Below are 70,838 nucleotides of genomic sequence, written 5' to 3'. Positions count from 1 at the left end.
AATGCCGAGAGGCCCCCGAGGAACTCGCATGGGGACTGGCCTTTCCTGAGGCCACCAGAGCGGGTCCCTGAGGTCCCCGTCGTAAGTCGAGCGCACCTGCCGCAACTCGAGAAAATCCAGGAGGTTTTGCCCTCCAGGCGAGATGAAGCCCATTTACGCTGAGGCTTCTCGAGGCTAATCACGTCTAACCACTGGAACTTCCAAAGGGTCCTTCACACCCTTGCTGCAACTCAAGAAGTTCCCCGACATACCCGTCTCCACTCGAGAGGAAGCACGTGTTGTCCCGCACACATCCAGGGGAGCCCCGTTTCCACCTCCTAGCTCGAGATGAGGGATCCTTTCCCTGTTTCGTAGGGAAAGAATTCCCGGCGTTCCCGTCGCATCTCAAGAGGTGGCGCTCTCCACAGGAAAGGCGAGAGGAACTCCAGGGTCATGCCACCATTCCAAGAGACCCCCAGATGTGTCAGTCCATTCCAGAGGAACCTGTTTTCCCTGCACTGCCTTGACGTTCAAGCCGAGGATCGACTCCCACCACGTGTGCACGTGGGACAGCCCTGTGGGAAAGCCTCGTGGGAAAGCCTCGTGGGAAAGACTCGAGGGAAAACCATAGATCCTTTGATCCACGCGGCGGACTGCGTGACACTGCTGCTACCGATCTGGAGGAAAGCGCAAGTGCATGTCCGCCTTCGAGACGAGGACTGACTCCCCTGGGGAGACTCCAGAAGTACCCCAAGATCCATGTTAGCACTGGAGAGGAATCCTCAGGTTCCGGCCCCGACTCCACACAAGGTCTTCGGCCCCGGCATCGACGGGAGAGGAATCCCGAGAGGCCCCCGAGGAAGTCGCATGGGGACTGGCCTTTCCTGAGGCCACCAGAGCGGGTCCCCGAGGTGCCCGTCGTAAGTCGAGAGCACCTGCCGCAACTCGAGAAAATCCAGGAGTTTTTGCCCTCCAGGCGACAAGAGGCCCATTTCCGCTGAGGCTTCTCGAGGCTAATCACATCTAACCACTGGAACTTCCAAAGGGTCCTTCACACCCTTGCTGCAACTCAAGAAGTTCCCCGACATACCCGTCTCCACCCGAGAGGAAGCACGAGGGTCCCGCACACATCCAGGGGAGCCCCGTTTCCGCCTCCTAGCTCGAGATGAGGGATCCTTTCCCTTTTTCGTAGGGAAAGAATTCCCGGCGTTCCCATCGCCTCTCAAGAGGAGGCGCTCTCCACAGGAAAGGCGAGAGGAACTCCAGGGTCGTGCCACCATTCAAAGTGTCCCCCAGATGTGTCAGTCCATGCCAGAGGAACCTGTTTTCCCTGCACTGCCTTGACGTTCAAGCCGAGGATAGACTCCCACCACGTGTGCACGTGGGACAGCCCTGTGGGAAAGCCTCGTGGGAAAGCCTCGTGGGAAAGACTCGAGGGAAAACCATAGATCCTTTAATGCACGCGGCGGACTGCGTGACACTGCTGCTACAGCTCTGGAGGAAAGCGCAAGTGCATGCCCGCATTCGAGACGAGGTCTGACTCCCCTGGGGTGACTCTAGAAGTACCCCAAGATCCATGTCAGCACTGGAGAGGAATCCTCACTTTCGGAACCCGAATCCTCACAAGGTCTTAGGCCTCGGCATCACGGGAGAGGAATCCCTAAGGGCCCCCTAGGAACTCGCATGGGGACTGGCCTTTCCTTAGGCCACCAGAGTGGGTCCCTGAGGTCCCCGTCGTAAGTCGAGAGCACCTGCCGCAACTCGAGAAAATCCAGGAGTTTTTGCCCTCCAGGCGAGATGAGGCCCATTTCCGCTGAGGCTTCTCGAGGCTAATCACATCTAACCGCTGGAACTTCCAAAGGGTCCTTCACACCCTTGCTGCAACTCAAGAAGTTCCCCGACATACCCGTCTCCACTCGAGAGGAAGCACGAGGGTCCCGCACACATCCAGGGAAGCCCCTTTTCCGCCTCCTAGCTCGAGATGAGGGATCCTTTCCCTGTTTCGTAGGGAAAGAATTCCCGGCGTTCCCGTCGCATCTCAAGAGGAGGCGCTCTCCACAGGAAAGGCGAGAGGAACTCCAGGGTCGTGCCAACATTCCAAGAGTTCCCCTGATGTGTCACTCCATTCCAGAGGAACCTGTTTTCCCTGCACTGCCTTGACGTTCAAGCTGAGGATCGACTCCCACCACGTGTGCACGTGGGACAGCCCTGTGGGAAAGCCTCGTGGGAAAGCCTCGTGGGAAAGACTCGAGGGAAAACCATAGATCCTGTGATCCACGCGGCAGACTGCCTGACACTGCTGCTACCGATCTGGAGGAAAGCGCAAGTGCATGCCCGCATTCGAGACGAGGACTGACTCCCCTGGGGAGACTCCAGAAATACCCCAAGATCCATGTCAGCAATGCAGAGTAATCCTCAGGTTCCGGCCCCGACTCCACACAAGGTCTTAGGCCCCGGCATCGACGGAGAGGAATCCCGAGAGGCCCCCGAAGAACTCGCATGTGGACTGGCCTTTCCTGAGGCCACCAGAGCGGGTCCCCGAGGTCCCCGTCGTAAGTCGAGAGCACCTGCCGCAACTCGAGAAAATCCAGGAGGTTTTGCCCTCCAGACGGGATGAGGCCCATTTCCGCTGAGGCTTCTCGAGGCTAATCACATCTAACCACTGGAACTTCCAAAGGGTCCTTCACACCCTTGCTGCAACTCAAGAAGTTCCCTGAAATAACCGTCTCTACTTGAGAGGAAGCACGAGGGTCCCTCACACATCCATGGGAGCCCCGTTTCCGCCTCCTAGCTCGAGATGAGCGATCCTTTCCCTGTTTCATAGGGAAAGAATTCCCGGCGTTCCCGTCGAATCTCAAGAGGAGGCGCTCACCACAGGAAAGGCGAGAGGAACTCCAGGGTCGTGCCACCATTTCAAGAGTCCCCCAGATGTGTCAGTCCATTCCAGAGGAACCTGTTTTCCCTGCACTGACTTCACGTTCAAGCCGAGGATCGACTCCCACCACGTGTGCACGTGGGACAGCCCTGTGGGAAAGCCTCGTGGGAAAGCCTCGTGGGAAAGTCTCGAGAGAAAACCATAGATCCTTTGATCCACGCGGCGGACTGCGTGACACTGCTGCTACCGCTCTGGAGGAAAGTGCAAGTGCATGCCCCCATTCGAGACGAGGACTGACTCCCCTGGGGAGACTCCAGAAGTACCCCAAGATCCATGTCAGCACTGGAGAGGAATCCGCAGGTTCCGGCCCCGACTCCATACAAGGTCTTAGGACCCGGCATCGACGGGAGAGGAATCCCGAGTGGCTCCCGAAGAACTCGCATGGGGACTGGTCTTTCCTGAGGCCACCAGAGCGGGTCCCTGAGGTCCACGTCATAAGTCGAGTGCACCTGCCGCAACTCGAGAAAATCCAGGAGGTTTTGACCTCCAGGCGAGATGAGGCCCATTTCCGCTGAGGCTTCTCGAGGCTAATCACATCTAACCCCTGGAATTTCCAAAGGGTCCTTCACACCCTCGCTGCAACTCAAGAAGTTCCCCGACATACCCGTCTCCCCTCGAGAGGAAGCACAAGGGCCCCGCACACATCCAGGGGAGCCCAGTTTCCGCCTCCAAGCTCGAGATGAGGGATCCTTTCCCTGTTTCATAGGGAAAGAATTCCCGGCGTTTCTGTCGCATCTCAAGAGGAGGCGCTCTCCACAGGAAAGGCGAGAGGAACTCCAGGGTCGTGCCACCATTCCAAGAGTCCCCCAGATGTGTCAGTCCATTCCAGTGGAACCTGTTTTCCCTGCACTGCCTTGACGTTCAAGCCGAGGATCGACTCCCACCACGTGTGCACGTGGGACAGCCCTGTGGGAAAGCCTCATGGGAAAGCCTCGTGGGAAAGACTCGAGGGAAAACCATAGATCCTTTGATCCACGCGGAGGACTGTGGGACACTGCTGCTACCGCTCTGGAGGAAAGCGCCAGTGCATGCCCGCATTCGAGACAAGGACTGACTCCCCTGGGGAGATTCCAGTAGTACCCCAAGATCCATGTCAGCACTGGAGAGGAATCCTCAGGTTCCGGCCCCGACTCCACACAAGGTCTTAGGCCCCGGCATCGACGGGAGAGGAATCCCGAGAGGCCCCCGAGGAACTCGCATGGGGACTGGCCTTTCCTGAGGCCACCAGAGCGGGTCCCTGAGGTCCCCGTCGTAAGTCGAGAGCACCTGCCGCAACTCGAGAAAATCCAGGAGGTTTTGCCCTCCAGGCGAGATGAGGCCCATTTCCGCTGAGGCTTCTCGAGGCTAATCACGTCTAACCACTGGAACTTCCAAAGGGTCCTTCACACCCTTGCTGCAACTCAAGAAGTTCCCCGACATACCCGTCTCCACTCGAGAGGAAGCACGTGGGGTCCCGCACACATCCAGGGGAGCCCCGTTTCCGCCTCCTAGCTCGAGATGAGGGATCCTTTCCCTGTTTCGTAGGGAAAGAATTCCCGGCGTTCCCGTCGCATCTCAAGAGGTGGCGCTCTCCACAGGAAAGGCGAGAGGAACTCCAGGGTCGTGCCACCATTCCAAGAGACCCCCAGATGTGTCAGTCCATTCCAGAGGAACCTGTTTTCCCTGCACTGCCTTGACGTTCAAGCCGAGGATCGACTCCCACCACGTGTGCACGTGGGACAGCCCTGTGGGAAAGCCTCGTGGGAAAGCCTCGTGGGAAAGACTCGAGGGAAAACCATAGATCCTTTGATCCACGCGGCGGACTGCGTGACACTGCTGCTACCGCTCTGGAGGAAAGCGCAAGTGCATGCCCGCATTCGAGACGAGGACTGACTCCCCTGGGGAGACTCCAGAAGTACCCCAAGATCCATGTCAGCACTGGAGAGGAATCCTCAGGTTCCGGCCCCGACTCCGCACAAGGTCTTAGGCCCCGGCATCGACGGGAGAGGAATCCCGAGAGGCCCCCGAGGAACTCGCATGGGGACTGGCCTTTCCTGAGGCCACCAGAGCGGGTCCCTGAGGTCCCCGTCGTAAGTCGAGAGCACCTGCCGCAACTCGAGAAAATCCAGGAGGTTTTGCCCTCCAGGCGAGATGAGGCCCATTTCCGCTGAGGCTTCTCGAGGCTAATCACATCTAACCACTGGAACTTCCAAAGGGTCCTTCACACCCTTGCTGCAACTCAAGAAGTTCCCTGAAATAACCGTCTCCACTCGAGAGGAAGCACGAGGGTCCCTCACACATCCATGGGAGCCCCGTTTCCGCCTCCTAGCTCGAGATGAGCGATCCTTTCCCTGTTTCATAGGGAAAGAATTCCCGGCGTTCCCGTCGAATCTCAAGAGGAGGCGCTCACCACAGGAAAGGCGAGAGGAACTCCAGGGTCGTGCCACCATTTCAAGAGTCCCCCAGATGTGTCAGTCCATTCCAGAGGAACCTGTTTTCCCTGCACTGACTTCACGTTCAAGCCGAGGATCGACTCCCACCACGTGTGCACGTGGGACAGCCCTGTGGGAAAGCCTCGTGGGAAAGCCTCGTGGGAAAGTCTCGAGAGAAAACCATAGATCCTTTGATCCACGCGGCGGACTGCGTGACACTGCTGCTACCGCTCTGGAGGAAAGTGCAAGTGCATGCCCCCATTCGAGACGAGGACTGACTCCCCTGGGGAGACTCCAGAAGTACCCCAAGATCCATGTCAGCACTGGAGAGGAATCCGCAGGTTCCGGCCCCGACTCCATACAAGGTCTTAGGACCCGGCATCGACGGGAGAGGAATCCCGAGTGGCTCCCGAAGAACTCGCATGGGGACTGGTCTTTCCTGAGGCCACCAGAGCGGGTCCCTGAGGTCCACGTCATAAGTCGAGTGCACCTGCCGCAACTCGAGAAAATCCAGGAGGTTTTGACCTCCAGGCGAGATGAGGCCCATTTCCGCTGAGGCTTCTCGAGGCTAATCACATCTAACCACTGGAATTTCCAAAGGGTCCTTCACACCCTCGCTGCAACTCAAGAAGTTCCCCGACATACCCGTCTCCCCTCGAGAGGAAGCACAAGGGCCCCGCACACATTCAGGGGAGCCCAGTTTCCGCCTCCCAGCTCGAGATGAGGGATCCTTTCCCTGTTTCATAGGGAAAGAATTCCCGGCGTTTCTGTCGCATCTCAAGAGGAGGCGCTCTCCACAGGAAAGGCGAGAGGAACTCCAGGGTCGTGCCACCATTCCAAGAGTCCCCCAGATGTGTCAGTCCATTCCAGTGGAACCTGTTTTCCCTGCACTGCCTTGACGTTCAAGCCGAGGATCGACTCCCACCACGTGTGCACGTGGGACAGCCCTGTGGGAAAGCCTCATGGGAAAGCCTCGTGGGAAAGACTCGAGGGAAAACCATAGATCCTTTGATCCACGCGGAGGACTGTGGGACACTGCTGCTACCGCTCTGGAGGAAAGCGCCAGTGCATGCCCGCATTCGAGACAAGGACTGACTCCCCTGGGGAGATTCCAGTAGTACCCCAAGATCCATGTCAGCACTGGAGAGGAATCCTCAGGTTCCGGCCCCGACTCCACACATGGTCTTAGGCCCCGGCATCGACGGGAGAGGAATCCCGAGAGGCCCCCGAGGAACTCGCATGGGGACTGGCCTTTCCTGAGGCCACCAGAGCGGGTCCCCGAGGTCCCCGTCGTAAGTCGAGCGCACCTGCCGCAACTCGAGAAAATCCAGGAGGTTTTGCCCTCCAGGCGAGATGAGGCCCATTTCCGCTGAGGCTTCTCGAGGCTAATCACGTCTAAATACTGGAACTTCCAACGGGTCCTTCACACCCTTGCTGCGACTCAAGAAGTTCCCCGACATACCCGTCTCCACTCCAGAGGAAGCACGTGGGGTCCCGCACACATCCAGGGGAGCACCGTTTCCGCCCCCTACCTCGAGATGAGGGATCCTTTCCCTGTTTCGTAGGGAAAGAATTCCCGGCGTTCCCGTCGCATCTCAAGAGGAGGCGCTCTGCACAGGAAAGGCGAGAGGAAGTCCAGGGTCGTGCCACCATTCCAAGAGTCCCCCAGATGTGTCAGTGCATTCCAGAGGAACCTGTTTTCCCTGCACTGCCTTGACGTTCAAGCCGAGGATCCATTCCCACCACGTGTGCACGTGGGACAGACCTGTGAGAGAGTCTCGTAGGAAAGCTTCGTGGGAAAGACTCGAGGGAAAACCATAGATCCTTTGATCCACGCGGCGGACTGCGTGACACTGCTGCTACCGCTCTGGAGGAAAGCGCAAGTGCATGCCCGCATTCGAGACGAGGACTGACTCCTCTGGGGAGACTGCAGAAGTACCCCAAGATCCATGTCAGCACTGGAGAGGAATCCTCAGTTTCCGGCCCCGACTCCACACAAGGTCTTAGGCCCCGGCATCGACCGGAGAGGAATCCCGAGAGGCCCCTGAGGAACTCGCATGGGGACTGGCCTTTCCTGAGGCCACCAGAGCGGGTCCCTGAGGTCCTCGTCGTAAGTCGAGAGCACCTGCCGCAACTCGAGAAAATCCAGGAGGTTTTGCCCTCCAGGCGAGATGAGGAACCTTTCCGCTGAGTCTTCTCGAGGCTAATCACATCTAACCACTGGAACTTCCAACGGGTCCTTCACACCCTTGCTGCAACTCAAGAAGTTCCCCGACATACCCATCTCCACTCGAGAGGTAGCACGTGGGGTCCCGCACACATCCAGGGGAGCCCCGTTTCCGCCTCCTAGCTCGAGATGAGGGATCCTTTCCCTGTTTCGTAGGGAAAGAATTCCCGGCGTTCCCGACGCATCTCAAGAGGAGGCGCTCTCCACAGGAAAGGCGAGAGGAACTCCAGGGTCGTGCCACCATTCCAAGAGCCCTCAGATGTGTCAGTCCATTCCAGAGGAACCTGTTTTCCCTGCACTGCCTTGACGTTCAAGCCGAGGATCGACTCCCACCACGTGTGCACGTGGGACAGCCCTGTGGGAAAACCTCGTGGGAAAGCCTCGTGGGAAAGACTCGAGGGAAAACCATAGATCCTTTGATCCACGCGGCGGACTGCGTGACACTGCTGCTACCGCTCTGGAGGAAAGCGCAAGTGCATGCCCGCATTCGAGACGAGGACTGACTCCCCTGGGGAGACTCCAGAAGTACCCCAAGATCCATGTCAGCACTGGAGAGGAATCCTCAGGTTCCGGCCCCGACTCCACACAAGGTCTTAGGCCCCGGCATCGACGGGAGAGGAATCCCGAGAGGCCCCCGAGGAACTCGTATGGGGACTGGCCTTTCCTGAGGTCACCAGAGCGGGTCCCAGAGGTCCCCGTCGTAAGTCGAGAGCACCTGCCGCAACTCGAGAAAATCCAGGAGGTTTTGCCCTCCAGGCGAGATGAGGCCCATTTCCGCTGAGGCTTCTCGAGGCTAATCACATCTAACCACTGGAACTTCCAAAGGGTCCTTCACACCGTTGCTGCAACTCAAGAAGTTCCCCGACATACCCGTCTCCACTCGAGAGGAAGCACGTGGGGTCCCGCACACATCCAGGGGAGCCCCGTTTCCGCCTCCTAGCTCGAGATGAGGGATCCTTTCCCTGTTTCGTAGGGAAAGAATTCCCGGCATTCCCGTCGCATCTCAAGAGGTGGCGCTCTCCACAGGAAAGGCTAGAGGAACTCCAGGGTCGTGCTACCATTCCAAGAGTCCCCCAGATGTGTCAGTCCATTCCCGAGGAACCTGTTTTCCCTGCACTGCCTTGACGTTCAAGCCGAGGATCGACTCCCACCACGTGTGCACGTGGGACAGCCCTGTGGAAAAGCCTCGTGGGAAAGCCTCGTGGGAAAGACTCGAGGGAAAACCATAGATCCTTTGATCCACGCGGCGGACTGCGTGACACTGCTGCTACCGCTCTGGAGGAAAGCGCAAGTGCATGCCCGCATTTGAGACGAGGACTGACTCCCCTGGGGAGACTCCAGAAGTACCCCAAGATCCATGTCAGCTCTGGAGAGGAATCCTCAGGTTCCGGCCCCGACTCCACACAAGGTCTTAGGCCCCGGCATCGACGGGAGAGGAATGCCGAGAGGCCCCCGAGGAACTCGCATGGGGACTGGCCTTTCCTGAGGCCACCAGAGCGGGTCCCTGAGGTCCCCGTCGTAAGTCGAGAGCACCTGCCGCAACTCGAGAAAATCCAGGAGGTTTTGCCCTCCAGGCGAGATGAGGCCCATTTCCGCTGAGGCTTCTCGAGGCTAATCACGTCTAACCACTGGAACTTCCAAAGGGTCCTTCACACCCTTGCTGCAACTCAAGAAGTTCCCCGACATACCCGTCTCCACTCGAGAGGAAGCACGTGGGGTCCCGCACACATCCAGGGGAGCCCCGTTTCCGCCTCCTAGCTCGAGATGAGGGATCCTTTCCCTGTTTCGTAGGGAAAGAATTCCCGGCGTTCCCGTCGCATCTCAAGAGGTGGCGCTCTCCACAGGAAAGGCGAGAGGAACTCCAGGGTCGTGCCACCATTCCAAGAGACCCCCAGATGTGTCAGTCCATTCCAGAGGAACCTGTTTTCCCTGCACTGCCTTGACGTTCAAGCCGAGGATCGACTCCCACCACGTGTGCACGTGGGACAGCCCTGTGGGAAAGCCTCGTGGGAAAGCCTCGTGGGAAAGACTCGAGGGAAAACCATAGATCCTTTGATCCACGCGGCGGACTGCGTGACACTGCTGCTACCGCTCTGGAGGAAAGCGCAAGTGCATGCCCGCATTCGAGACGAGGACTGACTCCCCTGGGGAGACTCCAGAAGTACCCCAAGATCCATGTCAGCACTGGAGAGGAATCCTCAGGTTCCGGCCCCGACTCCGCACAAGGTCTTAGGCCCCGGCATCGACGGGAGAGGAATCCCGAGAGGCCCCCGAGGAACTCGCATGGGGACTGGCTTTTCCTGAGGCCACCAGAGCGGGTCCCTGAGGTCCCCGTCGTAAGTCGAGAGCACCTGCCGCAACTCGAGAAAATCCAGGAGGTTTTGCCCTCCAGGCGAGATGAGGCCCATTTCCGCTGAGGCTTCTCGAGGCTAATCACGTCTAACCACTGGAACTTCCAAAGGGTCCTTCACACCCTTGCTGCAACTCAAGAAGTTCCCCGACATACCCGTCTCCACTCGAGAGGAAGCACGTGGGGTCCCGCACACATCCATGGGAGCCCCGTTTCCGCCTCCTAGCTCGAGATGAGCGATCCTTTCCCTGTTTCATAGGGAAAGAATTCCCGGCGTTCCCGTCGCATCTCAAGAGGAGGCGCTCACCACAGGAAAGGCGAGAGGAACTCCAGGGTCGTGCCACCATTTCAAGAGTCCCCCAGATGTGTCAGTCCATTCCAGAGGAACCTGTTTTCCCTGCACTGACTTCACGTTCAAGCCGAGGATCGACTCCCACCACGTGTGCACGTGGGACAGCCCTGTGGGAAAGCCTCGTGGGAAAGCCTCGTGGGAAAGTCTCGAGAGAAAACCATAGATCCTTTGATCCACGCGGCGGACTGCGTGACACTGCTGCTACCGCTCTGGAGGAAAGGGCAAGTGCATGCCCCCATTCGAGACGAGGACTGACTCCCCTGGGGAGACTCCAGAAGTACCCCAAGATCCATGTCAGCACTGGAGAGGAATCCGCAGGTTCCGGCCCCGACTCCATACAAGGTCTTAGGACCCGGCATCGACGGGAGAGGAATCCTGAGTGGCTCCCGAAGAACTCGCATGGGGACTGGTCTTTCCTGAGGCCACCAGAGCGGGTCCCTGAGGTCCACGTCATAAGTCGAGTGCACCTGCCGCAACTCGAGAAAATCCAGGAGGTTTTGACCTCCAGGCGAGATGAGGCCCATTTCCGCTGAGGCTTCTCGAGGCTAATCACATCTAACCACTGGAATTTCCAAAGGGTCCTTCACACCCTCGCTGCAACTCAAGAAGTTCCCCGACATACCCGTCTCCCCTCGAGAGGAAGCACAAGGGCCCCGCACACATCCAGGGGAGCCCAGTTTCCGCCTCCCAGCTCGAGATGAGGGATCCTTTCCCTGTTTCATAGGGAAAGAATTCCCGGCGTTCCTGTCGCATCTCAAGAGGAGGCGCTCTCCACAGGAAAGGCGAGAGGAACTCCAGGGTCGTGCCACCATTCCAAGAGTCCCCCAGATGTGTCAGTCCATTCCAGTGGAACCTGTTTTCCCTGCACTGCCTTGACGTTCAAGCCGAGGATCGACTCCCACCACGTGTGCACGTGGGACAGCCCTGTGGGAAAGCCTCATGGGAAAGCCTCGTGGGAAAGACTCGAGGGAAAACCATAGATCCTTTGATCCACGCGGAGGACTGTGGGACACTGCTGCTACCGCTCTGGAGGAAAGCGCAAGTGCATGCCCGCATTCGAGACAAGGACTGACTCCCCTGGGGAGATTCCAGTAGTACCCCAAGATCCATGTCAGCACTGGAGAGGAATCCTCAGGTTCCGGCCCCTACCCACACATGGTCTTAGGCCCCGGCATCGACGGGAGAGGAATCCCGAGAGGCCCCCGAGGAACTCGCATGGGGACTGGCCTTTCCTGAGGCCACCAGAGCGGGTCCCCGAGGTCCCCGTCGTAAGTCGAGCGCACCTGCCGCAACTCGAGAAAATCCAGGAGGTTTTGCCCTCCAGGCGAGATGAGGCCCATTTCCGCTGAGGCTTCTCGAGGCTAATCACGTCTAAATACTGGAACTTCCAACGGGTCCTTCACACCCTTGCTGCGACTCAAGAAGTTCCCCGACATACCCGTCTCCACTCGAGAGGAAGCACGTGGGGTCCCGCACACATCCAGGGGAGCCCCGTTTCCGCCTCGTAGCTCGAGATGAGGGATCCTTTCCCTGTTCCGTAGGGAAAGAATTCACGGCGTTCCCGTCGCATCTCAAGAGGAGGCGCTCTCCACAGGAAAGGCGAGAGGAACTCCAGGGTCGTGCCACCATTCCAAGAGTCCCCCAGATGTGTCAGTCCATTCCAGAGGAACCTGTATTCCCTGCACTGCCTTGACGTTCAAGCCGAGGATCGACTCCCACCACGTGTGCACGTGGGACAGCCCTCTGGGAAAGCCTCCTGCGAAAGCCTCGTGGGAAAGACTCGAGGGAAAACCATAGATCCTTTGATCCACGCGGCGGAATGCGTGACACTGCTGCTACCGCTCTGGAGGAAAGCGCAAGTGCATGCCCGCATTCGAGACGAGGACTGACTCCCCTGGGGAGACTTCAGAAGTACCCCAAGATCCATGTCAGCACTGGAGAGGAATCCTCAGGTTCCGGCCCCGACTCCACACAAGGTCTTAGGCCCCGGCATCGACGGGAGAGAAATGCCGAGAGGCCCCGAGGAACTCGCATGGGGACTGGCCTTTCCTGAGGCCACCAGAGCGGGTCCCTGAGGTCCCCGTCGTAAGTCGAGAGCACCTGCCGCAACTCGAGAAAATCCAGGAGGTTTTGCCCGCCAGGCGAGATGAGGCCCATTTCCGCTGAGGCTTCTCGAGGCTAATCACGTCTAACCACTGGAACTTCCAAAGGGTCCTTCACACCCTTGCTGCAACTCAAGAAGTTCCCCGACATACCCGTCTCCACTCGAGAGGAAGCACGTGGGGTCCCGCACACATCCAGGGGAGCCCCGTTTCCGCCTCCTAGCTCGAGATGAGGGATCCTTTCCCTGTTTCGTAGGGAAAGAATTCCCGGCGTTCCCGTCGCATCTCAAGAGGAGGCGCTCTCCACAGGAAAGGCGAGAGGAACTCCAGGGTCGTGCCACCATTCCAAGAGTCCCTCAGATGTGTCAGTCCATTCCAGAGGAACCTGTTTTCCCTGCACTGCCTTGACGTTCAAGCCGAGGATCGACTCCCACCACGTGTGCACGTGGGACAGCCCTGTGGGAAAGCCTCGTGGGAAAGCCTCGTGGGAAATACTAAAGGGAAAACCATAGATCCTTTGATCCACGCGGCGGACTGCGTGACACTGCTGCTACCGCTCTGGAGGAAAGCGCAAGTGCATGCCCGCATTCGAGACGAGGACTGACTCCCCTGGGGAGACTCCAGAAGTACCCCAAGATCCATGTCAGCACTGGAGAGGAATCCTCAGGTTCCGGCCCCGACTCCACACAAGGTCTTAGGCCCCGGCATCGACGGGAGAGGAATCCCGAGAGGCCCCCGAGGAACTCGCATGGGGACTGGCCTTTCCTGAGGCCACCAGAGCGGGTCCCTGAGGTCCCCGTCGTAAGTCGAGAGCACCTGCCGCAACTCGAGAAAATCCAGGAGGTTTTGCCCTCCAGGCGAGATGAGGCCCATTTCCGCTGAGGCTTCTCGAGGCTAATCACGTCTAACCACTGGAACTTCCAAAGGGTCCTTCACACCCTTGCTGCAACTGAAGCAGTTCCGCGACATACCCGTCTCCACTCGAGAGGAAGCACGTGGGGTCCCGCACACATCCAGGGGAGCCCCGTTTCCGCCTCCTAGCTCGAGATGAGGGATCCTTTCCCTGTTTCGTAGGGAAAGAATTCCCGGCGTTCCCGTCGCATCTCAAGAGGTGGCGCTCTCCACAGGAAAGGCGAGAGGAACTCCAGGGTCGTGGCACCATTCCAAGAGTACCCCAGATGTGTCAGTCCATTCCAGAGGAACCTGTTTTCCCTGCACTGCCTTGACGTTCAAGCCGAGGATCGACTCCCACCACGTGTGCACGTGGGACAGCCCTGTGGGAAAGCCTCGTGGGAAAGCCTCGTGGGAAAGACTCGAGGGAAAACCATAGATCCTTTGATCCACGCGGCGGAATGCGTGACACTGCTGCTACCGCTCTGGAGGAAAGCGCAAGTGCATGCCCGCATTCGAGACGAGGACTGACTCCCCTGGGGAGACTTCAGAAGTACCCCAAGATCCATGTCAGCACTGGAGAGGAATCCTCAGGTTCCGGCCCCGCCTGCACACAAGGTCTTAGGCCCCGGCATCGACGGGAGAGGAATCCCCAGAGGCCCCCGAGGAACTCGCATTTGGACTGGCCTTTCCTGAGGCCACCAGAGCGGGTCCCTGAGGTCCCCGTCGTAAGTCGACAGCACCTGCCGCAACTCGAGAAAATCCAGGAGGTTTTGCCCTCCAGGCGAGATGAGGCCCATTTCCGCTGAGGCTTCTCGAGGCTAATCACGTCTAACCACTGGAACTTCCAAAGGGTCCTTCACACCCTTGCTGCAACTCAAGAAGTTCCCCAACATACCCGTCTCCACTCGAAAGGAAGCACGTGGGGTCCCGCACACATCCAGGGGAGCCCCGTTTCCGCCTCATAGCTCGATATGAGGGATCCTTTCCCTGTTTCGTAGGGAAAGAATTCCCGGCGTTCCCGTCGCATCTCAAGAGGAGGCGCTCTCCACAGGAAAGGCGAGAGGAACTCCAGGGTCGTGCCACCATTCCAAGAGTCCCCCAGATGTGTCAGTCCATTCCAGAGGAACCTGTATTCCCTGCACTGCCTTGACGTTCAAGCCGAGGATCGACTCCCACCACGTGTGCACGTGGGACAGCCCTGTGGGAAAGCCTCGTGGGAAAGACTCGAGGGAAAACCATAGATCCTTTGATCCACGCAGCGGACTGCGTGACACTGCTGCTACCGCTCTGGAGGAAAGCGCAAGTGCATGCCCGCATTCGAGACGAGCACTGACTCCCCTGGGGAGACTCCAGAAGTACCCCAAGATCCATGTCAGCACTGGAGAGGAATCCTCAGGTTCCGGCCCCGACTCCACACAAGGTCTTAGGCCCCGGCATCGACGGGAGAGGAATGCCGAGAGGCCCCCGAGGAACTCGCATGGGGACTGGCCTTTCCTGAGGCCACCAGAGCGGGTCCCTGAGGTCCCCGTCGTAAGTCGAGAGCACCTGCCGCAACTCGAGAAAATCCAGGAGGTTTTGCCCTCCAGGCGAGATGAGGCCCATTTCCGCTGAGGCTTCTCGAGGCTAATCACGTCTAACCACTGGAACTTCCAAAGGGTCCTTCACACCCTTGCTGCAACTCAAGAAGTTCCCCGACATACCCGTCTCCACTCGAGAGGAAGCACGTGGGGTCCCTCACACATCCAGGGGAGCCCCGTTTCCGCCTCCTAGCTCGAGATGAGGGATCCTTTCCCTGTTTCGTAGGGAAAGAATTCCCGGCGTTCCCGTCGCATCTCAAGAGGAGGCGCTCTCCACAGGAAAGGCGAGAAGAACTCCAGGGTCGTGCCACCATTCCAAGAGTCCCCCAGATGTGTCAGTCCATTCCAGAGGAACCTGTATTCCCTGCACTGCCTTGACGTTCAAGCCGAGGATCCACTCCCACCACGTGTGCACGTGGGACAGCCCTGTGGGAAAGCCTCCTGGGAAAGCCTCGTGGGAAAGACTCGAGGGAAAACCATAGATCCTTTGATCCACGCGGCGGACTGCGTGACACTGCTGCTACCGCTCTGGAGGAAAGCGCAAGTGCATGCCCGCATTCGAGACGAGGCCTGACTCCCCTGGGGAGACTCCAGAAGTACCCCAAGATCCATGTCAGCACTGGAGAGGAATCCTCAGGTTCCGGCCCCGACTCCACACAAGGTCTTAGGCCCCGGCATCGACGGGAGAGGAATGCCGAGAGGCCCCCGAGGAACTCGCATGGGGACTGGCCTTTCCTGAGGCCACCAGAGCGGGTCCCTGAGGTCCCCGTCGTAAGTCGAGAGCACCTGCCGCAACTCGAGAAAATCCAGGAGGTTTTGCCCTCCAGGCGAGATGAGGCCCATTTCCGCTGAGGCTTCTCGAGGCTAATCACGTCTAACCACTGGAACTTCCAAAGGGTCCTTCACACCCTTGCTGCAACTCAAGAAGTTCCCCGACATACCCGTCTCCACTCGAGAGGAAGCACGTGGGGTCCCGCACACATCCAGGGGAGCCCCGTTTCCGCCTCCTAGCTCGAGGTGAGGGATCCTTTCCCTGTTTCGTAGGGAAAGAATTCCCGGCGTTCCCGTCGCATCTCAAGAGGTGGCGCTCTCCACAGGAAAGGCGAGAGGAACTCCAGGGTCGTGGCACCATTCCAAGAGACCCCCAGATGTGTAAGTCCATTCCAGAGGAACCTGTTTTCCCTGCACTGCCTTGACGTTCAAGCCGAGGATCGACTCCCACCACGTGTGCACGTGGGACAGCCCTGTGGGAAAGCCTCGTGGGAAAGCCTCGTGGGAAAGACTCGAGGGAAAACCATAGATCCTTTGATCCACGCGGCGGACTGCGTGACACTGCTGCTACCGCTCTGGAGGAAAGCGCAAGTGCATGCCCGCATTCGAGACGAGGACTGACTCCCCTGGGGAGACTCCAGAAGTACCCCAAGATCCATGTCAGCACTGGAGAGGAATCCTCAGGTTCCGGCCCCGACTCCACACAAGGTCTTAGGCCCCGGCATCGACGGGAGAGGAATGCCGAGAGGCCCCCGAGGAACTCGCATGGGGACTGGCCTTTCCTGAGGCCACCAGAGCGGGTCCCTGAGGTCCCCGTCGTAAGTCGAGAGCACCTGCCGCAACTCGAGAAAATCCAGGAGGTTTTGCCCTCCAGGCGAGATGAGGCCCATTTCCGCTGAGGCTTCTCGAGGCTAATCACGTCTAACCACTGGAACTTCCAAAGGGTCCTTCACACCCTTGCTGCAACTCAAGAAGTTCCCCGACATACCCGTCTCCACTCGAGAGGAAGCACGTGGGGTCCCTCACACATCCAGGGGAGCCCCGTTTCCGCCTCCTAGCTCGAGATGAGGGATCCTTTCCCTGTTTCGTAGGGAAAGAATTCCCGGCGTTCCCGTCGCATGTCAAGAGGAGGCGCTCTCCACAGGAAAGGCGAGAGGAACTCCAGGGTCGTGCCACCATTCCAAGAGTCCCCCAGATGTGTCAGTCCATTCCAGAGGAACCTGTATTCCCTGCACTGCCTTGACGTTCAAGCCGAGGATCCACTCCCACCACGTGTGCACGTGGGACAGCCCTGTGGGAAAGCCTCCTGGGAAAGCCTCGTGGGAAAGACTCGAGGGAAAACCATAGATCCTTTGATCCACGCGGCGGACTGCGTGACACTGCTGCTACCGCTCTGGAGGAAAGCGCAAGTGCATGCCCGCATTCGACACGAGGACTGACTCCCCTGGGGAGACTCCAGAAGTACCCCAAGATCCATGTCAGCACTGGAGAGGAATCCTCAGGTTCCGGCCCCGACTCCACACAAGGTCTTAGGCCCCGGCATCGACGGGAGAGGAATGCCGAGAGGCCCCCGAGGAACTCGCATGGGGACTGGCCTTTCCTGAGGCCACCAGAGCGGGTCCCTGAGGTCCCCGTCGTAAGTCGAGAGCACCTGCCGCAACTCGAGAAAATCCAGGAGGTTTTGCCCTCCAGGCGAGATGAGGCCCATTTCCGCTGAGGCTTCTCGAGGCTAATCACGTCTAACCACTGGAACTTCCAAAGGGTCCTTCACACCCTTGCTGCAACTCAAGAAGTTCCCCGACATACCCGTCTCCACTCGAGAGGAAGCACGTGGGGTCCCGCACACATCCAGGGGAGCCCCGTTTCCGCCTCCTAGCTCGAGGTGAGGGATCCTTTCCCTGTTTCGTAGGGAAAGAATTCCCGGCGTTCCCGTCGCATCTCAAGAGGTGGCGCTCTCCACAGGAAAGGCGAGAGGAACTCCAGGGTCGTGGCACCATTCCAAGAGACCCCCAGATGTGTAAGTCCATTCCAGAGGAACCTGTTTTCCCTGCACTGCCTTGACGTTCAAGCCGAGGATCGACTCCCACCACGTGTGCACGTGGGACAGCCCTGTGGGAAAGCCTCGTGGGAAAGCCTCGTGGGAAAGACTCGAGGGAAAACCATAGATGCTTTGATCCACGCGGCGGACTGCGTGACACTGCTGCTACCGCTCTGGAGGAAAGCGCAAGTGCATGCCCGCATTCGAGACGAGGACTGACTCCCCTGGGAAGACTCCAGAAGTACCCCAAGATCCATGTCAGCACTGGAGAGGAATCCTCAGGTTCCGGCCCCGACTCCACACAAGGTCTTAGGCCCCGGCATCGACGGGAGAGGAATGCCGAGAGGCCCCCGAGGAACTCGCATGGGGACTGGCCTTTCCTGAGGCCACCAGAGCGGGTCCCTGAGGTCCCCGTCATAAGTCGAGAGCACCTGCCGCAACTCGAGAAAATCCAGGAGGTTTTGCCCTCCAGGCGAGATGAGGCCCATTTCCGCTGAGGCTTCTCGAGGCTAATCACGTCTAACCACTGGAACTTCCAAAGGGTCCTTCACACCCTTGCTGCAACTCAAGATGTTCCCCGACATACCCGTCTCCACTCGAGAGGAAGCACGTGGGGTCCCGCACACATCCAGGGGAGCCCCGTTTCCGCCTCCTAGCTCGAGATGAGGGATCCTTTCCCTGTTTCGTAGGGAAAGAATTCCCGGCGTTCCCGTCGCATCTCAAGAGGAGGCGCTCTCCACAGGAAAGGCGAGAGGAACTCCAGGGTCGTGCCACCATTCCAAGAGTCCCCCAGATGTGTCAGTCCATTCCAGAGGAACCTGTATTCCCTGCACTGCCTTGACGCTCAAGCCGAGGATCGACTCCCACCACGTGTGCACGTGGGACAGCCCTGTGGGAAAGCCTCGTGGGAAAGCCTCGGGGGAAAGACTCGAGGGAAAACCATAGATCCTTTGATCCACGCGGCGGACTGCGTGACACTGCTGCTACCGCTCTGGAGGAAAGCGATAGTGCATGCCCGCATTCGAGACGAGGACTGACTCCCCTGGGGAGACTCCAGAAGTACCCCAAGATCCATGTCAGCTCTGGAGAGGAATCCTCAGGTTCCGGCCCCGACTCCACACAAGGTCTTAGGCCCCGGCATCGACGGGAGAGGAATGCCGAGAGGCCCCCGAGGAACTCGCATGGGGACTGGCCTTTCCTGAGGTCACCAGAGCGGGTCCCTGAGGTCCCCGTCGTAAGTCGAGAGCACCTGCCGCAACTCGAGAAAATCCAGGAGGTTTTGCCCTCCAGGCGAGATGAGGCCCATTTCCGCTGAGGCTTCTCGAGGCTAATCACGTCTAACCACTGGAACTTCCAAAGGGTCCTTCACACCCTTGCTGCAACTGAAGCAGTTCCGCGACATACCCGTCTCCACTCGAGAGGAAGCACGTGGGGTCCCGCACACATCCAGGGCAGCCCCGTTTCCGCCTCCTAGCTCGAGATGAGGGATCCTTTCCCTGTTTCGTAGGGAAAGAATTCCCGGCGTTCCCGTCGCATCTCAAGAGGTGGCGCTCTCCACAGGAAAGGCGAGAGGAACTCCAGGGTCTTGCCACCATTCCAAGAGACCCCCAGATGTGTCAGTCCATTCCAGAGGAACCTGTTTTCCCTGCACTGCCTTGACGTTCAACCCGAGGATCGACTCCCACCACGTGTGCACGTGGGACAGCCCTGTGGGAAAGCCTCGTGGGAAAGCCTCGTGGGAAAGACTCGAGGGAAAACCATAGATCCTTTGATCCACGCGGCGGACTGCGTGACACTGCTGCTACCGCTCTGGAGGAAAGCGCAAGTGCATGCCCGCATTCGACACGAGGACTGACTCCCCTGGGGAGACTCCAGAAGTACCCCAAGATCCATGTCAGCACTGGAGAGGAATCCTCAGGTTCCGGCCCCGACTCCACACAAGGTCTTAGGCCCCGGCATCGACGGGAGAGGAATGCCGAGAGGCCCCCGAGGAACTCGCATGGGGACTGGCCTTTCCTGAGGCCACCAGAGCGGGTCCCTTAGGTCCCCGTCGTAAGTCGAGAGCACCTGCCGCAACTCGAGAAAATCCAGGAGGTTTTGCCCTCCAGGCGAGATGAGGCCCATTTCCGCTGAGGCTTCTCGAGGCTAATCACGTCTAACCACTGGAACTTCCAAAGGGTCCTTCACACCCTTGCTGCAACGGAAGCAGTTCCGCGACATACCCGTCTCCACTCGAGAGGAAGCACGTGGGGTCCCGCACACATCCAGGGGAGCCCCGTTTCCGCCTCCTAGCTCGAGATGAGGGATCCTTTCCCTGTTTCGTAGGGAAAGAATTCCCGGCGTTCCCGTCGCATCTCAAGAGGTGGCGCTCCCCACAGGAAAGGCTAGAGGAACTCCAGGGTCGTGCCACCATTCCAAGAGTCCCCCAGATGTGTCAGTCCATTCCAGAGGAACCTGTTTTCCAAGCACTGCCTTGACGTTCAAGCCGAGGATCCACTCCCACCACGTGTGCACGTGGGACAGCCCTGTGGGAAAGCCTCGTGGGAAAGCCTCGTGGGAAAGACTCGAGGGAAAACCATAGATCCTTTGATCCACGCGGCGGACTGCGTGACACTGCTGCTACCGCTCTGGAGGAAAGCGCAAGTGCATGCCCGCATTCGAGACGAGGACTGACTCCCCTGGGGAGACTCCAGAAGTACCCCAAGATCCATGTCAGCTCTGGAGAGGAATCCTCAGGTTCCGGCCCCGACTCCACACAAGGTCTTAGGCCCCGGCATCGACGGGAGAGGAATGCCGAGAGGCCCCCGAGGAACTCGCATGGGGACTGGCCTTTCCTGAGGCCACCAGAGCGGGTCCCTGAGGTCCCCGTCGTAAGTCGAGAGCACCTGCCGCAACTCGAGAAAATCCAGGAGGTTTTGCCCTCCAGGCGAGATGAGGCCCATTTCCGCTGAGGCTTCTCGAGGCTAATCACGTCTAACCACTGGAACTTCCAAAGGGTCCTTCACACCCTTGCTGCAACTGAAGCAGTTCCGCGACATACCCGTCTCCACTCGAAAGGAAGCACGTGGGGTCCCGCACACATCCAGGGGAGCCCCGTTTCCGCCTCATAGCTCGATATGAGGGATCCTTTCCCTGTTTCGTAGGGAAAGAATTCCCGGCGTTCCCGTCGCATCTCAAGAGGAGGCGCTCTCCACAGGAAAGGCGAGAGGAACTCCAGGGTCGTGCCACCATTCCAAGAGTCCCCCAGATGTGTCAGTCCATTCCAGAGGAACCTGTATTCCCTGCACTGCCTTGACGTTCAAGCCGAGGATCGACTCCCACCACGTGTGCACGTGGGACAGCCCTGTGGGAAAGCCTCGTGGGAAAGACTCGAGGGAAAACCATAGATCCTTTGATCCACGCAGCGGACTGCGTGACACTGCTGCTACCGCTCTGGAGGAAAGCGCAAGTGCATGCCCGCATTCGAGACGAGCACTGACTCCCCTGGGGAGACTCCAGAAGTACCCCAAGATCCATGTCAGCACTGGAGAGGAATCCTCAGGTTCCGGCCCCGACTCCACACAAGGTCTTAGGCCCCGGCATCGACGGGAGAGGAATGCCGAGAGGCCCCCGAGGAACTCGCATGGGGACTGGCCTTTCCTGAGGCCACCAGAGCGGGTCCCTGAGGTCCCCGTCGTAAGTCGAGAGCACCTGCCGCAACTCGAGAAAATCCAGGAGGTTTTGCCCTCCAGGCGAGATGAGGCCCATTTCCGCTGAGGCTTCTCGAGGCTAATCACGTCTAACCACTGGAACTTCCAAAGGGTCCTTCACACCCTTGCTGCAACTCAAGAAGTTCCCCGACATACCCGTCTCCACTCGAGAGGAAGCACGTGGGGTCCCTCACACATCCAGGGGAGCCCCGTTTCCGCCTCCTAGCTCGAGATGAGGGATCCTTTCCCTGTTTCGTAGGGAAAGAATTCCCGGCGTTCCCGTCGCATCTCAAGAGGAGGCGCTCTCCACAGGAAAGGCGAGAAGAACTCCAGGGTCGTGCCACCATTCCAAGAGTCCCCCAGATGTGTCAGTCCATTCCAGAGGAACCTGTATTCCCTGCACTGCCTTGACGTTCAAGCCGAGGATCCACTCCCACCACGTGTGCACGTGGGACAGCCCTGTGGGAAAGCCTCCTGGGAAAGCCTCGTGGGAAAGACTCGAGGGAAAACCATAGATCCTTTGATCCACGCGGCGGACTGCGTGACACTGCTGCTACCGCTCTGGAGGAAAGCGCAAGTGCATGCCCGCATTCGAGACGAGGACTGACTCCCCTGGGGAGACTCCAGAAGTACCCCAAGATCCATGTCAGCACTGGAGAGGAATCCTCAGGTTCCGGCCCCGACTCCACACAAGGTCTTAGGCCCCGGCATCGACGGGAGAGGAATGCCGAGAGGCCCCCGAGGAACTCGCATGGGGACTGGCCTTTCCTGAGGCCACCAGAGCGGGTCCCTGAGGTCCCCGTCGTAAGTCGAGAGCACCTGCCGCAACTCGAGAAAATCCAGGAGGTTTTGCCCTCCAGGCGAGATGAGGCCCATTTCCGCTGAGGCTTCTCGAGGCTAATCACGTCTAACCACTGGAACTTCCAAAGGGTCCTTCACACCCTTGCTGCAACTCAAGAAGTTCCCCGACATACCCGTCTCCACTCGAGAGGAAGCACGTGGGGTCCCGCACACATCCAGGGGAGCCCCGTTTCCGCCTCCTAGCTCGAGGTGAGGGATCCTTTCCCTGTTTCGTAGGGAAAGAATTCCCGGCGTTCCCGTCGCATCTCAAGAGGTGGCGCTCTCCACAGGAAAGGCGAGAGGAACTCCAGGGTCGTGGCACCATTCCAAGAGACCCCCAGATGTGTAAGTCCATTCCAGAGGAACCTGTTTTCCCTGCACTGCCTTGACGTTCAAGCCGAGGATCGACTCCCACCACGTGTGCACGTGGGACAGCCCTGTGGGAAAGCCTCGTGGGAAAGCCTCGTGGGAAAGACTCGAGGGAAAACCATAGATCCTTTGATCCACGCGGCGGACTGCGTGACACTGCTGCTACCGCTCTGGAGGAAAGCGCAAGTGCATGCCCGCATTCGAGACGAGGACTGACTCCCCTGGGGAGACTCCAGAAGTACCCCAAGATCCATGTCAGCACTGGAGAGGAATCCTCAGGTTCCGGCCCCGACTCCACACAAGGTCTTAGGCCCCGGCATCGACGGGAGAGGAATGCCGAGAGGCCCCCGAGGAACTCGCATGGGGACTGGCCTTTCCTGAGGCCACCAGAGCGGGTCCCTGAGGTCCCCGTCGTAAGTCGAGAGCACCTGCCGCAACTCGAGAAAATCCAGGAGGTTTTGCCCTCCAGGCGAGATGAGGCCCATTTCCGCTGAGGCTTCTCGAGGCTAATCACGTCTAACCACTGGAACTTCCAAAGGGTCCTTCACACCCTTGCTGCAACTCAAGAAGTTCCCCGACATACCCGTCTCCACTCGAGAGGAAGCACGTGGGGTCCCTCACACATCCAGGGGAGCCCCGTTTCCGCCTCCTAGCTCGAGATGAGGGATCCTTTCCCTGTTTCGTAGGGAAAGAATTCCCGGCGTTCCCGTCGCATGTCAAGAGGAGGCGCTCTCCACAGGAAAGGCGAGAGGAACTCCAGGGTCGTGCCACCATTCCAAGAGTCCCCCAGATGTGTCAGTCCATTCCAGAGGAACCTGTATTCCCTGCACTGCCTTGACGTTCAAGCCGAGGATCCACTCCCACCACGTGTGCACGTGGGACAGCCCTGTGGGAAAGCCTCCTGGGAAAGCCTCGTGGGAAAGACTCGAGGGAAAACCATAGATCCTTTGATCCACGCGGCGGACTGCGTGACACTGCTGCTACCGCTCTGGAGGAAAGCGCAAGTGCATGCCCGCATTCGACACGAGGACTGACTCCCCTGGGGAGACTCCAGAAGTACCCCAAGATCCATGTCAGCACTGGAGAGGAATCCTCAGGTTCCGGCCCCGACTCCACACAAGGTCTTAGGCCCCGGCATCGACGGGAGAGGAATGCCGAGAGGCCCCCGAGGAACTCGCATGGGGACTGGCCTTTCCTGAGGCCACCAGAGCGGGTCCCTGAGGTCCCCGTCGTAAGTCGAGAGCACCTGCCGCAACTCGAGAAAATCCAGGAGGTTTTGCCCTCCAGGCGAGATGAGGCCCATTTCCGCTGAGGCTTCTCGAGGCTAATCACGTCTAACCACTGGAACTTCCAAAGGGTCCTTCACACCCTTGCTGCAACTCAAGAAGTTCCCCGACATACCCGTCTCCACTCGAGAGGAAGCACGTGGGGTCCCGCACACATCCAGGGGAGCCCCGTTTCCGCCTCCTAGCTCGAGGTGAGGGATCCTTTCCCTGTTTCGTAGGGAAAGAATTCCCGGCGTTCCCGTCGCATCTCAAGAGGTGGCGCTCTCCACAGGAAAGGCGAGAGGAACTCCAGGGTCGTGGCACCATTCCAAGAGACCCCCAGATGTGTAAGTCCATTCCAGAGGAACCTGTTTTCCCTGCACTGCCTTGACGTTCAAGCCGAGGATCGACTCCCACCACGTGTGCACGTGGGACAGCCCTGTGGGAAAGCCTCGTGGGAAAGCCTCGTGGGAAAGACTCGAGGGAAAACCATAGATGCTTTGATCCACGCGGCGGACTGCGTGACACTGCTGCTACCGCTCTGGAGGAAAGCGCAAGTGCATGCCCGCATTCGAGACGAGGACTGACTCCCCTGGGAAGACTCCAGAAGTACCCCAAGATCCATGTCAGCACTGGAGAGGAATCCTCAGGTTCCGGCCCCGACTCCACACAAGGTCTTAGGCCCCGGCATCGACGGGAGAGGAATGCCGAGAGGCCCCCGAGGAACTCGCATGGGGACTGGCCTTTCCTGAGGCCACCAGAGCGGGTCCCTGAGGTCCCCGTCATAAGTCGAGAGCACCTGCCGCAACTCGAGAAAATCCAGGAGGTTTTGCCCTCCAGGCGAGATGAGGCCCATTTCCGCTGAGGCTTCTCGAGGCTAATCACGTCTAACCACTGGAACTTCCAAAGGGTCCTTCACACCCTTGCTGCAACTCAAGATGTTCCCCGACATACCCGTCTCCACTCGAGAGGAAGCACGTGGGGTCCCGCACACATCCAGGGGAGCCCCGTTTCCGCCTCCTAGCTCGAGATGAGGGATCCTTTCCCTGTTTCGTAGGGAAAGAATTCCCGGCGTTCCCGTCGCATCTCAAGAGGAGGCGCTCTCCACAGGAAAGGCGAGAGGAACTCCAGGGTCGTGCCACCATTCCAAGAGTCCCCCAGATGTGTCAGTCCATTCCAGAGGAACCTGTATTCCCTGCACTGCCTTGACGCTCAAGCCGAGGATCGACTCCCACCACGTGTGCACGTGGGACAGCCCTGTGGGAAAGCCTCGTGGGAAAGCCTCGGGGGAAAGACTCGAGGGAAAACCATAGATCCTTTGATCCACGCGGCGGACTGCGTGACACTGCTGCTACCGCTCTGGAGGAAAGCGATAGTGCATGCCCGCATTCGAGACGAGGACTGACTCCCCTGGGGAGACTCCAGAAGTACCCCAAGATCCATGTCAGCTCTGGAGAGGAATCCTCAGGTTCCGGCCCCGACTCCACACAAGGTCTTAGGCCCCGGCATCGACGGGAGAGGAATGCCGAGAGGCCCCCGAGGAACTCGCATGGGGACTGGCCTTTCCTGAGGTCACCAGAGCGGGTCCCTGAGGTCCCCGTCGTAAGTCGAGAGCACCTGCCGCAACTCGAGAAAATCCAGGAGGTTTTGCCCTCCAGGCGAGATGAGGCCCATTTCCGCTGAGGCTTCTCGAGGCTAATCACGTCTAACCACTGGAACTTCCAAAGGGTCCTTCACACCCTTGCTGCAACTGAAGCAGTTCCGCGACATACCCGTCTCCACTCGAGAGGAAGCACGTGGGGTCCCGCACACATCCAGGGCAGCCCCGTTTCCGCCTCCTAGCTCGAGATGAGGGATCCTTTCCCTGTTTCGTAGGGAAAGAATTCCCGGCGTTCCCGTCGCATCTCAAGAGGTGGCGCTCTCCACAGGAAAGGCGAGAGGAACTCCAGGGTCTTGCCACCATTCCAAGAGACCCCCAGATGTGTCAGTCCATTCCAGAGGAACCTGTTTTCCCTGCACTGCCTTGACGTTCAACCCGAGGATCGACTCCCACCACGTGTGCACGTGGGACAGCCCTGTGGGAAAGCCTCGTGGGAAAGCCTCGTGGGAAAGACTCGAGGGAAAACCATAGATCCTTTGATCCACGCGGCGGACTGCGTGACACTGCTGCTACCGCTCTGGAGGAAAGCGCAAGTGCATGCCCGCATTCGACACGAGGACTGACTCCCCTGGGGAGACTCCAGAAGTACCCCAAGATCCATGTCAGCACTGGAGAGGAATCCTCAGGTTCCGGCCCCGACTCCACACAAGGTCTTAGGCCCCGGCATCGACGGGAGAGGAATGCCGAGAGGCCCCCGAGGAACTCGCATGGGGACTGGCCTTTCCTGAGGCCACCAGAGCGGGTCCCTTAGGTCCCCGTCGTAAGTCGAGAGCACCTGCCGCAACTCGAGAAAATCCAGGAGGTTTTGCCCTCCAGGCGAGATGAGGCCCATTTCCGCTGAGGCTTCTCGAGGCTAATCACGTCTAACCACTGGAACTTCCAAAGGGTCCTTCACACCCTTGCTGCAACTCAAGAAGTTCCCCGACATACCCGTCTCCACTCGAGAGGAAGCACGTGGGGTCCCGCACACATCCAGGGGAGCCCCGTTTCCGCCTCCTAGCTCGAGATGAGGGATCCTTTCCCTGTTTCGTAGGGAAAGAATTCCCGGCGTTCCCGTCGCATCTCAAGAGGAGGCGCTCTCCACAGGAAAGGCGAGAGGAACTCCAGGGTCGTCCCACCATTCCAAGAGTCCCCCAGATGTGTCAGTCCATTCCAGAGGAACCTGTATTCCCTGCACTGCCTTGACGCTCAAGCCGAGGATCGACTCCCACCACGTGTGCACGTGGGACAGCCCTGTGGGAAAGCCTCGTGGGAAAGACTCGAGGGAAAACCATAGATCCTTTGATCCACGCAGCGGACTGCGTGACACTGCTGCTACCGCTCTGGAGGAAAGCGCAAGTGCATGCCCGCATTCGAGACGAGCACTGACTCCCCTGGGGAGACTCCAGAAGTACCCCAAGATCCATGTCAGCACTGGAGAGGAATCCTCAGGTTCCGGCCCCGACTCCACACAAGGTCTTAGGCCCCGGCATCGACGGGAGAGGAATGCCGAGAGGCCCCCGAGGAACTCGCATGGGGACTGGCCTTTCCTGAGGCCACCAGAGCGGGTCCCTGAGGTCCCCGTCGTAAGTCGAGAGCACCTGCCGCAACTCGAGAAAATCCAGGAGGTTTTGCCCTCCAGGCGAGATGAGGCCCATTTCCGCTGAGGCTTCTCGAGGCTAATCACGTCTAACCACTGGAACTTCCAAAGGGTCCTTCACACCCTTGCTGCAACTCAAGAAGTTCCCCGACATACCCGTCTCCACTCGAGAGGAAGCACGTGGGGTCCCTCACACATCCAGGGGAGCCCCGTTTCCGCCTCCTAGCTCGAGATGAGGGATCCTTTCCCTGTTTCGTAGGGAAAGAATTCCCGGCGTTCCCGTCGCATCTCAAGAGGAGGCGCTCTCCACAGGAAAGGCGAGAAGAACTCCAGGGTCGTGCCACCATTCCAAGAGTCCCCCAGATGTGTCAGTCCATTCCAGAGGAACCTGTATTCCCTGCACTGCCTTGACGTTCAAGCCGAGGATCCACTCCCACCACGTGTGCACGTGGGACAGCCCTGTGGGAAAGCCTCCTGGGAAAGCCTCGTGGGAAAGACTCGAGGGAAAACCATAGATCCTTTGATCCACGCGGCGGACTGCGTGACACTGCTGCTACCGCTCTGGAGGAAAGCGCAAGTGCATGCCCGCATTCGAGACGAGGACTGACTCCCCTGGGGAGACTCCAGAAGTACCCCAAGATCCATGTCAGCACTGGAGAGGAATCCTCAGGTTCCGGCCCCGACTCCACACAAGGTCTTAGGCCCCGGCATCGACGGGAGAGGAATGCCGAGAGGCCCCCGAGGAACTCGCATGGGGACTGGCCTTTCCTGAGGCCACCAGAGCGGGTCCCTGAGGTCCCCGTCGTAAGTCGAGAGCACCTGCCGCAACTCGAGAAAATCCAGGAGGTTTTGCCCTCCAGGCGAGATGAGGCCCATTTCCGCTGAGGCTTCTCGAGGCTAATCACGTCTAACCACTGGAACTTCCAAAGGGTCCTTCACACCCTTGCTGCAACTCAAGAAGTTCCCCGACATACCCGTCTCCACTCGAGAGGAAGCACGTGGGGTCCCGCACACATCCAGGGGAGCCCCGTTTCCGCCTCCTAGCTCGAGGTGAGGGATCCTTTCCCTGTTTCGTAGGGAAAGAATTCCCGGCGTTCCCGTCGCATCTCAAGAGGTGGCGCTCTCCACAGGAAAGGCGAGAGGAACTCCAGGGTCGTGGCACCATTCCAAGAGACCCCCAGATGTGTAAGTCCATTCCAGAGGAACCTGTTTTCCCTGCACTGCCTTGACGTTCAAGCCGAGGATCGACTCCCACCACGTGTGCACGTGGGACAGCCCTGTGGGAAAGCCTCGTGGGAAAGCCTCGTGGGAAAGACTCGAGGGAAAACCATAGATCCTTTGATCCACGCGGCGGACTGCGTGACACTGCTGCTACCGCTCTGGAGGAAAGCGCAAGTGCATGCCCGCATTCGAGACGAGGACTGACTCCCCTGGGGAGACTCCAGAAGTACCCCAAGATCCATGTCAGCACTGGAGAGGAATCCTCAGGTTCCGGCCCCGACTCCACACAAGGTCTTAGGCCCCGGCATCGACGGGAGAGGAATGCCGAGAGGCCCCCGAGGAACTCGCATGGGGACTGGCCTTTCCTGAGGCCACCAGAGCGGGTCCCTGAGGTCCCCGTCGTAAGTCGAGAGCACCTGCCGCAACTCGAGAAAATCCAGGAGGTTTTGCCCTCCAGGCGAGATGAGGCCCATTTCCGCTGAGGCTTCTCGAGGCTAATCACGTCTAACCACTGGAACTTCCAAAGGGTCCTTCACACCCTTGCTGCAACTCAAGAAGTTCCCCGACATACCCGTCTCCACTCGAGAGGAAGCACGTGGGGTCCCTCACACATCCAGGGGAGCCCCGTTTCCGCCTCCTAGCTCGAGATGAGGGATCCTTTCCCTGTTTCGTAGGGAAAGAATTCCCGGCGTTCCCGTCGCATGTCAAGAGGAGGCGCTCTCCACAGGAAAGGCGAGAGGAACTCCAGGGTCGTGCCACCATTCCAAGAGTCCCCCAGATGTGTCAGTCCATTCCAGAGGAACCTGTATTCCCTGCACTGCCTTGACGTTCAAGCCGAGGATCCACTCCCACCACGTGTGCACGTGGGACAGCCCTGTGGGAAAGCCTCCTGGGAAAGCCTCGTGGGAAAGACTCGAGGGAAAACCATAGATCCTTTGATCCACGCGGCGGACTGCGTGACACTGCTGCTACCGCTCTGGAGGAAAGCGCAAGTGCATGCCCGCATTCGACACGAGGACTGACTCCCCTGGGGAGACTCCAGAAGTACCCCAAGATCCATGTCAGCACTGGAGAGGAATCCTCAGGTTCCGGCCCCGACTCCACACAAGGTCTTAGGCCCCGGCATCGACGGGAGAGGAATGCCGAGAGGCCCCCGAGGAACTCGCATGGGGACTGGCCTTTCCTGAGGCCACCAGAGCGGGTCCCTGAGGTCCCCGTCGTAAGTCGAGAGCACCTGCCGCAACTCGAGAAAATCCAGGAGGTTTTGCCCTCCAGGCGAGATGAGGCCCATTTCCGCTGAGGCTTCTCGAGGCTAATCACGTCTAACCACTGGAACTTCCAAAGGGTCCTTCACACCCTTGCTGCAACTCAAGAAGTTCCCCGACATACCCGTCTCCACTCGAGAGGAAGCACGTGGGGTCCCGCACACATCCAGGGGAGCCCCGTTTCCGCCTCCTAGCTCGAGGTGAGGGATCCTTTCCCTGTTTCGTAGGGAAAGAATTCCCGGCGTTCCCGTCGCATCTCAAGAGGTGGCGCTCTCCACAGGAAAGGCGAGAGGAACTCCAGGGTCGTGGCACCATTCCAAGAGACCCCCAGATGTGTAAGTCCATTCCAGAGGAACCTGTTTTCCCTGCACTGCCTTGACGTTCAAGCCGAGGATCGACTCCCACCACGTGTGCACGTGGGACAGCCCTGTGGGAAAGCCTCGTGGGAAAGCCTCGTGGGAAAGACTCGAGGGAAAACCATAGATGCTTTGATCCACGCGGCGGACTGCGTGACACTGCTGCTACCGCTCTGGAGGAAAGCGCAAGTGCATGCCCGCATTCGAGACGAGGACTGACTCCCCTGGGAAGACTCCAGAAGTACCCCAAGATCCATGTCAGCACTGGAGAGGAATCCTCAGGTTCCGGCCCCGACTCCACACAAGGTCTTAGGCCCCGGCATCGACGGGAGAGGAATGCCGAGAGGCCCCCGAGGAACTCGCATGGGGACTGGCCTTTCCTGAGGCCACCAGAGCGGGTCCCTGAGGTCCCCGTCATAAGTCGAGAGCACCTGCCGCAACTCGAGAAAATCCAGGAGGTTTTGCCCTCCAGGCGAGATGAGGCCCATTTCCGCTGAGGCTTCTCGAGGCTAATCACGTCTAACCACTGGAACTTCCAAAGGGTCCTTCACACCCTTGCTGCAACTCAAGATGTTCCCCGACATACCCGTCTCCACTCGAGAGGAAGCACGTGGGGTCCCGCACACATCCAGGGGAGCCCCGTTTCCGCCTCCTAGCTCGAGATGAGGGATCCTTTCCCTGTTTCGTAGGGAAAGAATTCCCGGCGTTCCCGTCGCATCTCAAGAGGAGGCGCTCTCCACAGGAAAGGCGAGAGGAACTCCAGGGTCGTGCCACCATTCCAAGAGTCCCCCAGATGTGTCAGTCCATTCCAGAGGAACCTGTATTCCCTGCACTGCCTTGACGCTCAAGCCGAGGATCGACTCCCACCACGTGTGCACGTGGGACAGCCCTGTGGGAAAGCCTCGTGGGAAAGCCTCGGGGGAAAGACTCGAGGGAAAACCATAGATCCTTTGATCCACGCGGCGGACTGCGTGACACTGCTGCTACCGCTCTGGAGGAAAGCGATAGTGCATGCCCGCATTCGAGACGAGGACTGACTCCCCTGGGGAGACTCCAGAAGTACCCCAAGATCCATGTCAGCTCTGGAGAGGAATCCTCAGGTTCCGGCCCCGACTCCACACAAGGTCTTAGGCCCCGGCATCGACGGGAGAGGAATGCCGAGAGGCCCCCGAGGAACTCGCATGGGGACTGGCCTTTCCTGAGGTCACCAGAGCGGGTCCCTGAGGTCCCCGTCGTAAGTCGAGAGCACCTGCCGCAACTCGAGAAAATCCAGGAGGTTTTGCCCTCCAGGCGAGATGAGGCCCATTTCCGCTGAGGCTTCTCGAGGCTAATCACGTCTAACCACTGGAACTTCCAAAGGGTCCTTCACACCCTTGCTGCAACTGAAGCAGTTCCGCGACATACCCGTCTCCACTCGAGAGGAAGCACGTGGGGTCCCGCACACATCCAGGGCAGCCCCGTTTCCGCCTCCTAGCTCGAGATGAGGGATCCTTTCCCTGTTTCGTAGGGAAAGAATTCCCGGCGTTCCCGTCGCATCTCAAGAGGTGGCGCTCTCCACAGGAAAGGCGAGAGGAACTCCAGGGTCTTGCCACCATTCCAAGAGACCCCCAGATGTGTCAGTCCATTCCAGAGGAACCTGTTTTCCCTGCACTGCCTTGACGTTCAACCCGAGGATCGACTCCCACCACGTGTGCACGTGGGACAGCCCTGTGGGAAAGCCTCGTGGGAAAGCCTCGTGGGAAAGACTCGAGGGAAAACCATAGATCCTTTGATCCACGCGGCGGACTGCGTGACACTGCTGCTACCGCTCTGGAGGAAAGCGCAAGTGCATGCCCGCATTCGACACGAGGACTGACTCCCCTGGGGAGACTCCAGAAGTACCCCAAGATCCATGTCAGCACTGGAGAGGAATCCTCAGGTTCCGGCCCCGACTCCACACAAGGTCTTAGGCCCCGGCATCGACGGGAGAGGAATGCCGAGAGGCCCCCGAGGAACTCGCATGGGGACTGGCCTTTCCTGAGGCCACCAGAGCGGGTCCCTTAGGTCCCCGTCGTAAGTCGAGAGCACCTGCCGCAACTCGAGAAAATCCAGGAGGTTTTGCCCTCCAGGCGAGATGAGGCCCATTTCCGCTGAGGCTTCTCGAGGCTAATCACGTCTAACCACTGGAACTTCCAAAGGGTCCTTCACACCCTTGCTGCAACTCAAGAAGTTCCCCGACATACCCGTCTCCACTCGAGAGGAAGCACGTGGGGTCCCGCACACATCCAGGGGAGCCCCGTTTCCGCCTCCTAGCTCGAGATGAGGGATCCTTTCCCTGTTTCGTAGGGAAAGAATTCCCGGCGTTCCCGTCGCATCTCAAGAGGAGGCGCTCTCCACAGGAAAGGCGAGAGGAACTCCAGGGTCGTCCCACCATTCCAAGAGTCCCCCAGATGTGTCAGTCCATTCCAGAGGAACCTGTATTCCCTGCACTGCCTTGACGCTCAAGCCGAGGATCGACTCCCACCACGTGTGCACGTGGGACAGCCCTGTGGGAAAGCCTCGTGGGAAAGCCTCGTGGGAAAGACTCGAGGGAAAACCATAGATCCTTTGATCCACGCGGCGGACTGCGTGACACTGCTGCTACCGCTCTGGAGGAAAGCGCAAGTGCATGCCCGCATTCGAGACGAGGACTGACTCCCCTGGGGAGACTCCAGAAGTACCCCAAGATCCATGTCAGCTCTGGAGAGGAATCCTCAGGTTCCGGCCCCGACTCCACACAAGGTCTTAGGCCCCGGCATCGACGGGAGAGGAATGCCGAGAGGCCCCCGAGGAACTCGCATGGGGACTGGCCTTTCCTGAGGCCACCAGAGCGGGTCCCTGAGGTCCCCGTCGTAAGTCAGGAGCACCTGCCGCAACTCGAGAAAATCCAGGAGGTTTTGCCCTCCAGGCGAGATGAGGCCCATTTCCGCTGAGGCTTCTCGAGGCTAATCACGTCTAACCACTGGAACTTCGAAAGGGTCCTTCACACCCTTGCTGCAACTGAAGCAGTTCCGCGACATACCCGTCTCCACTCGAGAGGAAGCACGTGGGGTCCCGCACACATCCAGGGCAGCCCCGTTTCCGCCTCCTAGCTCGAGATGAGGGATCCTTTCCCTGTTTCGTAGGGAAAGAATTCCCGGCGTTCCCGTCGCATCTCAAGACGAGGCGCTCTCCACAGGAAAGGCGAGAGGAACTCCAGGGTCGTGCCACCATTTCAAGAGTCTCCCAGATGTGTCAGTCCATTCCAGAGGAACCTGTATTCCCTGCAGTGCCTTGATGTTCAAGCCGAGGATCCACTCCCACCACGTGTGCACGTGGGACAGCCCTGTGGGAAAGCCTCGTGGGAAAGCCTCGTGGGAAAGACTCGAGGGAAAACCATAGATCCTTTGATCCACGCGGCGGACTGCGTGACACTGCTGCTACCGCTCTGGAGGAAAGCGCAAGTGCATGCCCGCATTCGAGACGAGGACTGACTCCCCTGGGGAGACTCCAGAAGTACCCCAAGATCCATGTCAGCACTGGAGAGGAATCCTCAGGTTCCGGCCCCGACTCCACACAAGGTCTTAGGCCCCGGCATCGACGGGAGAGGAATGCCGAGAGGCCCCCGAGGAACTCGCATGGGGACTGGCCTTTCCTGAGGCCACCAGAGCGGGTCCCTGAGGTCCCCGTCGTAAGTCGAGAGCACCTGCCGCAACTCGAGAAAATCCAGGAGGTTTTGCCCTCCAGGCGAGATGAGGCCCATTTCCGCTGAGGCTTCTCGAGGCTAATCACGTCTAACCACTGGAACTTCCAAAGGGTCCTTCACACCCTTGCTGCAACTCAAGAAGTTCCCCGACATACCCGTCTCCACTCGAGAGGAAGCACGTGGGGTCCCGCACACATCCAGGGGAGCCCCGTTTCCGCCTCCTAGCTCGAGATGAGGGATCCTTTACCTGTTTCGTAGGGAAAGAATTCCCGGCGTTCCCGTCGCATCTCAAGAGGTGGCGCTCTCCACAGGAAAGGCGAGAGGAACTCCAGGGTCGTGGCACCATTCCAAGAGACCCCCAGATGTGTCAGTCCATTCCAGAGGAACCGGATTTCCCTGCACTGCCTTGACGTTCAAGCCGAGGATCGACTCCCACCACGTGTGCACGTGGGACAGCCCTGTGGGAAAGCCTCGTGGGAAAGCCTCGTGGGAAAGACTCGAGGGAAAACCATAGATCCTTTGATCCACGCGGCGGACTGCGTGACACTGCTGCTACCGCTCTGGAGGAAAGCGCAAGTGCATGCCCGCATTCGAGACGAGGACTGACTCCCCTGGGGAGACTCCAGAAGTACCCCAAGATCCATGTCAGCACTGGAGAGGAATCCTCAGGTTCCGGCCCCGACTCCACACAAGGTCTTAGGCCCCGGCATCGACGGGAGAGGAATCCCGAGAGGCCCCCGAGGAACTCGCATGGGGACTGGCCTTTCCTGAGGCCACCAGAGCGGGTCCCTGAGGTCCCCGTCATAAGTCGAGAGCACCTGCCGCAACTCGAGAAAATCCAGGAGGTTTTGCCCTCCAGGCGAGATGAGGCCCATTTCCGCTGAGGCTTCTCGTGGCTAATCACGTCTAACCACTGGAACTTCCAAAGGGTCCTTCACACCCTTGCTGCAACTCAAGAAGTTCCCCGACATACCCGTCTCCACTCGAGAGGAAGCACGCGGGGCCCGCACACATCCAGGGGAGCCCCGTTTCCGCCTCCTAGCTCGAGATGAGGGATCCTTTCCCTGTTTCGTAGGGAAAGAATTCCCGGCGTTTCCGTCGCATCTCAAGAGGAGGCGCTCTCCACAGGAAAGGCGAGAGGAACTCCAGGGTCGTGCTACCATTCCAAGAGACGCCCAGATGTGTCAGTCCATTCCAGAGGAACCTGTTTTCCCTGCACTGCCTTGACGTTCAACCCGAGGATCGACTCTCACCACGTGTGCACGTGGGACAGCCCTGAGGGAAAGCCTCGTGGGAAAGCCTCGTGGGAAAGACTCGAGGGAAAACCATAGATCCTTTGATCCACGCGGCGGACTGCGTGACACTGCTGCTACCGCTCTGGAGGAAAGCGCAAGTGCATGCCCGCATTCGAGACGAGGACTGACTCCCCTGGGGAGACTCCAGAAGTACCCCAAGATCCATGTCAGCACTGGAGAGGAATCCTCAGGTTCCGGCTCCGACTCCACACAAGGTCTTAGGCCCCGGCATTGACGGGAGAGGAATGCCGAGAGGCCCCCGAGGAACTCGCATGGGGACTGGCCTTTCCTGAGGCCACCAGAGCGGGTCCCTGAAGTCCCCGTCGTAAGTCGAGAGCACCTGCCGCAACTCGAGAAAATCCAGGGGTTTTGCCCTCCAGGCGAGATGAGGCCCATTTCCGCTGAGGCTTCTCGAGGCTAATCACGTCTAACCACTGGAACTTCCAAAGGGTCCTTCACACCCTTGCTGCAACTCAAGAAGTTCCCCGACATACCCGTCTCCACTCGAGAGGAAGCACGTGGGGTCCCGCACACATCCAGGGGAGCCCCGTTTCCGCCTCCTAGCTCGAGATGAGGGATCCTTTCCCTGTTTCGTAGGGAAAGAATTCCCGGCGTTCCCGTCGCATCTCAAGAGGTGGCGCTCTCCACAGGAAAGGCGAGAGGAACTCCAGGGTCGTGGCACCATTCCAAGAGACCCCCAGATGTGTCAGTCCATTCCAGAGGAACCGGATTTCCCTGCACTGCCTTGACGTTCAAGCCGAGGATCGACTCCCACCACATGTGCACGTGGGACAGCCCTGTGGGAAAGCCTCGTGGGAAAGCCTCGTGGGAAAGACTCGAGGGAAAACCATAGATCCTTTGATCCACGCGGCGGACTGCGTGACACTGCTGCTACCGCTCTGGAGGAAAGCGCAAGTGCATGCCCGCATTCGAGACGAGGACTGACTCCCCTGGGGAGACTCCAGAAGTACCCCAAGATCCATGTCAGCACTGGAGAGGAATCCTCAGGTTCCGGCCCCGACTCCACACAAGGTCTTAGGCCCCGGCATCGACGGGAGAGGAATCCCGAGAGGCCCCCGAGGAACTCGCATGGGGACTGGCCTTTCCTGAGGCCACCAGAGCGGGTCCCTGAGGTCCCCGTCATAAGTCGAGAGCACCTGCCGCAACTCGAGAAAATCCAGGGGTTTTGCCCTCCAGGCGAGATGAGGCCCATTTCCGCTGAGGCTTCTCGTGGCTAATCACGTCTAACCACTGGAACTTCCAAAGGGTCCTTCACACCCTTGCTGCAACTCAAGAAGTTCCCCGACATACCCGTCTCCACTCGAGAGGAAGCACGTGGGGTCCCGCACACATCCAGGGGAGCCCCGTTTCCGCCTCCTAGCTCGAGATGAGGGATCCTTTCCCTGTTTCGTAGGGAAAGAATTCCCGGCGTTCCCGTCGCATCTCAAGAGGTGGCGCTCTCCACAGGAAAGGCGAGAGGAACTCCAGGGTCGTGGCACCATTCCAAGAGACCCCCAGATGTGTCAGTCCATTCCAGAGGAACCGGATTTCCCTGCACTGCCTTGACGTTCAAGCCGAGGATCGACTCCCACCACATGTGCACGTGGGACAGCCCTGTGGGAAAGCCTCGTGGGAAAGCCTCGTGGGAAAGACTCGAGGGAAAACCATAGATCCTTTGATCCACGCGGCGGACTGCGTGACACTGCTGCTACCGCTCTGGAGGAAAGCGCAAGTGCATGCCCGCATTCGAGACGAGGACTGACTCCCCTGGGGAGACTCCAGAAGTACCCCAAGATCCATGTCAGCACTGGAGAGGAATCCTCAGGTTCCGGCCCCGACTCCACACAAGGTCTTAGGCCCCGGCATCGACGGGAGAGGAATCCCGAGAGGCCCCCGAGGAACTCGCATGGGGACTGGCCTTTCCTGAGGCCACCAGAGCGGGTCCCTGAGGTCCCCGTCATAAGTCGAGAGCACCTGCCGCAACTCGAGAAAATCCAGGGGTTTTGCCCTCCAGGCGAGATGAGGCCCATTTCCGCTGAGGCTTCTCGTGGCTAATCACGTCTAACCACTGGAACTTCCAAAGGGTCCTTCACACCCTTGCTGCAACTCAAGAAGTTCCCCGACATACCCGTCTCCACTCGAGAGGAAGCACGCGGGGCCCGCACACATCCAGGGGAGCCCCGTTTCCGCCTCCTAGCTCGAGATGAGGGATCCTTTCCCTGTTTCGTAGGGAAAGAATTCCCGGCGTTTCCGTCGCATCTCAAGAGGAGGCGCTCTCCACAGGAAAGGGGAGAGGAACTCCAGGGTCCTGCCACCATTCCAAGAGACCCCCAGATGTGTCAGTCCATTCCAGAGGAACCTGTTTTCCCTGCACTGCCTTGACGTTCAAGCCGAGGATCGACTCCCACCACGTGTGCACGTGGGACAGCCCTGTGGGAAAGCCTCGTGGGAAAGCTTCGTGGGAAAGACTCGAGGGAAAACCATAGATCCTTTGATCCACGCGGCAGACTGCGTGACACTGCTGCTACCGCTCTGGAGGAAAGCGCAAGTGCATGCCCCCATTCGAGACGAGGACTGACTCCCCTGGGGAGACTCCAGAAGTACCCCAAGATCCATGTCAGCACTGGAGAGGAATCCTCAGGTTCCGGCCCCGACTCCACACAAGGTCTTAGGCCCCGGCATCGACGGGAGAGGAATCCCGAGAGGCCCCCGAGGAACTCGCATGGGGACTGGCCTTTCCTGAGGCCACCAGAGCGGGTCCCTGAGGTCCCCGTCGTAAGTCGAGAGCACCTGCCGCAACTCGAGAAAATCCAGGAGGTTTTGCCCTCTAGGCGAGATGAGGCCCATTTCCGCTGAGGCTTCTCGAGGCTAATCACATCTAACCACTGGAACTTCCAAAGGGTCCTTCACACCCTTGCTGCAACTGAAGCAGTTCCGCGACATACCCGTCTCCACTCGAGAGGAAGCACGTGGGGTCCCGCACACATCCAGGGCAGCCCCGTTTCCGCCTCCTAGCTCGAGATGAGGGATCCTTTCCCTGTTTCGTAGGGAAAGAATTCCCGGCGTTCCCGTCGCATCTCAAGAGGTGGCGCTCTCCACAGGAAAGGCGAGAGGAACTCCAGGGTCGTGCCACCATTCCCAGAGACCCCCAGATGTGTCAGTCCATTCCAGAGGAACCTGTTTTCCCTGCACTGCCTTGACGTTCAAGCCGAGGATCGACTCCCACCACGTGTGCACGTGGGACAGCCCTGTGGGAAAGCCTCGTGGGAAAGCCTCGTGGGAAAGACTCGAGGGAAAACCATAGATCCTTTGATCCACGCGGCGGACTGCGTGACACTGCTGCTACCGCTCTGGAGGAAAGCGCAAGTGCATGCCCGCATTCGAGACGAGCACTGACTCCCCTGGGGAGACTCCAGAAGTACCCCAAGATCCATGTCAGCACTGGAGAGGAATCCTCAGGTTCCGGCCCCGACTCCACACAAGGTCTTAGGCCCCGGCATCGACGGGAGAGGAATGCCGAGAGGCCCCCGAGGAACTCGCATGGGGACTGGCTTTCCTGAGGCCACCAGAGCGGGTCCCTGAGGTCCCCGTCGTAAGTCGAGAGCACCTGCCGCAACTCGAGAAAATCCAGGAGGTTTTGCCCTCCAGGCGAGATGAGGCCCATTTCCGCTGAGGCTTCTCGAGGCTAATCACGTCTAACCACTGGAACTTCCAAAGGGTCCTTCACACCCTTGCTGCAACTCAAGAAGTTCCCCGACATACCCGTCTCCACTCGAGAGGAAGCACGTGGGGTCCCGCACACATCCAGGGGAGCCCCGTTTCCGCCTCCTAGCTCGAGATGAGGGATCCTTTCCCTGTTTCGAAGGGAAAGAATTCCCGGCGTTCAGGTCCCATCTCAAGAGGAGGCGCTCTCCACAGGAAAGGCGAGAGGAACTCCAGGGTCGTGACACCATTCCAAGAGTCCCCCAGATGTATCAGTCCATTCCAGAGGAACCTGTTTTCCCTGCACTGCCTTGACGTTCAAGCCGAGGATCGACTCCCACCACGTGTGCACGTGGGACAGCCCTGTGGAAAAGCCTCGTGGGAAAGCCTCATGGGAAAGACTCGAGGGAAAACCATAGATCCTTTGAACCACGCGGCGGACTGCGGGACACTGCTGCTACCGCTCTGGAGGAAAGCGCAAGTGCATGCCCGCATTCGAGACGAGGACTGACTCCCCTGGGGAGACTCCAGAAGTACCCCAAGATCCATGTCAGCACTGGAGAGGAATCCTCAGGTTCCGGCCCCGACTAGACACAAGGTCTTAGGCCCCGGCATCGAAGGCAGAGGAATCCCGAGAGGCCCCCGAGGAACTCGCATGGGGACTGGCCTTTCCTGAGGCCACCAGAGCGGATCCCTGAGGTCCCCGTCGTTAGTCGAGAGCACCTGCCGCAACTCGAGAAAATCCAGGAGGTTTTGCCCTCCAGGAGAGGTGAGGCCCATTTCCGCTGAGGCTTCTCGAGGCTAATCACATCTAACCACTGGAACTTCCAAAGGGTCCTTCACACCCTTGCTGCAACTCAAGAAGTTCCCCGACATACCCGTCTCCACTCGAGTGGAAGCACGTGGGGTCCCGCACACATCCAGGGGAGCCCCGTTTCCGCCTCCTAGCTCGAGATGAGGGATCCTTTCCCTGTTTCGTAGGGAAAGAATTCCCGGCGTTCCCGTCGCATTTCAAGAGGAGGCGCTCTCCACAGGAAAGGCGAGAGGAACTCCAGGGTCGTGCCACCATTCCAAGAGTCCCCCAGATGTGTCAGTCCATTCCAGAGGAACCTGTTTTCCCTGCACTGCCTTGACGTTCAAGCCGAGGATCGACTCCCACCACGTGTGCACGTGGGACAGCCCTGTATGAAAGCCTCGTGGGAAAGCCTCGTGGGAAAGACTCGAGGGAAAAAAATAGATCCTTTGATACACGCGGCGGACTGCGTGACACTGCTGCTACCGCTCTGGAGGAAAGCGCAAGTGCATGCCCGCATTCGAGACGAGGACTGACTCCCCTGGGGAGACTCCAGAAGTACCCCAAGATCCATGTCAGCACTGGAGAGGAATCCTCAGGTTCCGGCCCCGACTCCACACAAGGTCTTAGGCCCCGGCATCGACGGGAGAGGAATGCCGAGAGGCCCCCGAGGAACTCGCATGGGGACTGGCCTTTCCTGAGTCCACCAGAGCGGGTCCCTGAGGGGCCCGTCGTAAGTCGAGAGCACCTGCCGCAACTCGAGAAAATCCAGGAGGTTTTGCCCTCCAGGCGAGATGAGGCCCATTTCCGCTGAGGCTTCTCGAGGCTAATCACGTCTAACCACTGGAACTTCCAAAGGGTCCTTCACACCCTTGCTGCAACTGAAGCAGTTCCGCGACATACCCGTCTCCACTCGAGAGGAAGCACGTGGTGTCCCGCACACATCCAGGGGAGCCCCGTTTCCGCCGCCTAGCTCGAGAAGAGGGATCCTTTCCCTGTTTCGTAGGGAAAGAATTCCCGGCGTTCCCGTCGCATCTCAAGAGGTGGCGCTCTCCACAGGAAAGGCGAGAGGAACTCCAGGGTCGTGCCACCATTCCAAGAGTCCCCCTGATGTGTCAGTCCATTCCAGAGGAACCTGTTTTCCCTGCACTGCCTTGACGTTCAACCCGAGGATCGACTCCCACCACGTGTGCACGTGGGACAGCCCTGTGGGAAAGCCTCGTGGGAAAGCCTCGTGGGAAAGACTCAAGGGAAAACCATAGATCCTTTGATCCACGCGGCGGACTGCGTGACACTGCTGCTACCGCTCTGGAGGAAAGCACAAGTGCATGCCCGCATTCGAGACGAGGACTGACTCCCCTGGGGAGACTCCAGAAGTACCCCAAGATCCATGTCAGCACTGGAGAGGAATCCTCAGGTTCCGGCCCCGACTCCACACAAGGTCTTAGGCCCCGGCATCGACGGGAGAGGAATGCCGAGAGGCCCCCGAGGAACTCGCATGGGGACTGGCCTTTCCTGAGGCCACCAGAGCGTGTCCCTGAGGTCCCCGTCATAAGTCGAGAGCACCTGCCGCAACTCGAGAAAATCCAGGAGGTTTTGCCCTCCAGGCGAGATGAGGCCCATTTCCGCTGAGGCTTCTCGAGGCTAATCACGTCTAACCACTGGAACTTCCAAAGGGTCCTTCACACCCTTGCTGCAACTCAAGAAGCTTCCCGACATACCCCTCTCCACTCGAGAGGAAGCACGTGGGGTCCCGCACACATCCAGGGGAGCCCCGTTTCCGCCTTCTACCTCGAGATGAGGGATCCTTTCCCTGTTTCGTAGGGAAAGAATTCCCGGCGTTCCCGTCGAATCTCAAGAGGTGGCGATTTCCACAGGAAAGGCGAGAGGAACTCCAGGGTCGTGACACCATTCCAAGAGTCCCCCAGATGTGTCAGTCCATTCCAGAGGAACCTGTTTTCCCTGCACTGCCTTGACGTTCAAGCCGAGGATCGACTTCCACCACGTGTGCACGTGGGACAGCCCTGTGGGAAAGCCTCGTGGGAAAGCCTCGTGGGAAAGACTCGAGGGAAAACCATAGATCCTTTGATCCACGCGCGGACTGCGTGACACTGCTACTACCGCTATGGAGGAAAGCGCAAGTGCATGCCCGCATTCGAGACGAGGACTGACTCCCCTGGGGAGACTCCAGAAGTACCCCAAGATCCATGTCAGCACTGGAGAGGAATCCTCAGGTTCCGGCCCCGACTCCACACAAGGTCTTAGGCCCCGGCATCGACGGGAGAGGAATGCCGAGAAGCCCCCGAGGAACTCGCATGGGGACTGGCCTTTCCTGAGGCCACCAGAGCGGGTCCCTGAGGTCCCCGTCGTAAGTCGAGAGCACCTGCCGCAACTCGAGAAAATCCAGGAGGTTTTGCCCTCCAGGCGAGATGAGGCCCATTTCCGCTGAGGCTTCTCGAGGCTAATCACGTCTAACCACTGGAACTTCCAAAGGGTCCTTCACACCCTTGCTGCAACTCAAGAAGTTCCCCGACATACCCGTCTCCACTCGAGAGGAAGCACGTGGGGTCCCGCACACATCCAGGGGAGCCCCGTTTCCGCCTCCTAGCTCGAGATGAGGGATCCTTTCCCTGTTTCGTAGGGAAAGAATTCCCGGCGTTCCCGTCGCATCTCAAGAGGAGGCGCTCTCCACAGGAAAGGCGAGAGGAACTCCAGGGTCGTGCCACCATTCCAAGAGTCCCCCAGATGTGTCAGTCCATTCCAGAGGAACCTGTTTTCCCTGCACTGCCTTGACGTTCAAGCCGAGGATCGACTCCCACCACGTGTGCACGTGGGACAGCCCTGTGGGAAAGCCTCGTGGGAAAGCCTCGTGGGAAAGACTCGAGGGAAAACCATAGATCCTTTGATCCATGCGGCGGACTGCGTGACACTGCTGCTACCGCTCTGGAGGAAAGCGCAAGTGCATGCCCGCATTCGAGACGAGGACTGACTCCCCTGGGGAGACTCCAGAAGTACCCCAAGATCCATGTCAGCACTGGAGAGGAATCCTCAGGTTCCGGCCCCGACTCCACACAAAGTCTTAGGCCCCGGCATCGACGGGAGAGGAATCCCGAGAGGCCCCCGAGGAACTCGCATGGGGACTGGCCTTTCCTGAGTCCACCAGAGCGGGTCCCTGAGGTCCCCGTCGTAAGTCGAGAGCACCTGCCGCAACTCGAGAAAATCCAGGAGGTTTTGCCCTCTAGGCGAAATGAGGCCCATTTCCGCTGAGGCTTCTCGAGGCTAATCACATCTAACCACTGGAACTTCCAAAGGGTCCTTCACACCCTTGCTGCAACTGAAGCAGTTCCGCGACATACCCGTCTCCACTCGAGAGAAAGCACGTGGGGTCCCGCACACATCCAGGGGAGCCCCGTTTCCGCCTCCTAGCTCGAGATGAGGGATCCTTTCCCTGTTTCGTAGGGAAAGAATTCCCGGCGTTCCCGTCGCATCTCAAGAGGTGGCGCTCTCCACAGGAAAGGCGAGAGGAACTCCAGGGTCGTGCCACCATTCCAAGAGATCCCCAGATGTGTCAGTCCATTCCAGAGGAACATGTTTTCCCTGCACTGCCTTGACATTCAAGCCGAGGATCGACTCCCACCACGTGTGCACGTGGGACAGCCCTGTGGGAAAGCCTCGTGGGAAAGCCTCGTGGGAAAGACTCGAGGGAAAACCATAGATCCTTTGATCCACGCGGCGGACTGCGTGACACTGCTGCTACGGCTCTGGAGGAAAGCGCAAGTGCATGCCCGCATTCGAGACGAGCACTGACTCCCCTGGGGAGACTCCAGAAGTACCCCAAGATCCATGTCAGCACTGGAGAGGAATCCTCAGGTTCCGGCCCCGACTCCACACAAGGTCTTAGGCCCCGGCATCGACGGGAGAGGAATGCCGAGAGGCCCCCGAGGAACTCGCATGGGGACTGGCTTTCCTGAGGCCACCAGAGCGGGTCCCTGAGGTCCCCGTCGTAAGTCGAGAGCACCTGCCGCAACTCGAGAAAATCCAGGAGGTTTTGCCCTCCAGGCGAGATGAGGCCCATTTCCGCTGAGGCTTCTCGAGGCTAATCACGTCTAACCACTGGAACTTCCAAAGGGTCCTTCACACCCTTGCTGCAACTCAAGAAGTTCCCCGACATACCCATCTCCACTCGAGAGGAAGCACGTGGGGTCCCGCACACATCCAGGGGAGCCCCGTTTCCGCCTCCTAGCTCGAGATGAGGGATCCTTTCCCTGTTTCGTAGGGAAAGAATTCCCGGCGTTCCCGTCGCATCTCAAGAGGTGGCGCTCTCCACAGGAAAGGCGAGAGGAACTCCAGGGTCGTGCCACCATTCCAAGAGATCCCCAGATGTGTCAGTCCATTCCAGAGGAACCTGTTTTCCCTGCACTGCCTTGACATTCAAGCCGAGGATCGACTCCCACCACGTGTGCACGTGGGACAGCCCTGTGGGAAAGCCTCGTGGGAAAGCCTCGTGGGAAAGACTCGAGGGAAAACCATAGATCCTTTGATCCACGCGGCGGACTGCGTGACACTGCTGCTACCGCTCTGGAGGAAAGCGCAAGTGCATGCCCGCATTCGAGACGAGCACTGACTCCCCTGGGGAGACTCCAGAAGTACCCCAAGATCCATGTCAGCACTGGAGAGGAATCCTCAGGTTCCGGCCCCGACTCCACACAAGGTCTTAGGCCCCGGCATCGACGGGAGAGGAATGCCGAGAGGCCCCCGAGGAACTCGCATGGGGACTGGCTTTCCTGATGCCACCAGAGCGGGTCCCTGAGGTCCCCGTCGTAAGTCGAGAGCACCTGCCGCAACTCGAGAAAATCCAGGAGGTTTTGCCCTCCAGGCGAGATGAGGCCCATTTCCGCTGAGGCTTCTCGAGGCTAATCACGTCTAACCACTGGAACTTCCAAAGGGTCCTTCACACCCTTGCTGCAACTCAAGAAGTTCCCCGACATACCCGTCTCCACTCGAGAGGAAGCACGTGGGGTCCCGCACACATCCAGGGGAGCCCCGTTTCCGCCTCCTAGCTCGAGATGAGGGATCCTTTCCCTGTTTCGTAGGGAAAGAATTCCCGGCGTTCCCGTCGCATCTCAAGAGGAGGCGCTCTCCACAGGAAAGGCGAGAGGAACTCCAGGGTCGTGACACCATTCCAAGAGTCCCCCAGATGTGTCAGTCCATGCCAGAGGAACCTGTTTTCCCTGCACTGCCTTGACGTTCAAGCCGAGGATCGACTCCCACCACGTGTGCACGTGGGACAGCCCTGTGGAAAAGCCTCGTGGGAAAGCCTCGTGGGAAAGACTCGAGGGAAAACCATAGATCCTTTGATCCACGCGGCGGACTGCGTGACACTGCTGCTACCGCTCTGGAGGAAAGCGCAAGTGCATGCCCGCATTCGAGACGAGGACTGACTCCCCTGGGGAGACTCCAGAAGTACCCCAAGATCCATGTCAGCACTGGAGAGGAATCCTCAGGTTCCGGCCCCGACTCCACACAAGGTCTTAGGCCCCGGCATCGACGGGAGAGGAATGCCGAGAGGCCCCCGAGGAACTCGCATGGGGACTGGCCTTTCCTGAGGCCACCAGAGCGTGTCCCTGAGGTCCCCGTCATAAGTCGAGAGCACCTGCTGCAACTCGAGAAAATCCAGGAGGTTTTGCCCTCCAGGCGAGATGAGGCCCATTTCCGCTGAGGCTTCTCGAGGCTAATCACGTCTAACCACTGGAACTTCCAAAGGGTCCTTCACACCCTTGCTGCAACTCAAGAAGTTCCCCGACATACCCGTCTCCACTCGAGAGGAAGCACGTGGGGTCCCGCACACATCCAGGGGAGCCCCGTTTCCGCCTCCTAGCTCGAGATGAGGGATCCTTTCCCTGTTTCGTAGGGAAAGAATTCCCGGCGTTCCCGTCGCATCTCAAGAGGAGGCGCTCTCCACAGGAAAGGCGAGAGGAACTCCAGGGTCGTGCCACCATTCCAAGAGTCCCCCAGATGTGTCAGTCCATTCCAGAGGAAACTGTTTTCCCTGCACTGCCTTGACGTTCAAGCCGAGGATCGACTCCCACCACGTGTGCACGTGGGACAGCCCTGTGGGAAAGCCTCGTGGGAAAGCCTCGTGGGAAAGACTCGAGGGAAAACCATTGATCCTTTGATCCATGCGGCGGACTGCGTGACACTGCTGCTACCGCTCTGGAGGAAAGCGAAAGTGCATGCCCGCATTCGAGACGAGGACTGACTCCCCTGGGGAGACTCCAGAAGTACCCCAAGATCCATGTCAGCACTGGAGAGGAATCCTCAGGTTCCGGCCCCGACTCCACACAAGGTCTTAGGCCCCGGCATCGACGGGAGAGGAATCCCGAGAGGCCCCCGAGGAACTCGCATGGGGACTGGCCTTTCCTGAGGCCACCAGAGCGGGTCCCTGAGGTCCCCGTCGTAAGTCGAGAGCACCTGCCGCAACTCGAGAAAATCCAGGAGGTTTTACCCTCTAGGCGAGATGAGGCCCATTTCCGCTGAGGCTTCTCGAGGCTAATCACATCTAACCACTGGAACTTCCAAAGGGTCCTTCACACCCTTGCTGCAACTGAAGCAGTTCCGCGACATACCCGTCTCCACTCGAGAGGAAGCACGTGGGGTCCCGCACACATCCAGGGGAGCCCCGTTTCCGCCTCCTAGCTCGAGATGAGGGATCCTTTCCCTGTTTCGTAGGGAAAGAATTCCCGGCGTTCCCGTCGCATCTCAAGAGGTGGCGCTCTCCACAGGAAAGGCGAGAGGAACTCCAGGGTCGTGCCACCATTCCAAGAGACCCCCAGATGTGTCAGTCCATTCCAGAGGAACCTGTTTTCCCTGCACTGCCTTGACGTTCAAGCCGAGGATCGACTCCCACCACGTGTGCACGTGGGACAGCCCTGTGGGAAAGCCTCGTGGGAAAGCCTCGTGGGAAAGACTCGAGGGAAAACCATAGATCCTTTGATCCACGCGGCGGACTGCGTGACACTGCTGCTACCGCTCTGGAGGAAAGCGCAAGTGCATGCCCGCATTCGAGACGAGCACTGACTCCCCTGGGGAGACTCCAGAAGTACCCCAAGATCCATGTCAGCACTGGAGAGGAATCCTCAGGTTCCGGCCCCGACTCCACACAAGGTCTTAGGCCCCGGCATCGACGGGAGAGGAATGCCGAGAGGCCCCCGAGGAACTCGCATGGGGACTGGCTTTCCTGAGGCCACCAGAGCGGGTCCCTGAGGTCCCCGTCGTAAGTCGAGAGCACCTGCCGCAACTCGAGAAAATCCAGGAGGTTTTGCCCTCCAGGCGAGATGAGGCCCATTTCCGCTGAGGGTTCTCGAGGCTAATCACGTCTAACCACTGGAACTTCCAAAGGGTCTTTCACACCCTTGCTGCAACTGAAGCAGTTCCGCGACATACCCGTCTCCACTCGAGAGGAAGCACGTGGGGTCCCGCACACATCCAGGGGAGCCCCGTTTCCGCCTCCTAGCTCGAGATGAGGGATCCTTTCCCTGTTTCGTAGGGAAAGAATTCCCGGCGTTCCCGTCGCATCTCAAGAGGTGGCGCTCTCCACAGGAAAGGCGAGAGGAACTCCAGGGTCGTGCCACCATTCCAAGAGACCCCCAGATGTGTCAGTCCATTCCAGAGGAACCTGTTTTCTCTGCACTGCCTTGACGTTCAAGCCGAGGATCGACTCCCACCACGTGTGCACGTGGGACAGCCCTGTGGGAAAGCCTCGTGGGAAAGCCTCGTGGGAAAGACTCGAGGGAAAACCATAGATCCTTTGATCCACGCGGCGGACTGCGTGACACTGCTGCTACCGCTCTGGAGGAAAGCGCAAGTGCATGCCCGCATTCGAGACGAGCACTGACTTCCCTGGGGAGACTCCAGAAGTACCCCAAGATCCATGTCAGCACTGGAGAGGAATCCTCAGGTTCCGGCCCCGACTCCACACAAGGTCTTAGGCCCCGGCATCGACGGGAGAGGAATGCCGAGAGGCCCCCGCGGAACTCGCATGGGGACTGGCTTTCCTGAGGCCACCAGAGCGGGTCCCTGAGGTCCCCGTCGTAAGTCGAGAGCACCTGCCGCAACTCGAGAAAATCCAGGAGGTTTTGCCCTCCAGGCGAGATGAGGCCCATTTCCCCTGAGGGTTCTCGAGGCTAATCACGTCTAACCACTGGAACTTCCAAAGGGTCCTTCACACCCTTGCTGCAACTCAAGAAGTTCCCCGACATACCCGTCTCCACTCGAGAGGAAGCACGTGGGGTCCCGCACACATCCAGGGGAGCCCCGTTTCCGCCTCCTACCTCGAGATGAGGGATCCTTTCCCTGTTTCGTAGGGAAAGAATTCCCGGCTTTCCCGTCGCATCTCAAGAGGTGGCGATTTCCACAGGAAAGGCGAGAGGAACTCCAGGGTCGTGACACCATTCCAAGAGTCCCCCAGATGTATCAGTCCATTCCAGAGGAACCTGTTTTCCCTGCACTGCCTTGACGTTCAAGCCGAGGATCGACTCCCACCACGTGTGCACGTGGGACAGCCCTGTGGGAAAGCCTCGTGGGAAAGCCTCGTGGGAAAGACTCGAGGGAAAACCATAGATCCTTTGATCCACGCGGCGGACTGCGTGACACTGCTGCTACCGCTCTGGAGGAAAGCGCAAGTGCATGCCCGCATTCGAGACGAGGACTGACTCCCCTGGGGAGACTCCAGAAGTACCCCAAGATCCATGTCAGCACTGGAGAGGAATCCTCAGATTCCGGCCCCGACTCCACACAAGGTCTTAGGCCCCGGCATCGACGGGAGAGGAATGCCGAGAAGCCCCCGAGGAACTCGCATGGGGACTGGCCTTTCCTGAGGCCACCAGAGCGGGTCCCTGAGGTCCCCGTCGTAAGTCGAGAGCACCTGCCGCAACTCGAGAAAATCCAGGAGGTTTTGCCCTCCAGGCGAGATGAGGCCCATTTCCGCTGAGGCTTCTCGAGGCTAATCACGTCTAACCACTGGAACTTCCAAAGGGTCCTTCACACCCTTGCTGCAACTCAAGAAGTTCCCCGACATACCCGTCTCCACTCGAGAGGAAGCACGTGGGGTCCCGCACACATCCAGGGGAGCCCCGTTTCCGCCTCCTAGCTCGAGATGAGGGATCCTTTCCCTGTTTCGTAGGGAAAGAATTCCCGGCGTTCCCGTCGCATCTCAAGAGGAGGCGCTCTCCACAGGAAAGGCGAGAGGAACTCCAGGGTCGTGCCACCATTCCAAGAGTCCCCCAGATGTGTCAGTCCATTCCAGAGGAACCTGTTTTCCCTGCACTGCCTTGACGTTCAAGCCGAGGATCGACTCCCACCACGTGTGCACGTGGGACAGCCCTGTGGGAAAGCCTCGTGGGAAAGCCTCGTGGGAAAGACTCGAGGGAAAACCATAGATCCTTTGATCCATGCGGCGGACTACGTGACACTGCTGCTACCGCTCTGGAGGAAAGCGCAAGTGCATGCCCGCATTCGAGACGAGGACTGACTCCCCTGGGGAGACTCCAGAAGTACCCCAAGATCCATGTCAGCACTGGAGAGGAATCCTCAGGTTCCGGCCCCGACTCCACACAAGGTCTTAGGCCCCGGCATCGACGGGAGAGGAATCCCGAGAGGACCCCGAGGAACTCGCATGGGGACTGGCCTTTCCTGAGGCCACCAGAGCGGGTCCCTGAGGTCCCCGTCGTAAGTCGAGAGCACCTGCCGCAACTCGAGAAAATCCAGGAGGTTTTGCCCTCTAGGCGAGATGAGGCCCCTTTCCGCTGAGGCTTCTCGAGGCTAATCACATCTAACCACTGGAACTTCCAAAGGGTCCTTCACACCCTTGCTGCAACTGAAGCAGTTCCGCGACATACCCGTCTCCACTCGAGAGGAAGCACGTGGGGTCCCGCACACATCCAGGGGAGCCCCGTTTCCGCCTCCTAGCTCGAGATGAGGGATCCTTTCCCTGTTTCGTAGGGAAAGAATTCCCGGCGTTCCCGTCGCATCTCAAGAGGTGGCGCTCTCCACAGGAAAGGCGAGAGGAACTCCAGGGTCGTGCCACCATTCCAAGAGACCCGCAGATGTGTCAGTCCATTCCAGAGGAACCTGTTTTCCCTGCACTGCCTTGACGTTCAAGCCGAGGATCGACTCCCACCACGTGTGCACGTGGGACAGCCCTGTGGGAAAGCCTCGTGGGAAAGCCTCATGGGAAAGACTCGAGGTAAAACCATAGATCCTTTGATCCACGCGGCGGACTGCGTGACACTGCTGCTACCGCTCTGGAGGAAAGCGCAAGTGCATGCCCGCATTCGAGACGAGCACTGACTCCCCTGGGGAGACTCCAGAAGTACCCCAAGATCCATGTCAGCACTGGAGAGGAATCCTCAGGTTCCGGCCCCGACTCCACACAAGGTCTTAGGCCCCGGCATCGACGGGAGAGGAATGCCGAGAGGCCCCCGAGGAACTCGCATGGGGACTGGCTTTCCTGAGGCCACCAGAGCGGGTCCCTGAGGTCCCCGTCGTAAGTCGAGAGCACCTGCCGCAACTCGAGAAAATCCAGGAGGTTTTGCCCTCCAGGCGAGATGAGGCCCATTTCCGCTGAGGGTTCTCGAGACTAATCACGTCTAACCACTGGAACTTCCAAAGGGTCCTTCACACCCTTGCTGCAACTCAAGAAGTTCCCCGACATACCCGTCTCCACTCGAGAGGAAGCACGTGGGGTCCCGCACACATCCAGGGGAGCCCCGTTTCCGCCTCCTAGCTCGAGATGAGGGATCCTTTCCCTGTTTCGTAGGGAAAGAATTCCCGGTGTTCCCGTCGCATCTCAAGAGGAGGCGCTCTCCACAGGAAAGGCGAGAGGAACTCCAGGGTCGTGACACCATTCCAAGAGTCCCCCAGATGTGTCAGTCCATTCCAGAGGAACTTGTTTTCCCTGCACTGCCTTGACGTTCAAGCCGAGGATCGACTCCCACCACGTGTGCACGTGGGACAGCCCTGTGGAAAAGCCTCGTGGGAAAGCCTCGTGGGAAAGACTCGAGGGAAAACCATAGATCCTTTGATCCACGCGGCGGACTGCGTGACACTGCTGCTACCGCTCTGGAGGAAAGCGCAAGTGCATGCCCGCATTCGAGACGAGGACTGACTCCCCTGGGGAGACTCCAGAAGTACCCCAAGATCCATGTCAGCACTGGAGAGGAATCCTCAGGTTCCGGCCCCGACTCCACACAAGGTCTTAGGCCCCGGCATCGAAGGGAGAGGAATCCCGAGAGGCCCCCGAGGAACTCGCATGGGGACTGGCCTTTCCTGAGGCCACCAGAGCGGGTCCCTGAGGTCCCCGTCGTAAGTCGAGAGCACCTGCCGCAACTCGAGAAAATCCAGGAGGTTTTGCCCTCTAGGCGAGATGAGGCCCATTTCCGCTGAGGCTTCTCGAGGCTAATCACATCTAACCACTGGAACTTCCAAAGGGTCCTTCACACCCTTGCTGCAACTGAAGCAGTTCCGCGACATACCCGTCTCCCCTCGAGAGGAAGCACGTGGGGTCCCGCACACATCCAGGGGAGCCCCGTTTCCGCCTCCTAGCTCGAGATGAGGGATCCTTTCCCTGTTTCGTAGGGAAAGAATTCCCGGCGTTCCCGTCGCATCTCAAGAGGTGGCGCTCTCCACAGGAAAGGCGAGAGGAACTCCAGGGGCGTGCCACCATTCCAAGAGACCCGCAGATGTGTCAGTCCATTCCAGAGGAACATGTTTTCCCTGCACTGCCTTGACGTTCAAGCCGAGGATCGACTCCCACCACGTGTGCACGTGGGACAGCCCTGTGGGAAAGCCTCGTGGGAAAGCCTCGTGGGAAAGACTCGAGGGAAAACCATAGATCCTTTGATCCACGCGGCGGACTGCGTGACACTGCTGCTACCGCTCTGGAGGAAAGCGCAAGTGCATGCCCGCATTCGAGACGAGCACTGACTCCCCTGGGGAGACTCCAGAAGTACCCCAAGATCCATGTCAGCACTGGAGAGGAATCCTCAGGTTCCGGCCCCGACTCCACACAAGGTCTTAGGCCCCGGCATCGACGGGAGAGGAATGCCGAGAGGCCCCCGAGGAACTCGCATGGGGACTGGCTTTCCTGAGGCCACCAGAGCGGGTCCCTGAGGTCCCCGTCGTAAGTCGAGAGCACCTGCCGCAACTCGAGAAAATCCAGGAGGTTTTGCCCTCCAGGCGAGATGAGCCCCATTTCCGCTGAGGGTTCTCGAGGCTAATCACGTCTAACCACTGGAACTTCCAAAGGGTCCTTCACACCCTTGCTGCAACTCAAGAAGTTCCCCGACATACCCGTCTCCACTCGAGAGGAAGCACGTGGGTCCCGCACACATCCAGGGGAGCCCCGTTTCCGCCTCCTAGCTCGAGATGAGGGATCCTTTCCCTGTTTCGTAGGGAAAGAATTCCTGGCGTTCCCGTCGCATCTCAAGAGGAGGCGCTCTCCACAGGAAAGGCGAGAGGAACTCCAGGGTCGTGACACCATTCCAAGAGTCCCCCAGATGTGTCAGTCCATTCCAGAGGAACCTGTTTTCCCTGCACTGCCTTGACGTTCAAGCCGAGGATCGACTCCCACCACGTGTGCACGTGGGACAGCCCTGTGGGAAAGCCTCGTGGGAAAGCCTCGTGGGAAAGACTCGAGGGAAAAAAATAGATCCTTTGATCCACGCGGCGGACTGCGTGACACTGCTGCTACCGCTCTGGAGGAAAGCGCAAGTGCATGCCCGCATTCGACACGAGGACTGACTCCCCGGGGGAGACTCCAGAAGTACCCCAAGATCCATGTCAGCACTGGAGAGGAATCCTCAGGTTCCGGCCCCGACTCCACACAAGGTCTTAGGCCCCGGCATCGACGGGAGAGGAATGCCGAGAGGCCCCCGAGGAACTCGCATGGGGACTGGCCTTTCCTGAGTCCACCAGAGCGGGTCCCTGAGGTGCCCGTCGTAAGTCGAGAGCACCTGCCGCAACTCGAGAAAATCCAGGAGGTTTTGCCCTCCAGGCGAGATGAGGCCCATTTCCGCTGAGGCTTCTCGAGGCTAATCACGTCTAACCACTGGAACTTCCAAAGGGTCCTTCACACCCTTGCTGCAACTGAAGCAGTTCCGCGACATACCCGTCTCCACTCGAGAGGAAGCACGTGGTGTCCCGCACACATCCAGGGGAGCCCCGTTTCCGACTCCTAGCTCGAGATGAGGGATCCTTTCCCTGTTTCGTAGGGAAAGAATTCCCGGCGTTCCCGTCGCATCTCAAGAGGTGGCGCTCTCTACAGGAAAGGCGAGAGGAACTCCAGGGTCGTGGCACCATTCCAAGAGACCCCCAGATGTGTCAGTCCATTCCAGAGGAACCTGTTTTCCCTGCACTGCCTTGACGTTCAACCCGAGGATCGACTCCCACCACGTGTGCACGTGGGACAGCCCTGTGGGAAAGCCTCGTGGGAAAGCCTCGTGGGAAAGACTCAAGGGAAAACCATAGATCCTTTGATCCACGCGGCGGACTGCGTGACACTGCTGCTACCGCTCTGGAGGAAAGTACAAGTGCATGCCCGCATTCGAGACGAGGACTGACTCCCCTGGGGAGACTCCAGAAGTACCCCAAGATCCATGTCAGCACTGGAGAGGAATCCTCAGGTTCCGGCCCCGACTCCACACAAGGTCTTAGGCCCCGGCATCGACGGGAGAGGAATGCCGAGAGGCCCCCGAGGAACTCGCATGGGGACTGGCCTTTCCTGAGGCCACCAGAGCGTGTCCCTGATGTCCCCGTCATAAGTCGAGAGCACCTGCCGCAACTCGAGAAAATCCAGGAGGTTTTGCCCTCCAGGCGAGATGAGGCCCATTTCCGCTGAGGCTTCTCGAGGCTAATCACGTCTAACCACTGGAACTTCCAAAGGGTCCTTCACACCCTTACTGCAACTCAAGAAGTTTCCCGACATACCCCTCTCCACTCGAGAGGAAGCACGTGGGGTCCCGCACACATCCAGGGGAGCCCCGTTTCCGCCTCCTACCTCGAGATGAGGGATCCTTTCCCTGTTTCGTAGGGAAAGAATTCCCGGCATTCCCGTCGCATCTCAAGAGGTGGCGCTTTCCACAGGAAAGGCGAGAGGAACTCCAGGGTCGTGACACCATTCCAAGAGTCCCCCAGATGTGTCAGTCCATTCCAGAGGAACCTGTTTTCCCTGCACTGCCTTGACGTTCAAGCCGAGGATCGACTCCCACCACGTGTGCACGTGGGACAGCCCTGTGGGAAAGCCTCGTGGGAAAGCCTCGTGGGAAATACTCGAGGGAAAACCATAGATCCTTTGATCCACGCGGCGGACTGCGTGACACTGCTGCTACCGCTCTGGAGGAAAGCGCAAGTGCATGCCCGCATTCGAGACGAGGACTGACTCCCTGGGAAGACTCCAGAAGTACCCCAAGATCCATGTCAGCACTGGAGAGGAATCCTCAGGTTCCGGACCCGACTCCACACAAGGTCTTAGGCCCCGGCATCGACGGGAGAGGAATGCCGAGAAGCCCCCGAGGAACTCGCATGGGGACTGGCCTTTCCTGAGGCCACCAGAGCGGGTCCCTGAGGTCCCCGTCGTAAATCGAGAGCACCTGCCGCAACTCGAGAAAATCCAGGAGGTTTTGCCCTCCAGGCGAGATGAGGCCCATTTCCGCTGAGGCTTCTCGAGGCTAATCACGTCTAACCACTGGAACTTCCAAAGGGTCCTTCACACCCTTGCTGCAACTCAAGAAGTTCCCCGACATACCCGTCTCCACTCGAGAGGAAGCACGTGGGGTCCCGCACACATCCAGGGGAGCCCCGTTTCCGCCTCCTAGCTCGAGATGAGGGATCCTTTCCCTGTTTCGTAGGGAAAGAATTCCCGGCGTTCCCGTTGCATCTCAAGAGGAGGCGCTCTCCACAGGAAAGGCGAGAGGAACTCCAGGGTCGTGCCACCATTCCAAGAGTCCCCCAGATGTGTCAGTCCATTCCAGAGGAACCTGTTTTCCCTGCACTGCCTTGACGTTCAAGCCGAGGATCGACTCCCACCACGTGTGCACGTGGGACAGCCCTGTGGGAAAGCCTCGTGGGAAAGCCTCGTGGGAAAGACTCGAGGGAAAACCATAGATCCTTTGATCCACGCGGCGGACTGCGTGACACTGCTGCTACCGCTCTGGAGGAAAGCGCAAGTGCATGCCCGCATTCGAGACGAGGACTGACTCCCCTGGGGAGACTCCAGAAATACCCCAAGATCCATGTCAGCACTGGAGAGGAATCCTCAGGTTCCGGCCCCGACTCCACACAAGGTCTTAGGCCCCGGCATCGACGGGAGAGGAATGCCGAGAGGCCCCCGAGGAACTCGCATGTGGACTGGCCTTTCCTGAGGCCACCAGAGCGGGTCCCTGAGGTCCCCGTCGTAAGTCGAGAGCACCTGCCGCAACTCGAGAAAATCCAGGAGGTTTTGCCCTACAGGCGAGATGAGGCCCATTTCCGCTGAGGCTTCTCGAGGCTAATCACGTCTAACCACTGGAACTTCCAAAGGGTCCTTCACACCCTTGCTGCAACTGAAGCAGTTCCGCGACATACCCGTCTCCACTCCAGAGGAAGCACGTGGGGTCCCGCACACATCCAGGGGAGCCCCGTTTCCGCCTCCTAGCTCGAGATGAGGGATCCTTTCCCTGTGTCGAAGGGAAAGAATTCCCGGCATTCCCGTCGCATCTCAAGAGGTGGCGCTCTCCACAGGAAAGGCGAGAGGAACTCCAGGCTCGTGGCACCATTCCAAGAGACCCCCAGATGTGTCAGTCCATTCCAGAGGAACCTGTTTTCCCTGCACTGCCTTGACGTTCAACCCGAGGATCGACTCCCACCACGTGTGCACGTGGGACAGCCCTGTGGGAAAGCCTCGTGGGAAAGCCTCGTGGGAAAGACTCGAGGGAAAACCATAGATCCTTTGATCCACGCGGTGGACTGCGTGACACTGCTGCTACCGCTCTGGAGGAAAGCGCAAGTGCATGCCCGCATTCGAGACGAGGACTGACTCCCCTGGGGAGACTCCAGAAGTACCCCAAGATCCATGTCAGCACTGGAGAGGAATCCTCAGGTTCCGGCCCCGACTCCACACAAGGTCTTAGGCCCCGGCATCGACGGGAGAGGAATGCAGAGAAGCCCCCGAGGAACTCGCATGGGGACTGGCCTTTCCTGAGGCCACCAGAGCGGGTCCCTGAGGTCCCCGTCGTAAGTCGAGAGCACCTGCCGCAACTCGAGAAAATCCAGGAGGTTTTGCCCTCCAGGCGAGATGAGGCCCATTTCCGCTGAGGCTTCTCGAGGCCAATCACATCTAACCACTGGAACTTCCAAAGGGTCTTCACACCCTTGCTGCAACTCAAGAAGTTCCCCGACATACCCGTCTGCACTCGAGAGGAAGCACGTGGTGTCCCGCACACATCCAGGGGAGCCCCGTTTCCGCCTCCTAGCTCGAGATGAGGGATCCTTTCCCTGTTTCGTAGGGAAAGAATTCCCGGCGTTCCCGTCGCATCTCAAGAGGAGGCGCTCTCCACAGGAAAGGCGAGAGGAACTCCAGGGTCGTGCCACCATTCCAAGAGTCCCCCAGATGTGTCAGTCCATTCCAGAGGAACCTGTTTTCCCTGCACTGCCTTGACGTTCAAGCCGAGGATCGACTCCCACCACGTGTGCACGTGGGACAGCCCTGTGGGAAAGCCTCGTGGGAAAGACTCAAGGGAAAACCATAGATCCTTTGATCCACGCGGCGGACTGCGTGACACTGCTGCTACCGTCTGGAGGAAAGCGCAAGTGCATGCCCGCAATCGAGACGAGGACTGACTCCCCTGGGGAGACTCCAGAAGTCCCCCAAGATCCATGTCAGCACTGGAGAGGAATCCTCAGGTTCCGGCCCCGACTCCACACAAGGTCTTAGGCCCCGGCATCGACGGGAGAGGAATCCCGAGAGGCCCCCGAGGAACTCGCATGGGGACTGGCCTTTCCTGAGGCCTCCAGAGCTGGTCCCTGAGGTCCCCTTCGTAAGTCGAGAGCACCTGCCGCAACTCGAGAAAATCCAGGAGGTTTTGCCCTCCAGGCGAGATGAGGCCCATTTCCGCTGAGGCTTCTCGAGGCCAATCACATCTAACCACTGGAACTTCCAAAGGGTCCTTCACACCATTGCTGCAACTCAAGAAGTTCCCCGACATACCCGTTTCCACTCGAGAGGAAGCACGTGGGGTCCCGCACACATCCAGGGGAGCTCTGTTTCCGCCTCCTAGCTCGAGATGAGGGATCCTTTCCCTGTTTCGTAGGGAAAGAATTCCCGGCGTTCCCGAGGCATCTCAAGAGGAGGCGCTCTCCACAGGAAAGGCGAGAGGAACTCCAGGGTCGTGCCACCATTCCAAGAGTCCCCCAGATGTGTCAGTCCATTCCAGAGGAACCTGTTTTCCCTGCACTGCCTTGACGTTCAAGCCGAGGATCGACTCCCACCACGTGTGCACGTGGGACAGCCCTGTGGGAAAGCCTCGTGGGAAAGCCTCGTGGGAAAGACTCGAGGGAAAACCATAGATCCTTTGATCCATGCGGCGGACTGCGTGACACTGCTGCTACCGCTCTGGAGGAAAGCGCAATTGCATGCCCGCATTCGAGATGAGGACTGACTCCCCTGGGGAGACTCCAGAAGTACCCCAAGATCCATGTCAGCACTGGAGAGGAATCCTCAGGTTCCGGACCCGACTCCACACAAGGTCTTAGGCCCCGGCATCGACGGGAGAGAAATCCCGAGAGGCCCCCGAGGAACTCGCATGGGGACTGGCCTTTCCTGAGAAAACCAGAGCGGGTCCCTGAGGTCCCCGTCGTAAGTCGAGAGCACCTGCCGCAACTCGAGAAAATCCAGGAGGTTTTGCCCTCCAGGCAAGATGAGGCCCATTTCCGTTGTGGCTTCTCGAGGCTAATCACGTCTAACCACTGGAACTTCCAAAGGGTCCTTCACACCCTTGCTGCAACTCAAGAAGTTACCCGACATACCCGTCTCCACTCCAGAGGAATCACGTGGGTCCCGCACACATCCAGGGGAGCCCCGTTTCCGCCTCCTAGATCGAGATGAGGGATGCTTTCCCTGTTTCGTAGGGAAAGAATTCCCGGCGTTCCCGTCGCATCTCAAGAGGAGGCGAACTACACAGGAAAGGCGAGAGGAACTCCAGGGTCGTGCCACCATTCCAAGAGTCCCGCAGATGTGTCAGTCCATTCCAGAGGAACCTGTTTTCCCTGCACTGCCTTGACGTTCAAGCTGAGGATCGACTCCCACCACGTGTGCACGTGGGACAGCCCTGTGGGAAAGCCTCGTGGGAAAGCCTCGTGGGAAAGACTCGAGGGAAAACCATAGATCCTTTGATCCACGCGGCGGACTGCGTGACACTGCTGCTACCGCTCTGGAGGAAAGCGCAAGTGCATGCCCGCCTTCGAGACGAGGACTGACTCCCCTGGGGAGACTCCAGAAGTACCCCAAGATCCATGTCAGCACTGGAGAGGAATCCTCAGGTTCCGGCCCCGACTCCACACAAGGTCTTAGGCCCCGGCATCGACGGGAGACTAATCCCGAGACGCCCCCGAGGAACTCGCATGGGGACTGGCCTTTCCCGAGGCCACCAGAGCGGTTCCCTGAGGTCCCCATCGTAAGTCGAGAGCACTTGCCGCAACTCGAGAAAATCCAGGAGGTTTTGCCCTCCAGGCGAGATGAGGCCCATTTCCGCTGAGGCTTCTCGAGGCCAATCACATCTAACCACTGGAACTTCCAAAGGGTCCTTCACACCATTGCTGCAACTCAAGAAGTTCCCCGACATACCCGTCTCCACTCGAGAGGAAGCACGTGGGGTCCCGCACACATCCAGGGGAGCCCCGTTTCCGCCTCCTAGCTCGAGATGAGGGATCCTTTCCCTGTTTCGTAGGGAAAGAATTCCCGGCGTTCCCGTCGCATCTCAAGAGGAGGCGCTCTCCACAGGAAAGGCGAGAGGAACTCCAGGGTCATGCCACCATTCCAAGAGTCCCCCAGATGTGTCAGTCCATTCCAGAGGAACCTGTTTTCCCTACACTGCCTTGACGTTCAAGCCGAGGATCGACTCCCACCACGTGTGCACGTGGGACAGCCCTGTGGGAAAGCCTCGTGGGAAAGCCTCATGGGAAAGACTCGAGGGAAAACCATAGATCCTTTGATCCACGCGGCGGACTGCGTGACACTGCTGCTACCGCTCTGGAGGAAAGCGCAAGTGCATGCCCGCATTCGAGACGAGGACTGACTCCCCTGGGGAGACTCCAGAAGTACCCCAAGATCCATGTCAGCACTGGAGAGGAATCCTCAGGTTCCGGCCCCGACTCCACACAAGGTCTTAGGCCCCGGCATCGACGGGAGAGGAATCCCGAGAGGCCCCCGAGGAACTCGCATGGGGACTGGCCTTTCCTGAGGCCACCAGAGCGGGTCCCTGAGGTCCCCGTCGTAAGTCGAGAGCACCTGCCGCAACTCGAGAATATCCAGGAGGTTTTGCCTCCAGGCGAGATGAGGCCCATTTCCGCTGAGGCTTCACGAGGCCAATCACATCTAACCACTGGAACTTCCAAAGGGTCCTTCACACCCTTGCTGCAACTCAAGAAGTTCCCCGACATACCCGTCTGCACTCGAGAGGAAGCACGTGGTGTCCCGCACACATCCAGGCGAGCCCCGTTTCCGCCTCCTAGCTCGAGATGAGGGATCCTTTCCATGTTTCGTAAGGAAAGAATTCCCGGCGTTCCCGTCGCATGTCAAGAGGAGGCGCTCTCCACAGGAAAGGCGAGAGGAACTCCAGGGTCGTGCCACCATTCCAAGAGTCCCCCAAATGTGTCAGGCCATTCCACAGGAACCTGTTTCCCTGCACTGCCTTGACGATCAAGCCGAGGATCGACTCCCACCACGTGTGCACGTGGGACAGCCCTGTGGGAAAGCCTCGTGGGAAAGCCTCGTGGGAAAGACTCGAGGGAAAACCATAGATCCTTTGATCCACGCGGCGGACTGCGTGACACTGCTGCTACCGCTCTGGAGGAAAGCGCAACTGCATGCCCGCATTCGAGACGAGGACTGACTCCCCTGGGGAGACTCCAGAAGTACCCCAAGATCCATGTCAGCACTGGAGAGGAATCCTCAGGTTCCGGCCCCGACTCCACACAAGGTCTTAGGCCCCGGCATCGACGGGAGAGGAATCCCGAGAGGCCCACGAGGAACTCGCATGGGGACTGGCCTTTCCTGAGGCCACCAGAGCGGGTCCCTGAGGTCCCCGTCATAAGTCGAGAGAACCTGCCGCAACTCGAGAAAATCCAGGAGGTTTTGCCCTCCAGGCGAGATGAGGCCCATTTCCGCTGAGGCTTCTCTAGGCCAATCACATCTAACCACTGGAACTTCCAAAGGGTCCTTCATACCATTGCTGCAACTCAAGAAGTTCCCCGACATACCCGTCTCCACTCGAGAGGAAGCACGTGGGGTCCCGCACACATCCAGGGGAGCCCCATTTCCGCCTCCTAGCTCGAGATGAGGGATCCTTTCCCTGCTTCGTAGGGAAAGAATTCCCGGCGTTCCCGTCGCATCTCAAGAGGAGGCGCTCTCCACAGGAAAGGCGAGAGGAACTCCAGGGTCGTGACACCATTCCAAGAGTCCCCCAGATGTGTCAGTCCATTCCAGAGGAACCTGTTTTCCCTGCACTGCCTTGACGTTCAAGCCGAGGATCGACTCCCACCACGTGTGCACGTGGGACAGCCCTGTGGGAAAGCCTCGTGGGAAAGCCTCGTGGGAAAGACTCGAGGGAAAACCATAGATCCTTTGATCCACGCGGCGGACTGCGTGACACTGCTGCTACCGCTCTGGAGGAAAGCGCAAGTGCATGCCCGCATTCGAGACGAGGACTGACTCCCCTGGGGAGACTCCAGAAGTACCCCAAGATCCATGTCAGCACTGGAGAGGAATCCTCAGGTTCCGGCCCCGACTCCACACAAGGTCTTAGGCCCCGGCATCGACGGGAGAGGAATCCCGAGAGGCCCACGAGGAACTCGCATGGGGACTGGCCTTTCCTGAGGCCACCAGAGCGGGTCCCTGAGGTCCCCGTCGTAAGTCGAGAGCACCTGCCGCAACTCGAGAAAATCCAGGAGGTTTTGCCCTCCAAGCGAGATGAGGCCCATTTCCGCTGAGGCTTCTCGAGGCTAATCACGTCTAACCACTGGAACTTCCAAAGGGTCCTTCACACTATTGCTGCAACTCAAGAAGTTCCCCGACATACCCGTCTCCACTCGAGAGGAAGCACGTGGGTCCCGCACACATCCGGGGGAGCCCCGTTTCCGCCTCCTAGCTCGAGATGAGGGATCCTTTCCCTGTTTCGTAGGGAAAGAATTCCCGGCGTTCCTGTCGCATCTCAAGAGGAGGCGCTCTCCACAGGAAAGGCGAGAGGAACTCCAGGGTCGTGCCACCATTCCAAGAGTCCCCCAGATGTGTCAGTCCATTCCAGAGGAACCTGTTTTCCCTGCACTGCCTTGACGTTCAAGCCGAGGATCGACTCCCACCACGTGTGCACGTGGGACAGCCCTGTGGGAAAGCCTCGTGGGAAAGCCTCGTGGGAAAGACTCGAGGGAAAACCATAGATCCTTTGATCCACGCGGCGGACTGCGTGACACTGCGGCTACCGCTCTGGAGGAAAGCGCAAGTGCATGCCCGCATTCGAGACGAGGACTGACTCCCCTGGGGAGACTCCAGAAGTACCCCAAGATCCATGTCAGCACTGGAGAGGAATCCTCAGCTTCCGGCCCCGACTCCACACAAGGTCTTAGGCCCCGGCATCGACGGGAGAGGAATCCCGAGAGGCCCCCGAGGAACTCGCATGGGGACTCCCTTTCCTGAGGCCACCAGAGCGGTTCCCTGAGGTCCCCGTTGTAAGTCGAGAGCACCTGCCGCAACTCGAGAAAATCCAGGAGGTTTTGCCCTCCAGGCGATATGAGGCCCATTTCCGCTGAGGCTTCTCGAGGCCAATCACATCTAACCACTGGAACTTCCAAAGGGTCCTTCACATCATTGCTGCAACTCAAGAAGTTCCCCGACATACCCGTCTCCACTCGAGAGGAAGCACGTGGGTTCCCGCACACATCCAGGGGAGCCCCGTTTCCGCCTCCTAGCTCGAGATGAGGGATCCTTTCCCTGTTTCGTAGGGAAAGAATTCCCGGCGTTCCCGTCGCATCTCAAGAGGAGGCGCTCTCCACAGGAAAGGCGAGAGGAACTCCAGGGTCGTGCCACCATTCCAAGAGTCCCCCAGATGTGTCAGTCCATTCCAGAGGAACCTGTTTTCCCTGCAATGCCTTGACGTTCAAGCCGAGGATCGACTCCCACCATGTGTGCACGTGGGACAGCCCTGTGGGAAAGCCTCGTGGGAAAGCCTCGTGGGAAAGACTCGAGGGAAAACCATAGATCCTTTGATCCACGCGGCGGACTGCGTGACACTGCTGCTACCGCTCTGGAGGAAAGCGCAAGTGCATGCCCGCATTCGAGACGAGGACTGACTCCCCTGGGGAGACTCCAGAAGTACCCCAAGATCCATGTCAGCACTGGAGAGGAATCCTCAGGTTCCGGCCCCGACTCCACACAAGGTCTTAGGCCCCGGCATCGACGGGAGAGGAATCCCGAGAGGCCCCCGAGGAACTCGCATGGGGACTGGCCTTTCCTGAGGCCACCAGAGCGGGTCCCTGAGGTCCCCGTCGTAAGTCGAGAGCACCTGCCGCAACTCGAGAAAATCCAGGAGGTTTTGCCCTCCAGGCGAGATGAGGCCCATTTCCGCTGAGGCTTCTCGAGGCCAATCACATCTAACCACTGGAACTTCCAAAGGGTCCTTCACACCCTTGCTGCAACTCAAGAAGTTCCCCGACATACCCGTCTGCACTCGAGAGGAAGCACGTGGTGTCCCGCATACATCCAGGGGAGCCCCGTTTCCGCCTCCTAGCTCGAGATGAGGGATCCTTTCCCTGTTTCGTAGGGAAAGAATTCTCGGTGTTCCCGTCGCATCTCAAGAGGAGGCGCTCTCCACAGGAAAGGCGAGAGGAACTCCAGGGTCATGCCACCATTCCAAGAGTCCCCCAGATGTGTCAGTCCATTCCAGAGGAACCTGTTTTCCCTTCACTGCCTTGACGTTCAAGCCGAGGATCGACTCCCACCACGTGTGCACGTGGGACAGCCCTGTGGGAAAGCCTCGTGGGAAAGCCTCGTGGGAAAGACTCGAGGGAAAACCATAGATCCTTTGATCCACGCGGCGGACTGCGTGACACTGCTGCTACCGCTCTGGAGGAAAGCGCAAGTGCATGCCCGCATTCGAGACGAGGACTGACTCCCCTGGGGAGACTCCAGAAGTACCCCAAGATCCATGTCAGCACTGGAGAGGAATCCTCAGGTTCCGGCCCCGGCTCCACACAATGTCTTAGGCCCCGGCATCGACGGGAGAGGAATCCCGAGAGGCCCCCGAGGAACTCGCATGGGGACTGGCCTCTCCTGAGGCCACCAGGGCGGGTCCCTGAGGTCCCCGTCGTAAGTCGAGAGCACCTGCCGCAACTCGAGAAAATCCAGGAGGTTTTGCCCTCCAGGCGAGATGAGGCCCATTTCCGCTGCGGCTTCTCGAGGCCAATCGCATCTAACCACTGGAACTTCAAAAGGGTCCTTCACACCCTTGCTGCAACTCAAGAAGTTCCCCGACATACCCGTCTCCACTCGAGAGGAAGCACGTGGTGTCCCGCACACATCCAGGGGAGCCCCGTTTCCACCTCCTACCTCGAGATGAGGGATCCTTTCCCTGTTTCGTAGGGAAAGAATTCCCGGCGTTCCCGTCGCATCTCAAGAGGAGGCGCTCTCCACAGGAAAGGCGAGAGGAACTCCAGGGTCGTGCCACCATTCCAAGAGTCCCCCAGATGTGTCAGTCCATTCCAGAGGAACCTGTTTTCCCTGCACTGCCTTGACGTTCAAGCCGAGGATCGACTCCCACCACGTGTGCACGTGGGACAGCCCTGTGGGAAAGCCTCGTGGGAAAGCCTCGTGGGAAAGACTCGAGGGAAAACCATAGATCCTTTGATCCACGCGGCGGACTGCGTGACACTGCTGCTACCGCTCTGGAGGAAAGCGCAAGTGCATGCCCGCATTCGAGACGAGGACTGACTCCCCTGGGGAGACTCCAGAAGTACCCCAAGATCCATGTCAGCACTGGAGAGGAATCCTCAGGTTCCGGCCCCGGCTCCACACACGGTCTTAGGCCCCGGCATCAACGGGAGAGGAATCCCGAGAGGCCCCCGAGGAACTCGCATGGGGACTGGCCTCTCCTGAGGCCACCAGAGTGGGTCCCTGAAGTCCCCGTCGTAAGTCGAGAGCACCTGCCGCAACTCGAGAAAATCCAGGAGGTTTTGCCCTTCAGGCGAGATGAGGCCCATTTCAGCTGCGGCTTCTCGAGGCCAATCGCATCTAACCACTGGAACTTCCAAAGGGTCCTTCACACCCTTGCTGCAACTCAAGAAGTTCCCCGACATACCCGTCTCCACTCGAGAGGAAGCACGTGGTGTCCCGCACACATCCAGGGGAGCCCCGTTTCCACCTCCTAGCTCGAGATGAGGGATCCTTTCCCTGTTTCGTAGGGAAAGAATTCCCGGCGTTCCCGTCGCATATCAAGAGGAGGCGCTCTCCACAGGAAAGGCGAGAGGAACTCCAGGGTCGTGCCACCATTCCAAGAGTCCCCCAGATGTGTCAGTCCATTCCAGAGGAACCTGTTTTCCCTGCACTGCCTTGACGTTCAAGCCGAGGATCGAGTCCCACCACGTGTGCACGTGGGACAGCCCTGTGGGAAAGCCTCGTGGAAAAGCCTCGTGGGAAAGACTCGAGGGAAAACCATAGATGCTTTGATCCACGCGGCGGACTGCGTGACACTGCTGCTACCGCTCTGGAGGAAAGCGCAAGTGCATGCCCGCATTCGAGACGAGGACTGACTCCCCTGGGGAGACTCCAGAAGTACCCCAAGATCCATGTCAGCACTGGAGAGGAATCCTCAGGTTCCGGCCCCGACTCCACACAAGGTCTTAGGCCCCGGCATCGACGGGAGAGGAATCCCGAGAGGCCCCTGAGGAACTCGCATGGGGACTGGCCTTTCCTGAGGCCACCAGAGCGGGTCCCTGAGGTCCCCGTCGTAAGTCGAGAGCACCTGCCGCAACTCGAGAAAATCCAGGAGGTTTTGCCCTCCAGACGAGATGAGGCCCATTTCCGCTGAGGCTTCTCGAGGCCAATCACATCTAACCACTGGAACTTCCAAAGGGTCCTTCACACCCTTGCTGCAACTCAAGAAGTTCCCCGACATACCCGTCTGCACTCGAGAGGAAGCACGTGGTGTCCCGCATACATCCAGGGGAGCCCCGTTTCCGCCTCCTAGCTCGAGATGAGGGATCCTTTCCCTGTTTCGTAGGGAAAGAATTCTCGGTGTTCCCGTCGCATCTCAAGAGGAGGCGCTCTCCACAGGAAAGGCGAGAGGAACTCCAGGGTCATGCCACCATTCCAAGAGTCCCCCAGATGTGTCAGTCCATTCCAGAGGAACCTGTTTTCCCTTCACTGCCTTGACGTTCAAGCCGAGGATAGACTCCCACCACGTGTGCACGTGGGACAGCCCTGTGGGAAAGCCTCGTGGGAAAGCCTCGTGGGAAAGACTCGAGGGAAAACCATAGATCCTTTGATCCACGCGGCGGACTGCGTGACACTGCTGCTACCGCTCTGGAGGAAAGCGCAAGTGCATGCCCGCATTCGAGACGAGGACTGACTCCCCTGGGGAGACTCCAGAAGTACCCCAAGATCCATGTCAGCACTGGAGAGGAATCCTCAGGTTCCGGCCCCGACTCCACACAAGGTCTTAGGCCCCGGCATCGACGGGAGAGGAATCCCGAGAGGCCCCCGAGGAACTCGCATGGGGACTGGCCTTTACTGAGGCCACCAGGGCGGGTCCCTTAGGTCCCCGTCGTAAGTCGAGAGCACCTGCCACAACTCGAGAAAATCCAGGAGGTTTTGCCCTCCAGGCGCGATGAGGCCCATTTCCGCTGAGGCTTCTCGAGGCTAATCACGTCTAACCACTGGAACTTCCAAAGGGTCCTTCACACCCTTGCTGCAACTCAAGAAGTTCCCTGACATACCCGTCTCCAATCGAGAGGAAGCACGTGGGTCCCGCACACATCCAGGGGAGCCCCGATTTCGCCTCCTAGCTCGAGATGAGGGATCCTTTCCCTGTTTCGTAGGGAAAGAATTCCCGGCGTTCCCGTCGCATCTCAAGAGGAGGCGCTCTCCACAGGAAAGGCGAGAGGAACTCCAGGGTCGTGCCACCATTCCAAGAGTCCCCTAGATGTGTCAGTCCATTCCAGAGGAACCTGTTTTCCCTGCACTGCCTTGACGTTCAAGCCGAGGATCGACTCACACCACGTGTGCACGTGGGACAGCCCTGTGGGAAAGCCTCGTGGGAAAGCGTCGTGGGAAAGACTCGAGGGAAAACCATAGATGCTTTGATCCACGCGGCGGACTGCGTGACACTGCTGCTACCGCTCTGGAGGAAAGCGCAAGTGCATGCCCGCATTCGAGACGAGGACTGACTCCCCTGGGGAGACTCCAGAAGTACCCCAAGATCCATGTCAGCACTGGAGAGGAATCCTCAGGTTCCGGCCCCGGCTCCACACAATGTCTTAGGCCCCGGCATCGACGGGAGAGGAATCCCGAGAGGCCCCCGAGGAACTCGCATGGGGACTGGCCTCTCCTGAGGCCACCAGAGCGGGTCCCTGAGGTCCCCGTCGTAAGTCGAGAGCACCTGCCGCAACTCGAGAAAATCCAGGAGGTTTTGCCCTCCAGGCGAGATGAGGCCCATTTCCGCTGCGGCTTCTCGAGGCCAATCGCATCTAACCACTGGAACTTCCAAAGGGTCCTTCACACCCTTGCTGCAACTCAAGAAGTTCCCCGACATACCCGTCTCCACTCGAGAGGAAGCACGTGGTGTCCCGCACACATCCAGGGGAGCCCCGTTTCCACCTCCTAGCTCGAGATGAGGGATCCTTTCCCTGTTTCGTAGGGAAAGAATTCCCGGCGTTCCCGTCGCATCTCAAGAGGAGGCGCTCTCCACAGGAAAGGCGAGAGGAACTCCAGGGTCGTGCCACCATTCCAAGAGTCCCCCAGATGTGTCAGTCCATTCCAGAGGAACCTGTTTTCCCTGCACTGCCTTGACGTTCAAGCCGAGGATCGACTCCCACCACGTGTGCACGTGGGACAGCCCTGTGGGAAAGCCTCGTGGGAAAGCCTCGTGGGAAAGACTCGAGGGAAAACCATAGATCCTTTGATCCACGCGGCGGACTGCGTGACACTGCTGCTACCGCTCTGGAGGAAAGCGCAAGTGCATGCCCGCATTCGAGACGAGGACTGACTCCCCTGGGGAGACTCCAGAAGTACCCCAAGATCCATGTCAGCACTGGAGAGGAATCCTCAGGTTCCGGCCCCGGCTCCACACACGGTCTTAGGCCCCGGCATCAACGGGAGAGGAATCCCGAGAGGCCCCCGAGGAACTCGCATGGGGACTGGCCTCTCCTGAGGCCACCAGAGTGGGTCCCTGAAGTCCCCGTCGTAAGTCGAGAGCACCTGCCGCAACTCGAGAAAATCCAGGAGGGGTTGCCCTTCAGGCGAGATGAGGCCCATTTCAGCTGCGGCTTCTCGAGGCCAATCGCATCTAACCACTGGAACTTCCAAAGGGTCCTTCACACCCTTGCTGCAACTCAAGAAGTTCCCCGACATACCCGTCTCCACTCGAGAGGAAGTACGTGGTGTCCCGCACACATCCAGGGGAGCCCCGTTTCCACCTCCTAGCTCGAGATGAGGGATCCTTTCCCTGTTTCGTAGGGAAAGAATTCCCGGCGTTCCCGTCGCATCTCAAGAGGAGGCGCTCTCCACAGGAAAGGCGAGAGGAACTCCAGGGTCGTGCCACCATTCCAAGAGTCCCCCAGATGTGTCAGTCCATTCCAGAGGAACCTGTTTTCCCTGCACTGCCTTGACGTTCAAGCCGAGGATCGACTCCCACCACGTGTGCACGTGGGACAGCCCTGTGGGAAAGCCTCGTGGGAAAGCCTCGTGGGAAAGACTCGAGGGAAAAACATAGATGCTTTGATCCACGCGGCGGACTGCGTGACACTGCTGCTACCGCTCTGGAGGAAAGCGCAAGTGCATGCCCGCATTCGAGACGAGGACTGACTCCCCTGGGGAGACTCCAGAAGTACCCCAAGATCCATGTCAGCACTGGAGAGGAATCCTCAGGTTCCGGCCCCGACTCCACACAAGGTCTTAGGCCCCGGCATCGACGGGAGAGGAATCCCGAGAGGCCCCTGAGGAACTCGCATGGGGACTGGCCTTTCCTGAGGCCACCAGAGCGGGTCCCTGAGGTCCCCGTCGTAAGTCGAGAGCACCTGCCGCAACTCGAGAAAATCCAGGAGGTTTTGCCCTCCAGACGAGATGAGGCCCATTTCCGCTGAGGCTTCTCGAGGCCAATCACATCTAACCACTGGAACTTCCAAAGGGTCCTTCACACCCTTGCTGCAACTCAAGAAGTTCCCCGACATACCCGTCTGCACTCGAGAGGAAGCACGTGGTGTCCCGCATACATCCAGGGGAGCCCCGTTTCCGCCTCCTAGCTCGAGATGAGGGATCCTTTCCCTGTTTCGTAGGGAAAGAATTCTCGGTGTTCCCGTCGCATCTCAAGAGGAGGCGCTCTCCACAGGAAAGGCGAGAGGAACTCCAGGGTCATGCCACCATTCCAAAAGTCCCCCAGATGTGTCAGTCCATTCCAGAGGAACCTGTTTTCCCTTCACTGCCTTGACGTTCAAGCCGAGGATAGACTCCCACCACGTGTGCACGTGGGACAGCCCTGTGGGAAAGCCTCGTGGGAAAGCCTCGTGGGAAAAACTCGAGGGAAAACCATAGATCCTTTGATCCACGCGGCGGACTGCGTGACACTGCTGCTACCGCTCTGGAGGAAAGCGCAAGTGCATGCCCGCATTCGAGACGAGGACTGACTCCCCTGGGGAGACTCCAGAAGTACCCCAAGATCCATGTCAGCACTGGAGAGGAATCCTCAGGTTCCGGCCCCGACTCCACACAAGGTCTTAGGCCCCGGCATCGACGGGAGAGGAATCCCGAGAGGCCCCCGAGGAACTCGCATGGGGACTGGCCTTTACTGAGGCCACCAGGGCGGGTCCCTTAGGTCCCCGTCGTAAGTCGAGAGCACCTGCCACAACTCGAGAAAATCCAGGAGGTTTTGCCCTCCAGGCGCGATGAGGCCCATTTCCGCTGAGGCTTCTCGAGGCTAATCACGTCTAACCACTGGAACTTCCAAAGGGTCCTTCACACCCTTGCTGCAACTCAAGAAGTTCCCTGACATACCCGTCTCCACTCGAGAGGAAGCACGTGGGTCCCGCACACATCCAGGGGAGCCCCGATTTCGCCTCCTAGCTCGAGATGAGGGATCCTTTCCCTGTTTCGTAGGGAAAGAATTCCCGGCGTTCCCGTCGCATCTCAAGAGGAGGCGCTCTCCACAGGAAAGGCGAGAGGAACTCCAGGGTCGTGCCACCATTCCAAGAGTCCCCTAGATGTGTCAGTCCATTCCAGAGGAACCTGTTTTCCCTGCACTGCCTTGACGTTCAAGCCGAGGATCGACTCACACCACGTGTGCACGTGGGACAGCCCTGTGGGAAAGCCTCGTGGGAAAGCGTCGTGGGAAAGACTCGAGGGAAAACCATAGATCCTTTGATCCACGCGGCGGACTGCGTGACACTGCTGCTACCGCTCTGGAGGAAAGCGCAAGTGCATGCCCGCATTCGAGACGAGGACTGACTCCCTGGGGAGACTCCAGAAGTACCCCAAGATCCATGTCAGCACTGGAGAGGAATCCTCAGGTTCCGGCCCCGGCTCCACACAAGGTCTTAGGCCCCGGCATCGACGGGAGAGGAATCCCGAGAGGCCCCCGAGGAACTCGCATGGGGACTGGCCTCGCCTGAGGCCACCAGAGCGGGTCCCTGAGGTCCCCGTCGTAAGTCGAGAGCACCTGCCGTAACTCGAGAAAATCCAGGAGGTTTTGCACTCCAGGCGAGATGAGGCCCATTTCCGCTGCGGCTTCTGGAGGCCAATCGCATCTAACCACTGGAACTTCCAAAGGGTCCTTCACACCCTTGCTGCAACTCAAGAAGTTCCCCGACATACCCGTCTCCACTCGAGAGGAAGCACGTGGTGTCCCGCACACATCCAGGGGAGCCCCGTTTCCACCTCCTAGCTCGAGATGAGGGATCCTTTCCCTGTTTCGTAGGGAAAGAATTCCCGGCGTTCCCGTCGCATCTCAAGAGGAGGCGCTCTCCACAGGAAAGGCGAGAGGAACTCCAGGGTCGTGCCACCATTCCAAGAGTCCCTCAGATGTGTCAGTCCATTCCAGAGGAACCTGTTTTCCCTGCACTGCCTTGACGTTCAAGCCGAGGATCGACTCCCACCACGTGTGCACGTGGGACAGCCCTGTGGGAAAGCCTCGTGGGAAAGCCTCGTGGGAAAGACTCGAGGGAAAACCATAGATCCTTTGATCCACGCGGCGGACTGCGTGACACTGCTGCTACCGCTCTGGAGGAAAGCGCAAGTGCATGCCCGCATTCGAGACGAGGACTGACTCCCCTGGGGAGACTCCAGAAGTACCCCAAGATCCATGTCAGCACTGGAGAGGAAACCTCAGGTTCCGGCCCCGACTCCACACAAGGTCTTAGGCCCCGGCATCGACGGGAGAGGAATCCCGAGAGGCCCCCGAGGAACTCGCATGGGGACTGGCCTTTCCTGAGGCCACCAGAGCGGGTCCCTGAGGTCCCCGTCGTAAGTCGAGAGCACCTGCCGCAACTCGAGAGAATCCAGGAGGTTTTGCCCTCCAGGCGCGATGAGGCATATTTCTGCTGAGGCTTCTCGAGGCCAATCACATCTAACCACTGGAACTTCCAAAGGGTCCTTCACACCCTTGCTGCAACTCAAGAAGTTCCCCGACATACCCGTCTGCACTCGAGAGGAAGCACGTGGTGTCCCGCATACATCCAGGGGAGCCCCGTTTCCACCTCCTAGCTCGAGATGAGGGATCCTTTCCCTGTTTCGTAGGGAAAGAATTCCCGGCGTTCCCGTCGCATCTCAAGAGGAGGCGCTCTCCACAGGAAAGGCGAGAGGAACTCCAGGGTCGTGCCACCATTCCAAGAGTCCCCCAGATGTGTCAGTCCATTCCAGAGGAACCTGTTTTCCCTGCACTGCCTTGACGTTCAAGCCGAGGATCGACTCCCACCACGTGTGCACGTGGGACAGCCCTGTGGGAAAGCCTCGTGGGAAAGC

Source organism: Ovis canadensis, chromosome 7 (genome assembly GCF_042477335.2).
Source record: "Ovis canadensis isolate MfBH-ARS-UI-01 breed Bighorn chromosome 7, ARS-UI_OviCan_v2, whole genome shotgun sequence".
Lineage (NCBI taxonomy): Eukaryota > Metazoa > Chordata > Mammalia > Artiodactyla > Bovidae > Ovis > Ovis canadensis.
The sequence above is the reverse complement of the archived record's forward strand: the minus strand, read 5'-3'. Positions refer to the sequence as shown.